Genomic DNA, 72,089 nt, shown 5'->3' on the forward strand with positions numbered 1-72,089 from the left:
AGCGGATGTTGCGGGTATATGGCGGCCGCGGCTGGAACAGGACATGGTTAATTGGAGAGGATTGGAGAGAATTTTATACAGCAGTAGGTGTAGTAGGCTCATGATGGTGATGAAACTTCATAATAAAATGGTCCTGTTTCGCAATCTCTTGCGATTGGAAAAGTTCGTATCTAGCATCTCCAGAAAAAGAGAGAAATAAGCATACATTGACGCAGCATTATAGCGAAGAAATTTAATTTTATCACCGACTTTCTTACTGCTTGGATGTGCAGTCTTATCGTGCACGCTCCACTCACATAGCGCACCCTTCATTTTAAAGCAAGACGCCTTTTATTCAAATCTCTAGGCACAATGAGTTTTCACAAATATTTGACGGCTTGTGGACATCGTGGCGAATTCCGAGAACACTGAAGTGAAAAACCCGCTATTTTTCTCCGGCACTCCGGCTTCGGTTAAAATTTAATTCCGAGCACTAGAAATCTAAATTTATTGTTGTAATATATTTTTACTTTATTTTTCCGTTCATTTTTGTGTTGGTCAGGACACTCCCGCGTTTTCTGTTTCTAGTTTCGTTGTGGGGATTGGTAGAATTTTATTAACTGTTTCAGCGTTATTTGATGTGTTATTGGGGAACTACGCTCCCTTGAAGCTGCCGGGAACGGGAGCGGAACGGCATGAGTGCTTTTGATTTCAATATACATTCTTCAGTCACGCATAGGCCGTCAGGAATGCGTCCAATGCGCGAGGCAGGAAGGCCAAATTTCTTGCGGAGTACATAGATGTTACTCCTGCACAAAGGAATGTCTGACTAGTGTCCTCTCAGATCAATCAACCTTGCTTTATGTACGTCAAGACTCAGACATCCAGAGAAAAAATTTACAGGGACACCTAATTGCATTATGCATTGGAAGTGCGACAGCCTTAGAAGCTGTGGATGCCATGACATCTAGTTTTCTGTCATTCTTTCATGGCTGTGTTTGCTGACTCCTGCACTTCTGTCTGCATACAACCAGACAGCAGTTCGGGTCTTCTAGCTGGTGGGTAGCTTTTTCTCTAAAGGGGAATGTATAGATACCACTGCTGGTCTGAGGACGTGGCTTCCGGCCCTTGGACTTATGTGAGCGAAGACGTGTTTTTTTTTGCCGATGAGGCATGTTATGCTATCGCAATAAAAATGCCTTCCCCGTCTTCTCTGGGAGAGCCGTGACATTTTGAACTTCGTTGTTTTTCAACATGGGAATGTTATCTGTTGAAAGAAAAAGAGGGTGATAGCTGTCGGCGCCGAGCTCGTGCTTTCAGCCAGCGTTCTCCAACTGCCCGGAGCTAGTTCTCGGCTCGGACGACACCGTACACGCAACGTTCACTTGCAGTCATCCCGGCAGCGGTCTTCAGGTGACGATATTCTTGCCGTTCGTCAGTGCCCTGACTGCGTTGTAGGTGTGCTTACTGGCCGGCTGCCTGCCTGGAGAAGCCAACAAAGGTGATCACGCTCCGCCTGCAGCCCTTAACTATATTGGCCATATTATTCATTGGCGTCTTCAGGCCTGCAGCAGCGTTGTCTTCGTGACGACCCCATTGCTTATGTCGTCAATTTTTAGGTGGTGTCTTGTACGGCAGCTGCCTGCAGCGCTTTGATAAGCTGCAAATCCGATCGCGAACTTGCCCGATAGTACTGCTTCTGGGTTAGAAAGAGCGCTTACCTAAGTGCTAGGTCTTCAGAATGCGTCGTCCGTGTTAATGTGCATCGAGGTACAGCAATCTTGTGGCCCTATGTCAGTGTTACGTCCTTCTGTCGAGGTGAACAAACTGGTTGGCAGCTCAAAAAGATGCAAATAACGCATAAATATTACTTGCGCCGCGGGAACTACTCAGAAAATGTCCTGAGCCAAACAGTTATTTCTCAGCTAGTTCTATGCTAAGAAATATATTTTCACAAAGCTGTGTTGCATTCCTAACATACAAAACGTTTTTTTGGGATAGGGCTTTTAAACAGCTACATCATTTCATTTCAGCGCCTTGATCCTAAAAAAAAAGACATTTTGTCTGGTGTTGGAGCCCTGCTAAGTGTGTCTTGAATTGACAATAATCTAACATGAACACAACATTCCAAGCAATTCTGGACAAAAGCATTTTTGAGCTGGAAACCGTTAATGAACGCAATTTTTTTCACGAAATGTAAGACTTTACTGTAACAATCAATATATCCGGTGATCACAAGACGGCAGTCTTTAAATTTTTTTCTATTCACACTTTTGCTATCGTCAAAAGCGGTCACCATTGATTTTCTATGGCAGTCTTAACTGTTCGATGCGATCGCTTGAAACACTTAAAGAAAAGATTTTGCTATATATCGGAATAATGGTCCATTACATTCAATATTTCCATAACAGTGTCTTACAATTTTTCAAGTTTCGAAAATTTTCCCCGAGAAAGCTGGAGTTGTGTAAAATATTGGACATTTTTTATCGTGAAGACTTCTAAATATTTTCCCGCTTCGGCCGCTGGCTCGTTTACGGTGAAAATGTTCACAGAGATTGTGCACTGCAGTAACTTTTTTATCGTTGCAAGTCTGACAACGGTACTTAGCTGGCTTATCTGGGCATGATGCAAATCCGTAACTGTCGGTAGGTAGGCAGGCAGGTAAACTTTATTGATTAAACTCAGGGGAATATTTCTTGGGGCTTGTGCGTGGCGTCCTCATTCCAGGGCTCTTCTGGCTTTAGCTGTCATACGGACCTGTTTTATGAGGGCTTTTTGGTCGTCGAAACGATCGCCGGTCGTTTGCCCCGAGATTGACGAACCGAAAGCCAGCAATGCCGGGTTATCGCCGAAGGGCGGTGGTGGCGCCATCTGTTTTAGGCAGAGGAAAGCGCCACGACGCGAAAAATAGTGGGGCGCACTCTGCAATGTGCGCGGATTCTTTATTGGCGCCGCTATCGAAGCGCCGGTAAACATCTAAATATTAGGTTACCTTCACCCTACATATCCCTTCAAATAGTAGATCGTACTGTATTTGAAAAAAAAAACAGCGCACCTTAAGACCAGGACAGAGGAGATATAACTACACAGTGCTGTCCGCTGTTTTTTCCAAATATGAACTACCAACTAGCCCGTTTGACCACTCTTGCAGATAGAAGATCGGACAGCCGTAGCCACAACTCAATTCGTTGTGCACCACACACGAAATACGGTGGTCAAGGTTTGAACTCCATCGGCGGCTTGTGGACATTTTTTATTCTTCTCGTTGGTAAAAAAAAAATGTCTAGCCATAAAATAATTCCGCTAATAATTTACCATTGATCGATACCCCAAATAGTCAAAAGGTAGAAACATTCCCCTACACTGTCCCTGATTTTGGTGGCTGCTTGCTTCCTTCATATTTATGACAGTACTAGCCCATAATGATTTATTAATTAATTTATTTCATTTTCCTTGTGTAAAAGGAAAGGACAGCCGCGAGAAAGATGCTTCCAAGAGCAGTTTCGACTGTGTTAATACCCCCGTTTCTAACGTCATTTGGCTGCACAACTGAAATCATTGAACTGGAACTCTTATATAAATGATGAAATAAAAGAAACTGAAGTAAAAGCACAAAAAACAACGAAGTACATGGGACAAAGTACATGATGTTAATGCAAAGACACACCCAGAGGGAAACACTGATCGTTTAATGCGGCCTGTACTAAGTAGAGGGGAATAAGTTTAATTGACAGTGCGTTACCTAAAAACACACTTTTGTCTGCTCAATACCTTAACAAGGGCGTCGGTTCCGGCAGTCTTGCTGCCATAGGTGCGAGAAGAGTTCTCGCACATCCTTCGCACTCACTGCTTGATTACGTTCTACGTGATAAAGCCGCAAAGTAGGACGCACTAGAGCCACCGCTATGGACGAGGGTGGCGATGGTTAACACTGTCAAGGTTAGGTATTCGCAACTTTACTACCCCGGCAAGTAGAAAATTGGAGAGCTTCCCCCATAGCTCAGCCGGCAGTGCACAGTACACAAAATTCAGGGGTCGTCGGTTCGGATCCCACCAGCGGCTTTTTAGTATTTTTCTTATGCTTTGTAATCAATTATATTTGAGCTTTAGGATAATTACGGAGAATTTTTTATTGGTAACGAAACAAACGGCAAAAAGATATAAATACTCCTCAATGCTTTTCTCGGTTTCGGTGGCTGTTGACTTCGCTCGTATATACAGGCTCTAAAGAAATCGGCATTTTCAGCGTGGAACAAGGGGATTTTGTAGATGTCTTCATAGAAAGAAAAAAATACTTGTTTTCGAAACCTGTGACCATGTCACCGTATCAGTTGTGAACATGTGCATCTCAAAAGTTGTCAAAAGTTTCTATTCAATTTTGCTGGTTATTTAAATATTCTCATTTGTAGAGTCTTTCTGTTCAAGAGGTCAAAAACTCATTTAGAGGTGCTGAATTGCTTGCCGCAGCTTGAATAGAGCGCGGGAGTTTTCGGCGGCAATGCTGAATCATTATAAAATGCGTTGCGACGCACGTTCTCATTGCTTGAAACACTGTATATCAGAGCGAAAAACCTAATGTCCTCCGTCCCTGCCCAAATGCCCGCTCTCCGATATGCGTTTGTGGCACCATCATTAAGGGAAGCCCAAACCGGCATGATTATGTGAGAGAGCTTTAGTAATAATAATTGCTTTTTGGGAAAAGGAAATGCTGCAATATCTGTCTCATATATCCTTGGATACCTGAACCGCGCCGTAAGAGAAGGGGGAAAGGAGGGAGTGAAAGAAGAAAGAAAGAGGTGCCGTAGTGGAGGGCTCCGGAATAATTTCGACCACCTGGGGATCTTTAACGTGCACTGATATCGCACAGTAGACGCGCGACTTAGCGTTTTTTCTCCATAAAAACGCAGCCGCCGCGGTCGGGTTCGAACCCGGGAACTCCCCTGAGCATAAATAGGTTCGTTCCCTTATGGACGTTTAGGCTGAATGCCTATCTACGAAGCCGTTTGCAAGCGCAAGAGCAACCGCGCTTTGCCGCGAATAAAAAATTCAGCTTTTACAACACCTCATTACAAACACTCGTTAAAAGTGCTAGAAGCATCCGGCAGTAAAAGGAATTACTTTCAAGTGATACTGTTTACTTCCCAGATGTCACTACCGGTGTTTTTTATTAGTTAATGATTCAAAGCTATTGATGCCGCCGTACAGTCGAGCCCGGATATTTCGAATTGTTGGTTTTATGGAACGCACACAATATCCCATTTAAAACCCTGCGTAAACGTATAGGAAAATCACAGCTTATCAGACACTAATTTCACCGGTTGTTTCATATATTGAAGTGCGGGCAATGACTTTTTAGGTTTCATTTCTCGTAACGGCGCCCCTGGATCACTTTTGGCGCGCAGAGACGGGTCGGCTGTTCGGCCCTGGGCACCTGCCACCAGCGCTAGAGCTGCGAAATCGCGTGATGTCGTGAACATGAGGGCGAATCCAATGTAACTGAAGCATTGCGGTGGCTTTTGCCTGGCATGCTTCACGACCGAATTCGCCGCAAAAACCTACTGCACCTTTTTATAATGTACTGGAAAAAAGATGACACCTCCTATGATAAGCTATGGCTTGTTCCAAAGATGGTTCCGCTGCGAATAACAAAGATCCGCTGAGCGTTCGATGCATGCAAGGTAGGCCTGGCGAGCTGTGGGCAGACAGCACGCCGATGGGTGGAACGCCGCTGTAACATGCATGTCATTTGCATGGACGCAACGTATTCTCTTTCCTAGGCTCCAGATAAGCTTGTCCATCTATATTTTTTATAGAAATATTTTCGCTATATCAAAATTTTTGGCAATGACCTTTGAGTTCAATGTACCCGGGTTCTACTGTATCTGGCACAGATGGCTGACAAAATCATGAAACACGGTATTACAACGCTGAGCTGGCACCTTCGTCTTGCGAATTCCGTCTAGGTTCTGTGTGGTCACCTAGCAGGGCAATAATTATCATGTGCAACGTGCCGGCTCTGAAGATAGTGAACTTTTTTCCGGCTAGCAGTCTGCCGCATCTTGATTCATAGCACCTAACACGCTGGTGTGTTCGGGGCAGATTAAGACAATACGTTTCTGCATCAGGGGTATTCAGTTTATGGATGGCGTGTTTTGAGCACTGTCTTGTACTTATAGTGAGGGCGAAAGCGCGTGATGCACTGCCTACAATTTGAAAAGTGCGCTTTTTGCAAACGTGCATCAACAGCACCATGATGTGAAGGTTGTAGGTGCAATGCTAGTCGTGAAGCGAAAGTAATATCCGATAAGTATCCAAGCTGGAACTAAACCTCCGTGCCCTGTCATCAGCTGCGCACTGCCCGGTGCTCTTCTTTCTTCATAATTCGACTTCGCATTTAGGGTCCGCACAAAGGATGCACTACAATGGTCATCTTCCTATAAATAGATTAAATTTGCGTGCTACCCTCCGAGTTATGTACGTGGCCACGGGGACTCCATTTTAACGAAGGTTACATAGAACAGCAGGTGGTCGAATATTTTCCGGTCCCCGTTTCTCATAGGTCACGTGCAGGACGTTAAGCAACGCATATCGCACCTTTTCCTACATGAATATTGGCCTTTTCAGCCAAAATATGCCTTGCTCTATCTATGTGCTACACAAGATCGAGTTTTAATTAGCGGTTGCGTGGCTCGTAATTCTGCTGGAGGAAAAAAGGTAAGCAACAGTGTCACACAAGAGCACGTTTGATGCTCTAAGACGATACAGAACCGGCTAACTCGGAGTTGCAGGCTGTGAAACCGATTGCAAAATGGGTCGTTTTCTTTTCCAGTTCGCACACGAGTCTCCACCAGCACTTTTTTGGTGTCCAGTGACAAGTTTCTGGAAAGCGAAGTAATTTCCGAAGCAACAAACTTCTAGCCCAACCTCACCATGTGTAAGAACTTCCGTCGCTTTCTCCCCTTTATGTCCTTGACGTTGTGCTTTCTTTGCAGTTCTGGTTCTTTTTAACCACTGTGAGCCTGTAGGTATGAAAGCCCAATCCTTCTTTTACAGATTCAGTCACAGACAGCAGGATGGGAGGTAAGTGTGAATTATATATATACACACACACACACACACACACACATATATATATATATATATATATATATATATATATATATATATATATATATATATATATATATATATATATATATATATATATATATATATATATATATATATATATATATATATATATATATATATAGGCCTCGATGTAGAGCTTTTCAGAAACCAGGAGCGGAAAAAGTTCCCGTCAATTTTACGATGCCGGAAACGTCTGTGCTCAAGAGCCATTCTCATTATAGCACACATATCAACAGGCTGTTCTTACATTTCTAAAGACTTTTAATAGCAGCGGTGAAACCCCAGGCCTTCAAGTGGAACACGTAAGCATTCTAGATGGCGAGAGCCTTGAGTTCGGGCCACAGAGTTCTATGCTTGCCGTAACTTGCGCGCCCCTCATTTAACGAACAATCTTAGCTCCGTGAAAAACCCGCACTTTTGGCCTCAAGGTATGTCATACAGGAGGTCGCGTTTGCAAAACACTGTCCAAAATTGTGTTTTCGCGTCAGTAGGACACACTGAATGCAGCGTCGCCGTCAGTGTGGAGAATTGTGTCGATTCTAATGTACAATCCACACGCAAGAAATTATCAGAAGCGAAGCTGCGGTGGTACAGAAACAAGGAAGCACGGAGCGCTCCTGGCGCGAGTGTCAACAAGCCAAAGTGTTTGCGAATCCCTTCCCATTATGGTAGCGGTTGGGAAGACAACACAGCAAAGCCACTGACTTGTGCTCATTGTAACGCTGCTGCTTTGCGCTGTCAGGCTTCACGCCGGTCATCCATTTCAGTGAACACAAATTCGCATTTTGAATTATTTGCGGGAGCAGTGCTATCGTCCTTTCCAATCACTGAGTGACCTTCGCGAACGGCTTATTGAAAATAAACTAGCAAGAATCAGACGAAAATTACTGATGCACGACCGCATAAGGTTGACATTAAAATATTGCAACTCAGTCACAAATCTCATTTTAGCAAATACCGTTACAAGACAGTCTTTTTCGCTAGTTGGAGTGAAAATATGCTGGATATTGTTATTCGACCACTAACCCACACTATCGGTGAAATCGATGAAAGAACGAGCTAGGCTGGTCCAAGGCGACTCGTGTTGCGCGTGCAATAGACCGAATGGCGAACAAAACGCAGATCACTCAACGCTCACGCTTTCCAGCAGCTCTAAAGCGCTATCCCTCATGTTACCTAACACAGGCAAAACGAGCCATTGTTTAGAATATGTATAGAAATGGTAACTGTTCGTGCAATCCTTTTCACGCTCGCGAAAGAGTAAATAGCTCGCCAGCGACACCCTTAATGTTTTCTAGATCGTGATGCTGCAACTCGAGATGCCTAGTTCAGATGCCTTTTACGGAGAAAGTAGTGTGACGTTGCGAGAAGCGGATTAGGTATGCCAACGGTTATTCGCCATGTTAAGCCTGTTTCACATTCTGCTGCTTTATAAGTAATTTTCTTTAAACCCATTGATTGGCACTAGAAATTAAAAAGAAAAAGAAAAAAGAAGCATTCCTCTATGCACCTTTGTTTCGGTGACTGTTCGCTTCCTCAATATATATATATATATATATATATATATATATATATATATATATATATATATATATATATATATATATATATATATATATATATATATATATATATATATTCTTCTCTTCAGTGTATTGTAGCTGTTATGGAGAGCGCGAAAGAGGCGCAACAACGACAGAGCGATGCGAAGATAGACAACGCGCTCAAGAGACTCCAGGAGAGCGCGCCGCATGACTTGAGAAGCGTCGTAATGAAGGTGCGGCTAGAAGTCGTGCCACGTCCCGAAGTGACTCCAACTGTGGAAGGGACCGGTTTGAGTTCTCGAGAGCGTCGGAATGAGACGCTGCGTAGTAGACGTGCCGAGGAAACGAAGCTTTCGCAATTCAACTAGGGTTAACCAGAGCTAAACCACACCCAATTTTTGTATTATTGTCGTTGTTTTCTTTCTTCGGGAAGCTATATGCATACGTCACAAGAGCACTATGCCAGAATTTTACTCACATACTATGAAAAGAAGATCTTGTGCGCAATGTATTGATCTTTGCAGCCTTGTACCTGGGTCTAATGTGCCCGGGCCGGTACCCATTACTCACCTGGAAGTGAAAGTATCCAGGAAAAGGTTGTAACCTTGCACTGTTAAGTTCTCGACGGTATTTCCGTAGTACTGGAGTTTTTGAAGTGCTTCGTTTGATTTAAACGAAATTTTCTTCAATGTTTTTCACATCTACTTTCTGGTTTGCCAAAGCGAGTTAGTATTAATGAAATCGAAATTATCGTTCTACTTTTTTGACTGTAAAGCATGTTTGTGCTTTGTTTCTAGAAATTTGAGTTGTGAGGTACTTGCCTGAGAACAACTCTCATATTAACTAGCTGCCACTCAGAAATAAAAAAGCACTGGCTACTAAAGAACAGGGACGTGCCTGTTGATGTGCTGTTGGCGCGGCATATTATGGCTCCGGTTTAAGAGTTCGGATTACGGAGAGATATTTTTCGAAAGGCTGTTGGCGATGGCAAATGTATGCAGGCGTTGACGAAAGTAGTTAATCACTCCTACCGTCAATTTGGGCGCAGGCATTTTACTTGAGTATTACTTTTTGTGCCTCTGCATGTGTAAATAAAAAGAAGGGTATTAGACACGGAGACATGACCGGATGATTCGCACACTGTGCCATCTCAACGTTGCTCCTGCATGTTCCTAGAGTGACGAGTCTGGACATTAGCGAACATGAGCAGGGCTAGATGCTGAGCAGGAGCTATAATAGGTCGGGCACAGTTTGGATGTTTTAAGGCCAATTAAGTATAGCATGACACCTGTTGATGTATATAACTCTCAAAGGCATACTGTTCGCGAGCTCCAGTAACCTCATGGAAAGTTGTAAGGGCGTGGGAGAAATCTGAAAATTACTAAATCTGTTGTGTGAGCGCTACATGGGTTTGAGCAGCGATAGCTCGAAACGGTCTCCTGCACCGCAATCGAGAAATGGGCGCACCTACAAGAACCGGTATAATAAACACACTATTTCTGCCGTTGGATTGCATTCTCACCATACTCCACACCGAGAGGCTGAAGCTCTCATACCCCGAGAGAAATAGTAGAAGCGTTGACAAAGGCTAGCCTTGGGCGGCTGACAAAGTAGTTCAAAAGGTTGTACCACTGGTAATCGAACTTGAGCTGAAACCGGTGGCTTAAGAAGCTAACTTAAAAATATTGCATCTGATTTCCAGGTCGCCAGTCGATGGAACTGTCTGGTGAGTATTACGGCTTTAGGTAATGAGGTCGTGCGGTATGCTCGGCTCAAAATTTTGGCGAACCGCAGGTGTTCTTGTCTCGTTTGAAAAAAACCTGTGTGGACAAACCACGGCCTCTGACATCGTTTGTTAAATGCGTTACTGGAGTAAATTATAAATTACAGCTATATGTGTAAACGGAACGTGGACAGCCGCAAGTAAGGAGCGGACAAAAACCCCTAAATATCTAGTCACAAGAAAAATGACGAACGCGAACGAAGATATCGAAGCATCGAAACTAAGCTGCACGTCTTGCACCAGTATCCTTGGCTAGGTAATCATTTAAACACTGGCGACCGAGAGACTGACCAACATGGCCCTGAAAAAATGGCAGCGCACGAAAGATGTAGGCAACGAGGTGCGTCGTTGCACAGGCAGCCAGCAAGGAAGAACATGGTGGCGAGATCTGCCACAATACGGGTTCACCCAAAGCTTTTTTCATGCTAAGGTTGCTAACGTTCTCCATGGGCTAGTTTCTTGCTTCGGGTCTTTAGTATGGGGCTCTTGCTACCATAGCTACAAAGTTAGAAAAGCTTTTCATCCCGCAAAAAAGATACACTTCTTTTCGATGCCTCTTAAACTCTTCATATTCAGGGTCTGCTCCTTCAAGGACACATAATAACTGTTTGGCAATGATGCCATTATAGACAGTGTTGCATTAAGTGCGAAATAAAGGAAAACGCTGACTTTTCAACAACCTAGCTGAGATGGAATCAAAGTTTACATCCTATACAGCACGCCACCATGAAAATGAAAAGTAGACACTCCCCATGCCAATCATTGCATGAAAACCTTACACTTTGCCTGCTCCTCTTAACAACCTCAATAAATATGGAATTGACTTAGATAGCGAACTGCGCCACTTTGTATGGCATGAATTTAATGGTTGTTTTTTTCCTTTCTGACTCCCTTGCATTTCTTTAAACAAAACATTTTTACTTTTTTTGTGCAGATTTTTGTATGGTCATAATGGTCCAGTACTGACTTGTTGAGGTAACAGTGTGCACTGGTAAAGCTTTAATGTTTACCCATGCCCCCCTCCATCGTAATGGTGGCAAAAAAAAGCTTGTTAAGTTTGTGTCCCTGAGGCCAAGTCATTTTGATATTTTTACCGAAACAAATGAACATCTACTCTTGCGCTATATCCGCGGGACTATGAGAGTGACTCACCAGCTTGATTCGCTCTGTAACTTGTGTTTCGAATGGAAGCAACAGGTGTTAAATCACGAGAAAATGCAATAGAAAAACAGAAAAGGCCTACAAAGTAGAGTTACCATGGACATTAAATACTGCGGGGAAGGTTTTCTTGGATGCCTTTTAAAAAAAGTTATAACTTTGAATAGGGTTAGATAGAGTATTACTTTTCAGTAACGTAGGGAAGCGTCGGCAGCAGTTACTAAGAAGGGCAGCGATTTTGGCAGCCTTGATGACGTCGGTAGCACGAGAGGATTCTCGCACTAGCTTCCGCCCTCACCTTTCAATCTCGCTTTTACGAGGCGCTCGTAGTAATAAAGGGGGTACTACGCCCGCTGCCATGTGCGCTGGTGAACACTATCAAGATTAGCTTACAGTACAAATACCCTCGAAACCAGAACCTTGAACAGCCATCACCGTAGCTCAGTTGTTAGAGCATCGGATGTGAAATTCTGAGGTAGTGGGTTCACATTCCACTTGCAGCATGTTTTTTCTGCTTCTTTCTAATCAATTATATTAAAAAATTGTTACACAAATAATTTCCAATTGATGAACAGCTCAAATTAAATAGTTTCCGCTATGCTTCCTGGGATCGGTGACTGTTGGCTTCCGTCATGTGTGTCATAACCAGCCCCTCTTTTTCCTTCCCTTGCCTGCTCAATTTGTCCAGCGTTGTTGGAGATAATAGGTAGGCACCAAGCTGCGAACCCAGCGTTCGTCAAAGTATGTTTCAGCCGAACGATTTCGTAACTACACTCACCGCATTGGGGCGCACTATATACAGGACACAACAGAATACACTACAAAGAGCGCAGTGCGAGGGGCTGCCAAACTATATCGCAATATCATGCTATGAAACTGGTATTAGTTCTAAATATAGATCTACTCCTAGCGAGAAAAACTCAAGTAATCTTTATTTGTTTATTTCGAGTTTGAAGATGAGCGAGCGTGGTTTAGCTGCGGCATGAAAGCGAATTTCGGACGCGGATGGCAGTCGATAGAGCTTTAAGAACAGTATAGAGTGCAGTAAAATGAACATCTCATAACATGCACCCTGCATTTCTACATGCGGCAGCTCTTTTCCTCGGTTTGCCATCATGTTGCGCTCGTTTGTGTACAACGAATTACCACCGCCTCGCTTTTGTTATGAAACGCTAATCTTTTTACAATGAGATCGTCTTTAAAATTACTCCGCCAACTCCATTGAGCGTGTGCAACGAGAGAACCGAGTCGCAGTGTGCCAGTGTAGAGCAGTATTCTTGGAAGCTTCAAATCAGCGCCACCCTTTGTCTTCCTTGCGTTTAGTCGGAGCCTTTTCGGCGTTTTTTTTTAACAACAGGTTCACCTGAGTGGCAATTTTTGATAGAAAAGTTAAAGTTAACACCGTTGATTTTCCCCCGTAGTTGTTAATTCAAGGCACTTACTTCCTGTAGCTTCATGATGTTTTTATTTGTGTGCTCTAACTATTCATCTATTCGCGCTATTCTCACCTAAGAAATGTTAAACATTTCACGGCATAGAGGTTTCTCTCGAGCATTCATGTTCCTTGTTTTCCCAGCTAGTCCCGCTGCTTTCAACATTACTGAGATTAAACTACTGCGGCACTCGCACCGAGGGCTCTTGTTCTCTGCCGCTCAGTTAACGAGTTGACGCACTTTGAAGGTCTGATTGGGAAAGTTCCTACTTATGCCCACATCCATCTTTCTTAAGCGTCGTTGTGAGCCGTATGGGAATTTTGTGCGGCTTTACCAACATCTCTGCGTGTTCTGGGTGAGAGTTATTTATTATTTTTAATACTGTAAACCTTCACAGGCTCATACAGGAGTGGGTACAAAATCGAAGTTGGGCAGACGGTTTTCAATTCATCATAGAGAAAACAAAAACAGACTAAAATAACTGAGCATTATACAGCTATTTCGAAAAAGGTCTGCGAATACGTACATGCACATGAGACACACTTCGTAAACTGTTGCTTTGCAGTCACACAACATAAATACCGGGCTCACAATGTTGCAGTTTACTAGCCAAAATATTTCCACCTTAACAGCAAACTTATCCGAAGATATCGAGTTACAATATCACGTGGTAGCTTTTTTCATAATAAAGATGTGCGTCCGATTGAGTTCCCCAAATTGTAGTTCCCCAAAAACCGCGTGGATAGACATCATGCTTCACTCCTCAGCCTAGCAGCCCGTAAATGACTCTCCTTCTCTAAGGCGCTAAGTGTTACCAGTGCTAGGAGACTCTTGTAGAAATAGTTTGCGTGGTGAAAGCAGTTCTTTGACAAGCCAGTGTTATCCAAAGCACAGCTCTAAGCCTGCGTACCGGCTATTTCTCCAGCTTATGTAGAGTAAAGATTTGTTGCTTTCTGCGATAAACACCTTAGTTTTTTTTACTACTTCAGATATTATTCTATGCAGCGAATACTCGTTTGCTCCGGAATAATTCAGCACTGCTTAGCAACAAATGGCTCTGCAGAAACTATAGAGTCCAACGCCACACAGTGATTGTGCCCAAATTGGAATTTGCATCTAATGGATTTGTTTTATAACGATCCAAGCATCTGATATTTTTGTTTGAGAAGCTGTGTATAGCTGCTCTATATCTTGCAGTTGCAGATGACGAGGACCGGTAAGTGGGCCACTCGGAGGTTTTCTAGTATTTCGAATATTTACTGTGATACTGCTGTCAGTAACGGAGGAGATTAGCGGGCGTACTGCTAATTCCTTTCGTTAACGGTTCGGCATGAGGTTAAATAAGGAGGATGCAATAAGAAAAGGGATGTGCCTGGTATCCTAAGCACAATCTTTAATATGAAAATATTAAATGGAGGCCCGTTATGCCCAAAAGAAATGCTATCAAAAAGCAGTTTAAAACTTGCAACCCTCCTTGTATACCCCCCCCCCCCCCCCCCCCTTTGAACAGGTTTAAACCAGTCAACTTATGCTGCGCAGGGCTTAAAATGAAAACACCGATACATTAGGGCGTCTGCAGTCCCGCATTATGAGGGTCAGGTATTTTCCACTTGTTTGGGTCATTCGATTAGGGTGAATTGTTTGCCAATATCTCTCAATTAACTGAAGAGGCCTTGTGAAGCATAGCTGCTTAACCAACGAAATAAACAAGCAGCGCTTAGTGACAGCAAAACTATTTACAACTGTTGTGGACCTCGTGACTCATGATTTTGTCCGCGCTTATCGTTATGCAAGTTTTTTTTTTTTTTGTGATGGAAGAAATATTTTTGTCAGCAGGCTAGCAACCATATGGTTGAACAAAACATGACGCCATGTTAAGCATGTTCCTCATCGCATAATAAAAGAGCCGAAAGGTCACTCTCAGAGCACCTTCAGGAATATAGGTTTCGGGGTGTAACTGTGAGTTGTAAAAACCAAACTTAATTGCACAATGAAGTGAGATGAAATATGACTAAAAGCTGCTAATAGTTAACTTACTACAAATGAAACTGAATACTAACAAACTTTTATACATAAATAAAAGCTTTTTGGCTAGGTTTGATTCGGTGTTGGCTAGGAGGCACTTCTGGTAGATTGGGCTGTTGCGTTGTCGTGAGGAGTTGAGTTTTGTTACGGATCAAGCGCGCAATATCTGTGCTTAAGAAACTTAATTTTGCTTCCAGGAAAAGTGAAGGGCCGATGAACTTGGTCCTGGTGCTGTCTGTCGTGCTACTTTTCTCATTTGTTGCGGTGCTCGCGGTGCTGCTCATTGGATCAGCGAGTGAGTGAAATCATGCGTCTCGCATCATTCACGGCATTTGTACAGACTTCAATCATCGGGCGGAGCACACTGAACTGTACTATTTTCTCTCCCCGATCTATGCACACACGCACATCTGGATGTGTTCATCACATTGCTTTTGCCCTAGTGATTCCTAACCGGTGTTTTTGTTTTAGATTCAGAAAGCTACTGTGAAGGAGTCGGCCTGCGTGAAACATTCCGAGAGGGGTCGTTTGGCGGAGGTCGATGTCGCGTGAGGTTTGGCAAGTTGCGTGAGTGCAAATACACTATATTTTACGCAGTGTCGATGGAAATCAGCTGCAGGAGGACGTGGTTGTTTTACTCATTCAACTGCATCTGAAACAAATATAAAGCACCACTAGCGTTGTTTCTGTCCCAAAGGAGTAATTACCCATTAGCTCTCTCCCCAGCGCAGCTTTACGGCTAAAGAGGAAACACGTACAACTTCAGCGGAAACTTCATAGCCGAAGAGAATTTTTCCTTGTCCGCGGTAATTACTCCTTTATTACAAATATACTAAACATTTGCTGTGTGCCCTAAGCATTAGGCCATGTTTGTTAACAATTTTATATAGAGGCCATGCTGTTAGAAACTTTTAATATAGGACTCGGCTTTTCTTGTTAACCTTTTGATAGGTACAGGTTTGAAGAATATTGAACACCAGCTCGGCAATTGTTAACACAAATCCAATACACAAGTTACACGCAGCAATAGATGCTGGTCCATCCGGGAGCCAATTATTCTGCACGAAAAATATCATGCGCAGCTCCAACAGTTAAACACTCTTCAAAAGTCGTCTTGATTTTTATACGGCACATGTACGAGCATTACGGGAATATTTTGTCACTCATTCTTCCTTAAATATTCGAAGAGCATTTTTTATGCACTTTGCGATTTTTGTCTTTATTTGTGCACATTTCATATGAAGCCAATTGCTATGCATGTCGATTTTCTGCTTAATCGTTGCTTGCCTCGTGAAGGAGGCTGCGGTCTCTAGTCAAGTTGCTTGCCTCTAAAGCGACTTTTACCCGCAGTCTCCCCCAAAGCTGACGGACATAAAAGAGTTATTATTATTTTAAATGGTACTATAAGGTCGTTATACAGTTTGTGACACTGATTGAATTAAAGAAAGTACCACGTAAGACGAATTGCTCCCAAAATCTACAAGTTATGAAAAGTTTAAAAGGTTGGATTGTTGTACATTGTTTTCTTCGCACATTTTACTGGGATCTCACTGAAAGGAAACATTTGGCTGCTTCATCGCGTTCTGCGCCCTTTGCTCGAAGGGCTACCAGTTATTCGCAGTTCTCAAATATCACTACGCTTCATAGGTGCCTGTAATTAGGCATATAAACTCTTCAAACTTTTTGACATTTTTTGCTTAGTAGAATAGTGCTGAAAGATTCTGGACATTTTATACGCTTCATAGGTGCCTGTAATTAGCCATATACACCTTCAAACTTTTTGACATATTTTTGCTTAGTAGAATAGTGTTGAAATATTCTGGACATTTTTATTCGTGCAAAGGGTTTCAAATATTAGTAGTACGAGAACTGTTGACCAATTTTGCTACAAATTATGTAAAATTTCATTTATTAAATCCTGCCGGGTGACCTAGCCCTCCTTGTATAACACTGTAGCCATTTGCGGCGGTTGAGAAGACCCTTCGCATGCGACACACCTTTTAAAGCCAGGAGGGTGAAGTTGTTCATTGTTTAATACTGTTGTTCTGTGGACCTTTTGAGTGCCTTGGTCGCCGGGTAGCCTCCGTCTACCCAATTTAAATGTCGCGAAAGCCGCTTCCTGCACTCTCGTTTGTGCGTGAGTGAAAGCATGACCATCTTGGGTTGAAAATGTTCCAACAGCAGTGGTCAGCACATGGTAAATTATGAAAGTTTGCTCCAAAAAATGGAAGCCATTATGCAATACGAAAAGAGCTGCTCAGGTTCATGAAACATTTTTTTTTCGCAATTTAGCCTTTTTTTGTCACAATGCTACGAAATTTATGGACTCCTTTGTTTTCGCATCCCGTAATGCAGATGCTGATGATGATCAGAAAAACAAACTTGGCGATGCCCGCGCGGATGGCGGAAAGACTGGCATCGACGGCGGGCGCATTCCGTCGCCTCCACTCAGTGTGGAAATCCCTATCGGCCCCCGGAAGCCGCCTACCGGGGTGACGGTTACACCAGGTGAGTAAAAACTTATTGACTCAGACTACTCACGTCATCTGCGCGAACCTCAACAAAGTTTTCTGTGTAATGTTTAAACGCAAAACCTAATTTTTCCTTTTATGCGTTTTATTCTCTTAAGCTTTGGGGCATTATGCTTCGGATTAAGAGAATTAAGCGTTAAACATTGGGAGCACTGAAAGACGGAATACGCTTCGGAAACTCGTTTAAAGTTGTTTGCGAATGCGGATGCGTTATTGTTGACGTTATTAAGTCCCTGATCTCTTCCCTCTGATTTTTTACTTCACACACACACACACACACACACACACACACACACACACACACACACACACACACACACACACACACACACACACACACACACACACACACACACACACACACACACACACACACACACACACACACACACACACACACACACACACACACACACACACACACACACACACACACACACACACACACACACACACACACACACACACACACACACACACACACACACACACACACACACACACACACACACACACACACACACACACACACACACACACACACACACACACACACACACACACACACACACACACACACACACACACACACACACACACACACACACACACACACACACACACACACACACACACACACACACACACACACACACACACACACACACACACACACACACACACACACACACACACACACACACACACACACACACACACACACACACACACACGCACGCACGCACGCACGCACGCACGCACGCACGCACGCACGCACGCACGCACGCACGCACGCACGCACGCACGCACGCACGCACGCACGCACGCACGCACGCACGCACGCACGCACACACACACACACACACACACACACACACACACACACACACACACACACACACACACACACACACACACACACACACACACACACACACACACACACACACACACACATATATATATATATATATATATATATATATATATATATATATATATATATATATATATATATATATATATGAAGCATTTTTATGTGACTCGACGGTTCGGTCGGAGGACCGATCTTCAAGAGGGATTTGTTTTGGTGGTGTTTCCAACTCTAAAGGTGTTGGGCACGGAAGAGGTGAGCAAGGAAAGGATAGAGAATACAGAAATAAGTTGATATCAGTAGAAAATAAACTGAAGTAAAAATAAAAGAAAAACGGATTAGGAAAAGCAGAAGATGGGAGTGGGAGCACCATGAAAAAAATGGAGTGCGTAGAACGTGTAAGCTGTAGGGAAGTAGAATATCCCGATGCGACCTCGGATTAGTTAAGCACCCCATGCTTCCTTATTGACAGGCGTGTCGAGCTGAACAGAGATGGGCGATAGCGTGCGTTGCCGGTCAGCCGCCTTCGTGGAAGAATGCGGGAACTAGTCGCCCCTCCTGACCGCGAGTGCAGGGGAGAAAAGAATCTTGACCAAACAACAGAAGAAGCAGAGAAAAAAGAATTTGAACTATTGTTCTGTCTTTGCATCTGTTAATATTGCACCCGCTGCTGGTTTAGCCGCTGAGGCTGGAGTATGAGAGAAAAAACAAAAAGAAGTAAACCGGGTGGAGGGAACGTACGCGAAGGAATGTTTCCACTGTACAAAACGTCAGCTTACAGAGTAGCCAGAAAGCAGAAATGGTAAAAAAAAGAACGAGCGATGTGGCTTTCGGGACCCCAGAAGATGAGCCAAACGAAAGATGGAACTACCTAAATGTGGCATGCAAAAAGGGTATGACCTCGGACGACGCAGTCAGTTGTGCTTTGTGCATTTTCATAGGTCTCTTACCTCCGCAGAGAGGTGTTAAATTTAAACATAAAATATGATTCTCTTTGTTCGCGCTCACGAGAATTTTTTAAGCCATTCTGTAATATTGTTACTTTCGGTTTATTAAACGCGTGGCCTTTCTCGCGGAGGTGTTTCCAAAAAGGGAGGTTTGGGAGCAATTGTGCATGTGAGTGGCGGTTATCAAACCTGAATCGGAAGAAACTGTGTTTGGCCTATGTATCGCATTCGGCAGTCGCTCCACTCAAGCATATAAGCAACGTTGCTAGAATTGCAATTTAAATCTATCCGAATAAAATGTTTGAAATTAGTATAGATGATTTTAACAAGTGCTGTGGTTTTAATGTGTTTGCAAATTTTGCATTTTGCATATCTTTTTTCTTCAAGATGTGCAACCCACAGCCATAAGTTTATTGATTGTTGAAAGGACAACATGGTTTAGTAAATTTTTTTTCTTCTGTATGTTGCCTTGGGGACCATTGAGGAAATATTTGAAAGCCCGTCATTATGTTTATATTACTCAACTATTTTCTTAGGGTTTGTTACTGTTCGGGAGGCTGTTTGTGAAGGTTAGTATGAGGTTATATATATATATATATATATATATATATATATATATATATATATATATATATATATATATATATATAATTTATATGAGCGGAGCCAACAGTCACCGTAATCAAGGTGCATAGGGGAATGTTTAATTTTTTTTAATGTGTAGTGCTGATAAGTGGGATAACAATACTAACATCAATCTATCGCTTAAAGAAAATTACTTATAAATCAACAGAAAAAAGAACCATGCCGCCGGTGTGATCCAAACCCACGACCTCCGAATATCGCGTCCGATGCTCTACCAACTCACCGATGGCGACGGCTGTCTAATCTGCTGCTCCGTGGGTATTTATGTTTATTGGGTGTAAAAGAACCTTGAGAGTGTTCACCTATGACGAGGGCGGCGTATATATATATATATATATATATATATATATATATATATATATATATATATATATATATATATATATATATATAGTGGAAGCAGTTAGGGTTGCTCAACGGGCCAGTGAAAACTTGCACAGTGAAAAGGTCACAACTGGTTCGATTATCTAGGTTTATTCACCAACGGTTTCAGACGGTGGACCGTCTGAAACCGTTGGTGAATAAACCTAGATAATCGAACCAGTTGTGACCTTTTCACTGTGCATATATATATATATATATATATATATATATATATATATATAGGAACGCTTCTGATAGATATATTTGTTACGTCGGCTCAGGTGGGGACATTGCGCATAGGTTTAAACAAAGGAACGGCCAGAAAGAGGGGAAAGAAAGGAGGTTGAAGAAAGCCACGCGCTGTGACTACACGGAAGTAAAAATACAACGAAGGAAAGTAGGAAGGTTTTAGTGCAGTTAAATCCTGTTTGGATTGTGGTTTTGCCTTGCTGGGTCGTCGGCACGTCTGGCAACGATATTATATTCATGTTAAGCTCTGATTGAGTTAAAGGTAGTCTGAACTGTTTGCGCCTCAGATGGAAGTTGATGAACACGACGACGTATTTACAATGCACAACGCAAGTGTGTGTTGCAGTTTAACACATGTCACTAGGGGCTGCGGCGATAGCATAGTGGCCTCGTGCAGTGGCTAGCGAAGCTGACCTGTTCTGGATGCAGCGGGTTCAGTACCGAGTCACGGCAATATTTATTTCATTTTTGCGCCCTCAAGTCTATGCAGGTCACAAAATTATTGGCTGGATTTCAAACCGCGAAGTAGGGCTATCACACAAATTGAAGTAAAAAAAAAGGAAATCAAAAAGGGAAGAGAAGTAGTTTCCTCATCATCAGCTGACTACGCTCTCTGGAGGACAAAGACCTTTCCCAAATACCGTCCAGTTATCCTTTGCGCTCTCATCCGCTCATCTAACTTTCTGCCGCCTCCTGCTATGCTTCCCTGTCCTTGGTATTCAGTCCGTTATCCTTAACCATCATCGCTTATCTAGCCTTGGCATTAGATTCCCTGCTCGAGCCCATTTCACCGTCTTGATTTCTAGAAGTTTGTCAGCAACTAACGTTGTTTCCTGACCGACTTTACTTTTTTTTCCTGTATTTTAAGGCTTCGTTCAGAATATTTTTTTTTCCATAGCTCGCTGGGTTGTCCTGAATATAAGTGGAACCCTTTTCGTTAGACTCCCCGTTTCTACCCGTAGGTGAATGCTGCTAAGATAAAAATTTTATATACTTTTCTCGTGTGGAATATCACAAATGTCGGCATACCAATATCTGTAAAGGGAATTCGCTCCACCCCATGCTAATTCTTCTAGTTCTTTCACTCTTGTGTTCCGAATCTGCGGCCATCAGCTGCCTTAAGTACACGTATTCCCTTCCGACTTCCAGCGTCTTGCAACCCATCGTAAAATGCTGTACCTCTCCGAGACTGCTGAGCATTACTTTTTCTGCATATCAATTTTTCGAGCCGGCGTCCTGCTCTGTTTGTATAAGCCACTGCTTTGCAGCTCTTCTCCTTAGTGAGTTAGCAAGGCAATAACAACAGCGATATGCAGATTAATAAAGTATTGCTTATTAACTCTTGTGTCCAACTATTTCCAGTCTAAGTCTAAAAAATGCGGGTGATGAATAGCATTGGCGAGATCGTGTCTCCTTGCCTGCTGCCACTCCTTAATGCAAATTAGTTGCTGAATTTAAGGAGGTCTATGGTGCTTCAGCAGGCATTGTATATATCTTCCAATATTTTTATATAAGGCTAACCTACGTTTTGAATACGTAATGCTTGCTTGACTGCTCAGGTTTCGATTGAGTGAAATGCTTTCTCGTAATCTATGTAGGACATATATTCTGCGCACTTCTCTATCGCCTGATTGACAGTGTGAATATGGTCTATTCAGGATTAGCCTGCATGAGAACTTGCAGATCATTTGCTTTACTGAAGTGTAAACTTGTCCTGGCACTACTACCGTTTACCTAAGTAAATACCTTGTAAGCGACAGACAGTAAGCAGATCGATCTCTCGGACTGAGAGCCGCTGGGGCTGTCTTCCCAAGCACATTATATGAATCTGGGTATACATACGTACTCGTAAAGATGTCGCTTTCGAAATACTGAATATGCGCTGTAGCTATTCTTATGCGGAGATCGTTTCGCCCCTTTACAGGAGAAGAAACTCATCTGAGCGTTTTGCTTACCTTTTTGTAAGAGGTACAGATATCGCGCTGGCAAAATAGTTTTTTATAAAAGTGGTGTCCAAACACAGTGTGCATAAAGAGGCTTCCCTGGGAGAATTGCATGAACGGCCTGCTAAATAGATCCCGATACAGGTTACTGCGCAGCTAATGTGTTGTACTGGACGAACTACTGAGACATCAAAACATGGAACTGTGAAGGGAACGGCAGGGCTCAAGGAGTGTGATCGTAGAGCCGGATAATACAGCAGACAGAAAATCTCAGTCATGGTAGTCCAGAAAAAAATAGTGAAGGTGAGACCTGAACATCACTTTCAGGTTGGCAGTGAGCGTAAATAATGTAGGAAACATCACTGGCGATAGAGACGAAGGCTGTCACAACGTCTTTGTGGCTCCAATGGTGTTGCTAGCCAAACGCAAAATATTTTTCATGTTTTAATTTGTTTCAAGGAATGGCGGCTAGCTTCAATCTCCACAATATGTCCTTATGAGATTTTGTCTAGTGGCATGTGTCCGAGACATGCATGTAAGGAAGTACCTCCATGATCCTGTATTCCGTTGAACCTAACACTTCGATGTATTCTAACGCAGAGCAAGAAGGCAGACACTGCATACAAGTTCTCTTGCGAACAGAGAAAGGGAGCACTTTTGCGGTCGTTCTCTTCGGCGTGCCGATGTAAAACGAATATGTGCCGCATTAAAACAGTGCGAATCGTTTATGAAGTAAAAAAAAAATAAATGCGATTAAACGAGCGATGAGAAAAATCTGCGTCGACTGCATTGCTTTTCCATTTTCGCTTTTACGATGATCGCCTTACGACTGCGTCTTTGAATTCGATTTCGCCGCCGCTTATGTCATCAACTGCTGGGCGCTCTGTTTTGGAGTGTGGATGAGGGCCGTTGGCGGGTGATCTTTATGTCCTGCAGAAGTCATGATCGAGGCGCTCTGCTAGGTGGAATTGGGTGGTGGGTGAAGGTTTGACATACACACAGCAGCATTTTCGCCGAAGACTTCGAAATTTACCCTCAGATTAAATCTCATGAGCCTAAAAAGCGCGAGTAAAATTTTAGCGTGTAAGATATTTTAGTGTGTAAGGTATAAAATACTGGCGAGCTAGGCTTTCGCGCGATTTGCAGTGTGGGCACTGGCTGCACGAAGGATTAACATCTATGCGGGACAAGTTGTGTTTGAGGAGTCGGGTGGGCAGCAAAGGCACCAGGAAAGCAATAAGAGTTTAGGGTTACCTTGGCAAGCGTTCTTCCCTTACGTGCATCTATGCATGGTGATTTCAAAAAATTACGCAATTCTGTCAGTAGTAATGTCGATCTCGATAAAATGGGAGGACGCAGTGGCGAAAAAGACAGTGAAGATAGAGCTGTAAAATCAGAGTAAACATAGCGTTAAGAAATAGAAGATATGCGCAGTGAGCGTTCGAAAAAATACATTAAATTTAAAATCAAGTATAGAAAATAGGCTTAAGCTTGAAATGAGTTCCGTGGAATGTATAAGCGAAGGTCTGTTAAATTCCAAGGGAATGGTAATGCACTTAGTGACAGCACAGAATCAGTTCGCAGTATGTAATTATTAAATTTGTTTGGAGCAGCTAGGAGGGGCTTCCGCAGGTGAGGTGTATGGCGGGGCCAAAGCAAAAAAAAAAAAGGTTTGCACTGAGACAGACAAACGTCTGTAAAGAGAACAATGACGTCTGCGTTGAGCTACATGCGAGAAAGTTATAGGATCAGTCTACACAGAGTGCACCACGTACACTGTTTCGTGCGTATGAAATATACAGCGCATTTGTCTGCTTAAATGTCAATAGATAACTAGGTACTCACGGTAGATATTCAAATTAAACCCGTTAAATATATATTAGAGTTCGTAATGCCACAGACGATATGGCTCAGTGGTCATGGTGCTCAGTGGCTGACCCGAAAGACGAGGGTTCGATCCCGGCCGCGGCGGTCACATTTCAGTGGAGGGGAAAGCTGGAAGCCTGTGTACTGTACGAGATCAGTGTACGTGAAAGAATCCCACGTGGTCGAGTATTGCCTGGGTCGTCTTCGGCCGTGAAACCCTATAGACCAAACCGAATTGCTAACTTCTACCCTTGTTAAAAGTCTTATTCTGATACTTGAGTTAGGCATATTTCCAACTGTTATATAAATGTGGAAGAGTATCTATAATAAATAAATGTGGGGAATAGAGTGCTTAGTCTAATTACCGACATAATTTAGTACTTTCAGTATTTTCTAAAGGAATAGAACATCTTATTCTTCCTCGTATTACAAAATTTTATGTCACAAAAAGTATTTGAAGAGATTCACAGTATGGTTTCAGGAAAGGGTTGTCGACTGAGGCTGCTTTGCTAGCGCTGAAGGAAAAAAAAGTTTCAAAAGTATTGATAATTATGTATTGACACCCGGCAATATTACCGATTTCGGTTGCGCGTTTGACTCCATCAGTCCCAATATTTTCATTTATATATTTTGATCGTTTGGAATTCGTAGGGCAGCTTTGGGTTTACTTGAGTCTTATTACTTATTGAATATCGTCTCAATGATGTCGTCAACATCAGAACCTCAGTCCGATTTGTGACGTTTGGTGACGAGAGTTCCTGACTTAATTGTGTGAATAATATTGGCCAACTAGAGAGGAGATGCCATGACATCTTTACAGAACTGTCAGCATGAACCAGAGTAAATCAAATCAAGGAAAACATAAGTAGAACCAAAGCCGTTATGTATTGTGCTAATGAATAATGTGGTTCCTCCGCTGTATTCACTAATTTTCCAAAACGAGCACATAGAAACAGGTAACTAACACAAGGTTCTCGGCCTGTACTCTTTCCGAGCCTAAATTGAACGCCCATAAAGCCTTGGTCTAAAAAGCTCAGCATGAACCAGAGTAAATCAAATCAAGGAAAACATAAGTAGAACCAAAGCCGTTATGTATTGTGCTAATGAATAATGTGGTTCCTCCGCTGTATTCACTAATTTTCCAAAACGAGCACATAGAAACAGGTAACTAACACAAGGTTCTCGGCCTGTACTCTTTCCGAGCCTAAATTGAACGCCCATAAAGCCTTGGTCTAAAAAGCTCTCTGTTCGTACTGCCATAATCTCAGTCTACTGCATATTGCTTTCCTTAAGGGCTGAGGTACAAATACATGATGCTCTTTTCCTTTCTTACGTGAACTACAATACTCTGCTATGGGCAACAATGAAATATGAACAAGGTTCTCTTATTGCAAAGGGGAACTATTCGTGTCACCATAAACCTTGAACCAACGTCGGGCATTACTCCTACAATAGTATCTCTCAGTATGATCCTTGTGGATAATATCTATAAATTTAGTTTGTTGCAAATAACGCGCTTCCTTTCAACAACGATGAGTAATTTCTTGGCACAGTTTGCGGCTCTGGAATATTATGCTATAATTTTCAACACTTTATGTACTGACACACGATATTTGCCACACTTTAGAAAAAAAGGCAGTGTTGATTGTAGTGCAAAGCAGTTGAGCACCTACTTTGTGCAAATACGATGTGCATCCCTCTCTCTATTATTAAAACAATGATTGAAATATTGTTCAAGTTTTTGCGAAGTCTTGTCTAACTGATGAGGATTGCTGGTCACTGGCCAAAGTCAAAAGATGAAAAAGAGACTTTTTGGGAGCACTACGGCTCCCTTGCTCACTATCAACCAACATCTGAACTGTTTATATTGATCTTATTCTTTATAAACCCTTTGCTTGCCCGCTCCTGTTTTTACAATGATGTATACGGTTTTAAATTTTTACTGTTGTCTACTTCTATATTAGTCTTAAATGGTTATTTCCTTTCGTTTTGCTGCTACACAGCCATAGTGCCATATAATAGTTTCCTGAGTTTTTGTTAAGCTGTTTATGCGGCTTTTAGCCAAAATGACCATTTATTTGCTGGAAAATAAATCTGGTTTGATTTGATTTTCTCACAAGTTCAGTGGCTTTGAATCCGTTCCATGTTCCATTTGCACACTGAGTTAAGTGTCCTTAAAACTCTCGAACAACCACCGATTTCTCTCTCACAGCTCCCAACCCTCCAACGGCGCGGACTCTCTCACCGACGCACCCCCCGGGAGCTCAAACCTGTAAGTTTATATTCGTTCGTTCAGCTCGCAGGCGCCGCGAAACACTGCGGCTTCTTCCCCCAGTTTAGGTTTACGACATCACTGATGGACGAAATGCCCGAAGTACAGCACGATTTCTTCCGCAGTCGTGTTTTTTTTTGCGTGAGTGTTGCTCTGCGGCAGCATGCCTGTTTTCATTGTGTTATGGTGTTGCTGTTGAACAATTACCACGTTTTGCTAAGCGTTCAGCCCGCACTAGGAATAAGTAATAGTCAATCAGTGGGTATTTACAGCACCCGCGAACACCGAAATCGTTCATCGTTTTTCGGAGCGCTTCGAATGAAAGAAAAAACAAAGAAATAATATTAATCTTGGATTGCAATAGAATGCATACATATGGAGTACAAGAGATAATAATGCATAAAATTGTGTAAACAGTAACGCGACTTAAGCAGGAAGACAAGGTTGCTGGTTTCAATATTATGATATTATTCCTACAAGTAATCACATTGAAAAAAAAATCAGTTTTCATGGACCATCATGATCAAGTACTTGAAAAGTGCAAGACAAAACCTATAAAAAACACAATGGGTTGCTAATAAGAAAAGGGCCTTCTTTGTCGAGGACTGTCCAGGACAATTTTCAATTGCGCACATGCGTTAGCAGGAGCCTCAAGTTGTTTTTTTTTTGTCTTTGATAAAAAAAAAAACGTAGTGACACGTCAGAACCTAAACGTGCGTCCGTAAATAAGTTGCCAATGGAAGTCAAGAGAAACCATATACTGGCTTAGGCCTGAAGCACCATGCTCTTCTGCTTCTTTTCACCGATGAGGTGCATCTCATGCTTTCCAAATTTCCAGCTTTGAGTAGCTCACCGTTGATGGTTTTGGGGCTGCTTGCAGTAATTGTAAAAATAAAGCTGGCATCGAATCTCGAAGGAAACAAATTGGTTGGAGATTAGGTTTTTTTAAACTTTCTTTAAAATCTTATCAATACAACTTCAGTTTGTGTCCCACCGCAGATATTAAGCCAGGCAAAGAGAACAAAGCGTTTAGACAACAGTGCGAGGAGGCCATAATATCGCACTCCAGGACTCAGATTCTTGGATCTGCCACGAAATGCAGACGAGGACACACTATAGGCTACGTGCTGCGCACAGACTAGCAAGACCAAGGAAACAGTCCAGGGGAACGCGGCGAGTTAACTGATGCACGGAAACTGTGGTTGAGAGAAATAAAACTAAATGAGGGGGCTGTGAGAGTTTGAGCATTGGCGCACTTCTGTAGAGCTTACACAAGCAACAAGTCCAGATGATTTACGGCACGTTCCATTAGGTGAGCACTTTGGAGATTTGCTTCAGAAATGAGCCCGTGGATAACTAAGCTTTAAAATTCTGTACCGCCGCGCCGGATGAGTTTGGAGACATCTGAAAGAGAAATTGGAGGTGGCACTTTAGTTTCGGTTTACGGTACGACGCGAGAGCCTTATTGGGTTAATGTGGAATTGGTCATTCTCGACTTTACGTTGGTAGGTCCCTGAGTCATCGTGGAACTCCTGTGTGCAGCAATGGTGCAGCGAATAAGCCATGCGCCACTGCCCTGCGAAGGCATGTGCTCCCACAGTTGGGTCTTGTGCGACTGAGGTTGCTCTTCCCGAGCGACCGCTCAGGGCCAATCATTAAGTTAACTGCAAGAGGCCACGGTGATCAATTTGGTTAGAACCCAGCGGGCAGATTGTGCTGACGCTACAAGGTCTTGTGACCTAGGTAGCCATCCTAGGCTGCTTTTCCTGAGATTTTTCCCCCAGAACGCCGACGGCGACGCTATATTTACTGTATAACGGGAGCCTTAGCGCTGGCGCGTTAAATTAAATCTTCTTGTACGAAAGGTGGAACTGCCGACAACATGTCATTCAGTGAGACACATATACCGGTAGCTGGTGTAACTAGTCTGGCGGTGTCAAGCAGTGAAGCTGGTGTTATTCAGTTGAACAGATCTCTCTTGCAACGAATGTCTTTCCTCTTGTTTTCGCCGTGCCGGTATAGTATACATAAATTTCGTTCACAATTACACGTGTGATTTTTCTTCTTCTGCACCATAAACACGTCAGTGTCAGCGCATTTGAAAGCGGTATTCAAGCCCCGATATCATGAACAGTGTATTTAAAACAAAAAGCATAAAAAACGAGACCTTTGCGCAGCCGTGTAATTGTTTTTGTCCCTTAGTCGTATGGTGCCCCAGCTTTTGCGTTAAACATTGGCAGGAATGAACGCAATAAACTCTAAAATATGTCGCATATTACACAATCATGCTTCGTGCCTAATTAAACTACCTACAGAATATGCCGAGAAAACATCTTCTTTGGAGTATTTATTAACCCTAGAGGATGACCAAGGCTCCAGACTGGATGTTCTGCAGTTAGTGAGATTCAATGAGTACAGTGTGATCTACGACACAACGCGGCGCTTTTAACACATGCGAACCGTAGGCGCCTTTGTCTTGAGGTCTGCCACTAAAACTCAATTGACTCCTATGCAGGGCTCATGGCGAAATATATTGTTACGTGCTCTGCCAACGCTGTGGAAAAGCGATTTTTCTTCTGATGCTGGCTAACTGAAGCCCGCCTACAATCCCTGTTTTCACGCACTTCTTTGTCCAGGCCCTGTTGGTGGATACTACGGGAAGCGCATCGGCAGCATCGCCAGCTACGCCCATGGCGTCACTGGCTTTGTCTACGCCGCCAGCCGGAGCAGCATTGTCATCACAAACCTCAACTACGACGGAGCTGACCCCGGTGCGCTGCGTTTCCCGTTTTTATAAGCGCTGTGTGTTTTTATGGTATGCGCAAGGCTTAAAGGCACGCATGCACTGAATATTTGGTTTTTATGTGACTGATAGCGCGCTGTGGCAGCATATTCTTACCGCACAGATTTGTCACAATCAACTCAAGTGTTGCTACCAATTACTTGCGCGTATGTTACTGTTATTGAGATACAATTTACTTCTTGTGTATGTTCATGTCTTGTTATACACTGTCCAGCCATGCACTGTTAGCTGTTAGCTTCCTGTTGAGTTTCGTAACATTTTCGCTTGACGCAAACAATATTGATTGAAAGAAATTTAGAACGTCCGTCACTGCGCCGAAAACATCGATGTATTCTAACGGGGGCCTAAAAGCGCGATTCATCTTTATTTGGGGGGAAAGGAGAGGGGGTTTAGACATAAAACCGTGTTTCCTAAGGTGTTATTCCCTGATTATTTAAATGATTCTGCCTGCAATACACGGGCTGGTCGGTAAAGACATTGATTCCATATTTTTTAATAGAATATTTTGTACTGCGATCAGGAGGTAGCGAACATAGGAGATACGGAAACCTTGGCCGCACGAGAGCCAATTGCTGAAGCCTGCGGTCCGCACCTATATATAAAACGTGACCATGACTGTACTTTGATATTTATTGAAGCTCTAAGCAGTCAAGGCAAAGAATCATTTTTGAGGTTAGGAATCTTGCGTACTGGCCACCTGTACTTTAGGGTGTGTATCCTTTCAAATCATTGCCTCAGGTGGTAGCATTTAGGTCGGCGTTTTTCCCAAGTGTTTTGCGAGTTTCCCACGCAGACATTATATAAGCGACAGTGAAGAATATTTGCATAGGGATACAGAATAATTTTTTCTGCTCAATCGCAGCTGCTCGTTTCTGGGCTGAATATACCCAAGGGCAGCCGGACCAGGCGACCGGGGATGAGATTTCAGACGAGACTGGCGGGTTTGTATTCGCGTCCCACGCATGGGTTTCCGGCTACTTTGGTTTTTCTTGCTTGACTCGCTGCGTACAAGGCTGACCAAGCTTCTGGATCGCAAGCTTGCTGGATTTACCGTTGCGGTATAATGTTGGAGGGAGCAAGTGACATTGCCGATTGCTCAAGCTGTTTTCAGGCTGAATAACACCGCGCCGTTTGGGATGGGAGGCTCCATCAAAAGTTGCGGTGCTGTGGCTCAGGACGTTCAGTGTAGGTGGTCAGTTATAGAGTTTCGTTTATTTTTAAAATGGAAAGATATCGCTCTACCTTCGATTATTCTGGGCGGCAGAGAAGCTTTGAGCGCGAGAAAGAACGCAGCGTAGTAACAAGGAGGGTAACCGGGCGAAGCGCTGAAGTAACAACGTTTAATTGGAAAAGAAACGAGCCGGTATTCAATAGGTGAATATGCAAGTGCTGTAAAAAAACCGTGTCTAAAGGAAAAGAAAAGTCATGCCGATACGTAAAAATACGCACAGAGCGCAGTGCTGCACGCATTGAAAGAAAGCAAGTCTACCAACGGCAAGTGTTGCTTAAGCCGCTGGTGATCATAACAGCACTGTTAAAGCTCTCAGGCAACGAATTTTGGTGCTTTGAGCACATTAAACGTCTATTTCAACATAGGTTTCCGTTTGTTTTTAATGTCTTAATCTTTTGAACTCTTATGATTCAGATTAAACGAAAGAAGCTAACCCCAATTGCTGCTCCTGAGCTCTGAGACAATTTCTACAGCCCTATACTTTCCGTGCACCCCGCATACATATTTGAAACTAGAAAAGTGTCCTCAAGGATAACGTGCATATCGCCTGCTCACGTGTTCTTTGTTGAACAGCTGAAAGCAAAAAAGATTTGCGCTTTGACGAATATTTACACACGCAGCCTGCGCGTCTGTGTACTTTTCGCTGTTAATCCCTACGAGTCTAGACGCACAACAAGCACATGAGTGCTGGCGCCTGCTCTACTTCGCAGCGGCAACGCCCTGAAGGCCTACAGGCAGGCCACCGTGTACCTGAAGCTGCCAAAAGAGATCACTGCCTACGAAACTCTGGGCATCTACAGCCCACAGGATAAAGTAAGTGGAACATCACGAGGGGTGAACATTTCGGACGAAGTCCTGTGACTGAAAGTCACCATTTATTAATAACTGACAAAGCAATTGTTTATCAATGTTGTACAAGAAACATCCTGTTGAACCAAAGACCAGACTAGAATGGAAATTACTGCAGATGTATTTTAGAAAGACCACTTTTTCAGGATCAGTGATGCAAGTCTGCAAAAGTTAATACATATTATACAATTTATAGCAGAATGCGTAAGGCTTGACGCTAAAACCGGTTAAGAGTCAATAGAATGCCGCAGGATGACACTGAGCGTACGTCGAAAGTTGTAGAGGGCCTGGCAGATCAACTGAGGCTGTTTGTCACTCTAGTGTGTCGAAGAGCGGCAGTAATACCCGAACATGGGTAGGGGAAAGTAAACCGGCCGGCCGTTACAATTGCTCCTGCGTTGCGTGCATTAAATAAAATGCAAAATCAGTACATTATGGGCGCTATTCACGTCACCATTGAAGACTTGGATACTCATAAGCTAATGTGGGTATATGCAGTCGTTCAATATGCAGGATAAGTGATCTGAATGGTAATCGAGACGTGCATACGCAGATGAAATCGAATTCATCTTACATTGTTTGCGAAACACAGTAGAAATTACCCGTTACCGTCCACTCAAGCGAGCGTAGCCGCAGATATACGCAATATAACTATAGAAAAATACATGAATGAGGTGAACTGCGCAACATTTACAGAGTGTACACAGAATGCACCTAAAACAATCATTTAGTATACAATCACGTGGAAACACGTCAGGAAAATAGGTGATTCTGTCCGAAGTCATTTATTCAAAACTATGACAGCGAAGGCCCTAGAGGGGAAGATTTGGGTTATTCTGTATAAAAGAGATATATCTGAAATATGCGGTGAGTACTGTCACATTTCAAAAGCCCAAAATATCTGCAACCTTCAGCCAGGGATGATGTACGAAGCTTCTTAAGAATACTAACTTAGCCCAACAACATATAGTTCCTTTAGAAGACTTAACAGAGAAAAGGCGGAATAAATGACTTCGTGAAATAATTCCAAATTTATATGGGTTAAGAAAGTACGTAAACTGCCGATTATTCTATAGCGAATTTAAGGTGCGAGAGAAAGAAAACAGTAATTGGGATACAATATTTATCTAAGTAACGATTGGTATTCACATTGGGGACAACATTTTGTTCTTATGATGCATATTTGTACACTAAAACATGCATTGGAAGTTTATTGATGAGTATTTTGATGCTAAAATAGATTAATATGATAGCAGCGTGGCGAATGCAAAGAAATGTGAGAAGGGCAAACTGGAAAGAATGTGCCGATTACTTCTATTGCCTCTAAATACGAACAGAAAAGAAAGGCTAATATCGTTTTATTCCCCATAACCTTTTGGCTAAATTGATCAGTATATGGGGTCGAGGATAAAGTGCTCCGCGTCTCCTTCCTAACGCACAAGCGTCTGTGAAACAGAAAAAAAGAAGTCTCGAGCCATAACTCCGATGAGTAAACATGGCTTGATGAGACTAATTTTAAAGCACAATCCCTCGTCGCGTTTTATACTACAGAATAAACAAATAACATATATTCGTTCCCGATATCCCCTGTGCTAGGATACCATTTCTATTGCACGTTCATAAACTACGATTGAGAGCAGTTAACGAGAATTTTGCCGTCAGTTTGTCCTGGTGAAGATTCGAGAAGTGGTAGGATTGGCTCGTGCATCTATAGTATAGTACCGGTTCGGATGTCATTTTTAAGACCAAAGCTTACAATTATCTTTCCCGGGGAAGTTATTGAACAGACATTGTTCTGTTAGTTTCTGAAGGCTTTTTAGCGCTTTCAGATGCAGTTCTTTATACACACCCACGAAGAAAAACCTGTGGGCTGTCAAATATGACAGTAAAGTCATACGTGGACTTTACTAGGTATTTTGAAAAAAAAAAAAACGAAGTATTTAGTCAACATGATTGTTATATAGACTAGTGCACATTCTGATGCCCGTTGTGATTGCTCGTGCTTTTCCAGCAATACTTCGGCTCGGTGAGGATTCCGAGTGACTACGAGTTGCCGAATGAGCAGAGTTTGGGGAAGCCGGTCTCCAGGTTTGGGAACGTCATGGCCAATGAGCTGGTTCTCACCGACAGTTCCAGCATGATGCTCAGGGGCTTCCTCAATGACGGCCAATGCCCCTGTGAGCGGATGTGTTCGCCCCGAGCGTGTTTCCAACGAAGGAGGAATGCACGCATAAAGGATTGCGCAACGTATATTACCTGCCTCTTGAACCCCATAAGTGAAGCTGAAATGTGACAGAAGGGATTTTTGCAGCTTTGGAAGGAGTGTTCGTTCTGTCTTCAACGTTTGAAAGCTCTGCATGACTGTACTTCTGTTGACGTCTGTCGCCGTATTCCGTTTCTCAAATCCTCGTGTGGTGACAATCACCTGGTTTCAACAATGAAAAAACAAAAAGGAACAATGCCTAGTCTTTCTCAAGTCATGATTTTCAGAAAAAAATACCCGACCTTTGCAATAGCTTCTGAGGTGCAAAGGCTTTGTACAAACTTTTACGCCATATCGTATACAGCTCGTTTGGTCGAAAAGCCGTGGGCGCAGTAGGAGTCGGCACCGCGTGTCAGAAATAATCGGGGCTGCGTGAAAAAAAAATTATGACGATAATTTGTTGCTCTAGTGATTGAAGACTAATTTATGTGTGATAGGCGCTGACGAGCTAATGAAACCATTGTAATTGAATAAGTAGTGAAATTACAAAACGAAAAATAGAAAAAGGGGGCTCAAAGGTGTCAAAATGCTAACTGAAAAGCCAATGCTTGATGATGCTAATTACGAAAATTCAGAGTGTATAACTGATGAAATAAGTGGAACAATTGAAAAACTGAAAAATGCGTTCAAATGTGTCAAACTGCTCAGGTTGGAAAGCCAATGTTTGCTGATGTTGTGTACCGGTGTATATCGTTGTCCTTAAAAAAGAAGTTTGTAAAAAGAAATCTTAAAGAGTCGCATTAGCTTCAGATGACACACCAAACGGCGTACGCTATCGCGTGAACTCATAAGCGCAGCATAAGAGTCCTCCAACGTTTTTCTTGTCGCAGGCTAAAGCAAGATTGCGGAGGGGAATAAGTTACACTGGGTTTTCAGCTTTGTTTAGGCTAAATCGAGTGTGCTTGCATTGCGTGCGTATTAACGGAACTCGCACAACTCCACTATCCGATGGCACCACTACCTGCGCGGATTCAGACGCAGCATATCTGCTCCACTTCTAGAGCGCAGATGCCAGTTTGCATTCGCAGAAATTGTCGCGAAATGACTTACCTGTGGGATGCTCTCAATAGTTTGAGTCCAAGTAAAAACCGCGTTGAGGTTTAATCAAGGGCTTCCCATGGTATGTACGCAGTTAGTTGGTGTTTTTCATTTGCACTCACACTCTCAAAATAGAGCCCATCACAATGTGTATGCTCGCAAAAGGCAGCACCGCCGCTCAGGCATTCTAAAAATCCCTGAAACACTTGTGACCAGATTTTACAGCAATCTTAGGAAATGGCTTGTTGAATCACCCGGAATATTTCTGGCAACGTTGAGTGCACGATTAGGTAGACCAATTCTGGATATCACCAAGCCGCGAAAAGCTTCATTTTTGCAATTCATGCAAGTACATCGCCCTAACTCTTTTACAGATACGTACTTTGTGGTGGCGCCGACAAGGCTGCCTCATCCGGAAGAACTCACGTACCTCATTTATGACGGCAACAAGTAGGTACTGCTGTGTTTCATCGAAGAATTATACCCTGCATTATATTCTAATATGTCTGCCGTGAGTGTTTATGAAATATTACGATTTTAAAGGAGAATGGAGAAGGTACAAAAATGGGAAAAAAGCGTCAGCAGTATAAGGACGATTTTTAATTTCATTGAGTTTAGTTTGCTTATTTTAGAATTGCAATCACCAAAAAAACATTATTTTTTCAAGTATTTTCAAGCCCACATTGGCCTCGTGAAAGCAACTGAACACGTCAGCGCGAATGTGCTCAAGGGTCTGATAATGTACTGAAGACTGCGGGATGCCTGAGGCAATAATAACGGTCGTCATCACCTTCTAGACTTTTTCAGCAGTAAGACAATATGCCACTCTTATTTGTTTTAAATTAGTCATTTGGTGTCCCAGCTTGTGTGGCCACATCCACGAAAACATTGATATCGCTTTTTCGAACCAGTGTCTTTTCGCGTCCCCCCAGTTATCTTCTTCCGTTTCCGCCAAAACCGATTACTGCTGATTGCTTTCCCATACGGCATTATTAACATCGATTTGACTAGTCCACAAGTATATTTCTCGCAGTCAACACTGCGCGTCAAAGTTTCATATACCGAATTCGCTGTGCTGTTCTTGCGCCAAATATTTCGGCAAGCCTCCCTTGCGGAGTATGCATCCAGATTACCTGTCTTGCTTAGCGTCCTCCTATGGGTTGTACGTAAGCTGCTGTTCGTGACTCATGAGCGGCTTCCAAATGCGATTTAAATTATGTTGGCGCGTAACGTGTATTTTTGTTTTTTACATATATGCGGTGACCAACTGGCCGTGCTATATGCATTCACTAACATCTTCCAGCATTACTTACAGTCTATTGCAAAGCTGTGATCTGTGTCGATCAGGACCGTTGTTTAGATTAATTCTGAAGCCTGTCATTGTAGTTTGCATGGCGTGATCAGGAATAATGCTTGCCGACTCATTCCCTCTGGCAAAATATTGAACGAGATGAAGGCATGATTAGCCGAAGATCAAGAAGCAGCTCCCGGTAAAGCGTCTCCATAATGCTTCCCATTCGAAACCACCATATTTCTGTTAAAGGCTGCGTGGCACACAATGTAAAATTGTGCGTCCGCAATCTGTACATGGGCTATGAGAAACGGTGTTATTGTCGGCTACGGACTTTACGAATTGTTTTTGACTGTCCTAATACTAACCTGAGTTAAATATTAAGTTAATTTTTACCTTGCATAGATAATGGACTGCAAAAAGCTGGGTTTTCTAGTCGGCTTAGTTTAAATGCGATTGCCGTGGCCCGGATTCGATTTCGCGACCTTTGGCTAGCAGCCGAACGCCCATAGCCAGGCGGGAAAAAGAAAAACTAGAGGTAAAATAAAACAGGTTTTCTGAGGTAGAATGGCGCAGCATGATGGGGAACGGCGCGGAAACATTTGAAATTGGCGTTCGTTCGTATCCTTCGTTAGAAGGTCGCCGAGAATGCTCGCAGTGCGGAAAGATAACGTGGTGCGAGCTTTCGGCGACGTCAACTGCCACGCGCAATGGTTTTCTCGCTATATCATAATTGGACACCCTGGTACGTCTTGCCTCTCTTTCGAGGTATCCTGGGGGCAAGAGGGAACTTCTTATAACGATATGCCGCTTCTTTGTTCATGACGTACAAACGGGCCGACTTCCGGAAAAGCGAATGCAGTAGTTTTTCTTCCTTGCTCGTATATGCTGCCAGGACAACGACACCAGCAAAAGAAAAAAGAAGAGCAGGCACTGTGCTGATGGTAAGATTATTGAAATGCACTCGGTCACATAGCTAATCCAAAGGGGCAGAATGCAAAGAGGTTTCAATGTCTTGGTAACAGGCCTGTTTAAGGAATGAACGCATGACATGGAACATGTATGAACAGCACGCACACCACAATAGGAAGCTGCGTAAAACGAAGAATGGTGTTTTATGTTTGCAGGATGGGTGAACTGGGGATCTACAACAGCACGGACGTGACCATAGAGCTGCCCCAGGGCTGCCACTGGAACCAGTTCCAGTGGTTTTCTGTGTTCTGCATCGATGGACAGTCGAGCCTCGCCGACATAGACATCGACGCAGGATCTGCCGAAAGACTGCCCCTGCACAATCCGGAGTCGGTTGTTCGCCATTAAACCGAGACCGGCTCCAAGCTGCACGAATGAAAACATCCAACGCAGCCCGGGAAGTTCAATGAATTTTGTTGTGTGATTTACCGCGAGCTAAGCGCTGCCTCTCTGGCTGAAATCTCCGCACGCTTCGCACCAAGATTCCTTCATTTGATCCGTGCTACATTACTAACGCGACAGCGTTAAGGAGCTCGTGTCGCAGAAAAGCCTGCGTCGTCGACGTCGGCCGTGAGCGAAAAATCCCTCCTCCTCATCCTCGCAATGTACGCCAGTGGCCCCAAAGGATGGCGCGCGACTGCCGCGCCTCCCGCTTGTCTTGTTCGGGCGCAGTGAGGCCGTGCGGGCACGCAGTAATCACGCGGTGAGCGGCGAACAACACAGCGCACATCCAAAGCGCGTTCATCACGAAGCTTGCTGCTTGCTGCCCGTTCGTACGGCGCGGAAACTATGCTGGCGTTCGTGGCGTCGGGTTTGTCGAGAACGATGTGCCGACGAACTACGACTGCAACTTGAGTCCCGCGCGTTTCGGCAAGGCGCCTGGCAGCGCTTCTACGTGGTTTTCCGTTCCGCGCGACCGTTTTACCGTACGTAGCAGAGCTATTTGTAAAACGGGAAGTCGCCGCGCCGAACGGGCGATGGCGTTCCGTGGGTTCCCTGGCAGTGCTGCAACGCGCTTTCGCGTTCCAGTCTTAAAGGCGAAGATTAAGCGTCCTCAATATTTTTTTAAGTGCACCGTGTTCCAGGAACGAGATCTGAATCATCAATGCCATTTGGTTAATTTGCCCGCCCTCTCCTAAGTACCGAGATAAACTGACACAAAAGGTTCCCAACACACCTAAGCCAATATGTTTTTTCAGCGGCCGGTGAAAGATTTGTCATACATGCTTCGGAAAATTTATCGCGATATTACGCTAGTATTGAAGAGAAGCCCGTTGAACAAAAATTTAAGCTTTGAACTCGTTAAAGTACCCTCAGAATACAGCGTCACCTTTCGCCTGTGTAGAGAAATTAAATTTTTAGAAAACGAGGCCTTTCATATATTTCAGAAATAATTGGCTTTTGCCAGGTATGTTTTATGTCTGGTAATAATAAAATGTGGAATTTATTGGGCAGTTTATACAAGTATCTTTCTGAAATGCAAAATTTTGGCCTATAATCTCATGAAAATGACCGCTCTTTCAAGAGAAATTGGCATACCATTAATACAGGGGGCGTAATATGAGACCGTGTTCAGAATAAACTCAACAGAAAACACCACATTTAGATTTAAATTTCTGAGCTTCGAAGCTTAATGTAAGATGTAATATCGCGGTTACTTTTCACATCTCGTGCCCACATGAAGGCGCATCACATCGAATCAAGCCGCTTTGTGACTCACTCCCGCAGGATGGATGTATGGATGCTAGGAGCGTCCCTTCTGACGCGATTGATCTGAGGCTCCTGTTCCGCAGAAATCCCGGCGTCGTAGGCCCCCTAAGACTAGAGACCTTGCGGCGTTTTCACAACCTGCCCACCGGATTGTGAGCAAACTTACCACTGTGGCGAGTGGAAGTCACGCATGTCATTGCGCCCTGCCAGCACCTGTTTGTATACAACCCAGCAGTTCATTTGCAGTTGTCGATCCCCCCCCCCCCCTCCCTCTGGGGGTTCGGGCGTTTTCCTGGGGCATTCTTCTTTTTTACATCAGTGTGTTAGGCTAGAAAGTTTCCCCCATTCATGTAAACATGGCTTATCAGCCGCCATGGTGCTCTGCGATTTTTTTCAGTTTTTTTCATGCTTCTACACACTAACCGGGAAGTTCGATACAGTACAATTTAAAATTTTTTAGCGTGTAAATACGTTCGCGTAACTAAAAACGCTGCCAACTTGACACAGATGATATCTTTCAGCTCCATCATGTGGGATAAGAACGTATGAAAAAAAAAGTCTGTCAAAAAGAACAGTGGCCATCACCCTGCCTCGACCGTAGCTTAAACCTATGCTCTTAAATATGATACCAAGTTGCGGCTGGAGGCAGCCGTAGTTCACTGCAATGTTTCTATGTACCGTGTGCAGCCCATACCGAAGTTTACGAGTTAATAGTCTGTTAAAAGATTGTTGCGTGGATCGTTAAAACGCGCTGATTTATTCAGAACCTGAGAACCGAACTTTTCAATAACGCATTCACATCCGTTTTTACCCGTGAAGATCTCCCTCTACCTCCTATTTCTGTCAGCACTTCTAATACGTCAACGTCCGAAATATGTATCAGTGAGACAGGTATCTTATCCTTACTAGGGAAGCTTAAAACAACATCAGCATCAGATCACCTTGGCTCTAATAACAAAATACTCAAAAATTCATCTGATGGTATTCATCGCATCTTGTCCGCTATTTTTTCACAATCTCTCTCATCAGGCGTGATTCCGCTGGACTGGCGCCTAGCTAAAGTTGTGCCAATTTTCAAGTCTGGTGATCGTTCCTCACCACTAAATTACCGACCCATTTCATTAACTAGCACTGTTTGCAAACTTCTTGAACACGTAATTCACTCGCAGGTAATTAACTATCTTGAAGAACATAACATTATCTTTAAATATCAACATGGGTTCCGTAAAGGCTACTCATGCGAAACGCAACTTGCCGGATTCATTCAAGACATACATTCATCGATTGATGCTGGCATTCAAGCGGACTCCATATTTCTTGATTTTTCTAAAGATTTCGACAGAGTACCTCAACACCGGTTATTAATGAAACAAGCACTGCTTAATATTCACCCTCTTGTCATTGCATGGGTTAAAGTTTTTCTCTTTTCCAAGTCTCAATTTACAGCTGTCAATAACCACAATTCGTCTTTCAGTCAAGTACACTCTGGTGTCCCACAAGGAAGTGTGCTTGGCCCCTTACTTTTCCTAATATTTATCAACAATTTACCGGATTCCATTTCTTCCCATATCAGACTTTTTGCTGATGATTGTGTAATTTATCGCAAAATTTATTCTAACACCGATTGCCAATCCCTTCAATCTGACCTGGATTCAGTAACAGCATGGTGCTCAACATGGCTTATGCAACTCAATCATTCAAAAACTAAATTGATGTCTTTTACTAACCGAATGTCTCGAATTCAAACAATATACTCCTTAAATAATAGCTCACTCGAGCTAGTCACCACGTATAAGTACTTAGGACTTCACCTTCATTCAGACTTAGCATGGAACCACGATAATAACCTTATGCTTGCATCTGCTAATCGGTCATTAGGTCTCTTAAAACATAACCTAAAGCATGCTCCTCCTCACCTCCGTGCCCATGCCTATACCACTCTAATTCGACCTAAAATTGAATATGCCTCGGCTATTTGGGACCCTTACCAATCTTACCTAATAAATAACATTGAATCATTGCAGAACCGCGCCGTTCGTTTTATTTACTCCGATTATTCACGTAACACCAGCATCACAGCCTTAAAGAAACGCGCAGGTCTCCAGGATTTATGTCTCCGCCGCAAAATTGCACGACTATCACTTTTTCATAAACTTTATCATCATCCATCAATTCATAACGACTTTTTTTCTTTGGCTCCTTCGATTTCTGACCGCCTCGATCATCCCTTTAAAGTTAGGCGTTTCACATGCAGAACATTTAACTATGCGCATTCATTCTTACCACGCACAATATCTGACTGGAACACTCTGCCTTCACATATCGCAACCACCACTGATCCTGATAAATATTTTAATCTTATATCATCAATAACTACTGCTTAATTCTTCGCATACATCGGTATGATTTCATGGCTTCCTTTACAGGGTATGTTATTGCAGGGTATGTTATTAAATGATTCATTGCATTAGTGTTCTGTTTGTATATTTTAATACTGCAGTAATTTTCGTTCTTTGCCGCGCTGCCATTCTTTTGATTCTTTTGCTTACTTATGTCATGCGAAGTGTCTTATTTTTGCCTTTTGTTGTTTTATATTTGTGGTTTTGTTTTATTCTGTTCATTTGCCTGTGCCCCCCCCCCCCCCCCCCTATGTAATACCCTCTCGAGGGCCTTTAGGGGTATTCTTTATAAATAAATAAATAAGAATTATTTAGCTCCCACTCTCATCAATCACAGAGACGAATATCGTCGCGATAAAATGCCTCAACCACAATAATCTCGCACTAGAAAAAAACAAACTGGCTATTTCCGTTACACACAATACAAATAGGTGACAGATATATGCATGGCGCATATGGATAGATGAAACGATCAGATTAAAGCGCGATTTAGGTTATGTCACAAATAAGCAACAGCCGACGTGAACCGCTTGCTGCATTTTTACTCCGTGAAGAAGCAGAAGAAGAGAAACAGGGGCTATAGCGTAGATTACAAAAAAGCAGCAGACTCCTATGCCTCCTCAAGCACCGAAGATAAGGAGGCTAGCTTGTCGAACTTCGTGAATTCATTCGTTATTTTACTGCCTTTTGGGTATTCTGTATTCATGGTTCTTGCATACGTTTTTTGTTCATGAACATCGTATTTATTAATTAAAGCGACACTGAGGAGAAATTGAAGTTGGCTTGTATCGTTAGAATACCAGATCCTGATCACGAAAGCGCCACTCTTACTGAAAACAATGCTCTTGTAAGGTAGAAAATAGCAAGCACCAAAATACCGGTATAACCGCCACAGGCTAATCTCGAGTACAAGATTGATGACGTCATAGGACAAGAAACGCCACCTTGGAGGAATTTTCCTTACTCCATGCGGCCACGAATCTCAGGCTGAGAAAGTAAGGTTGCGCGCTTCAGTATTGAAGTAAGAAAAGTTTTTGAAACTGATAGTGCACTTTTTGAACAAACCTGAATGTTGGAAGCAAAGAAAACCGATGCTTGGTGGAGCCACAGGCGGACAGGAGAGAGTCGGTTTGTTACGGCGCTTCGCGTCTATAAGCTCGGTTTTGTTTTTTGACGCGGTTTTTGACGTGGTTTTGTGTTTGACGCGCCTCCATTTACAAGCACCGAACAGCAGAGGAACTGCAAGTGCCGCTTCAAGTGCTAGTTAACCTTTGAAGGAGCCTGTTAAGGCTGGTCAGATGATCGCCACTGTCGATGAAAAACTATGATGGCACGATGGTCAGTGATCGTACAAGGCAGTTAGCAGTATAAAGATAACTTGTATTTTCGTACGCTTGCCCGGGGAAACGTTCCCGGCTGTGCCAGTAATTTTCGAACTACTTAACAGAAATCGTTTATTAGGGACTGGCGACAAGATACAAGGCAGTTAAAAAGAAATTGCTGATAGGCCTAGCTCTGTTAGGCCAGGATATACGTAGCGAAAGCACGGAGACTTCTGCATCGGAATAGTGCATTCACTAGATGTGCCTTTATTCATGGCTAAAGCTTAAGCCGTCATGGCGGAGTGACAGCGTCTCCGCCTCAATGCCGAAGGCTCTGCTTCGATTCCGAGGCTCAGCACAGGTTTTTTTTTTTATTCAGTTAGTGTGCGGGGGGTTTACGGGGCTCCCATAGATGCCGCCACTGAGTAAAATGGTTAGCGGTTAAGCGCAGGCTCTGTTAAGGCGTGTTTATACTCCGGCGTAACGCGCGTGCGCGCTGCACGGCGACGTCACGTCGGCCAAAGCGAGACCCTCTGTACTCCAACTGTGCTTGACCGCCGACGCGTTCGGCGGCTTCGGCGCATTCTGACCGCACTGGCGGAGACTTGGAGTAAGTCTCTATTTCGCGCCGAGTGCGCCAGCCGCCGCCGGCCCGGCCAGACCGGTTCGTCTGCGTGGCGAGGTGCGCGTTGTGACATCGTGGGCCTCCTCGGAGCACCGCCGCGGCGAACCCGCAAGTTTGCGGCCAGTAACGCTTCCGCTTTTACAGAGATTTCGAAACTGCAGAGACCGTGACTCTGCTGTCCTCCAACTCGTTTGTTTGCGCCTCCATTCAATACCTTCGACAGTTGGGCGTTGTTCTCTTCAAGCTATCCGCTAATTTAATCCATTCACATTACACATCACACGCAAGTGGGCGAAAGAACATGATCCAGTGGACCCCGAAACCTCCGGAAACGCGCGGAACCCATTGAAGCGCCCTGCGTCGGTTTTACTTTCAAGCCGCCAACTTTAAACGCGAGCGCCCTTGAGCACCCGTCCTTTTTCTGTGGCAAAAAAAAATAATAACCTGGCCCTTGCAACCGTGAGCAACCTCCTCGACGCCGCCTGCTGCACCGTGCAACAGCGCCTTTGAAGAAATCACAATCTATTGGCCCCATAGCCTCGGCCAGCCTCCGATGGGCGCGACGTGCAGACCTTGTCTTCGCCCCTCGCGACTCCTCGCACTTGGGTTAAGATATTGAAGTAGCAACGGCTGCTTACTGAGGAAGGGGGAAACGACCCGCCGGCGCCAAACCTAACCGTGCTCCCTCAAAAGCATCGCACGCTCTGTGGGGTTGAGGTCGCTGAAATGCAGGTCGGAGTTTTTGCGAGAACTTCGTCGTCGGGTTCGGGAACGGAATCCATCGTAACGCTGGCAAGACGCCGGTGCAAACGTGAACGAAGCGACGGTAGCGATCCCCGATAGACGCCTTCAACGTGCGGCGGCGGCAGCCCTCGTTTCTGCAGCTGCTAGACCGCACCGCTAGCCACCAGAAACCACGGAGTCTGCGTTTACGTCACGTTTCACGTCCCTATGTCCGTCGTATGACGTCATAAGAGGACGCCGTGACGTCATAATAGTGCGTCGTGTTTGAATCGGAGGGCGTGAAAAAGTTTTTCAACTTCGAATCCAAATTTCTTTGAAACAAATGCATCTCTCGCTCCTCAACAAGCGCCAACAATTCCATGAAATGCTAACTATCAGATTTTCCTGACAAAAAAAATTGATAGCGTTCTCCTCACTGTCCCTTTAAAGATCTGAAGTTATTGCCAATCGCAATTCTGCTCGCTTTTAATTTATATTTTTGCCGGAAGCTTTAATACCAAAAAGTCGGAATTGATGCATTGCTGAATAGCGCGTCGCGTCATTTCCAGCTAGCGCAGACAAGCACTGGTGGGCCGGATGACTTTTGCGCTAATGTTTGGAGCCGTTTTAGCGAAATCGATGACCAAGCTCCATGACTTCCGCTTCCAACGTTTTAGGCGCTGAACATGAGGTTCGCTCTTCATTTTGCTTTTTTACTTGCACTCAGATTATTGTTTGGGATCTTCGCGTTGGGGTTTCTTTGCCTCTTTTCACCTTGTCAACTGGCTATGACGCATCCTCTATGCATTCTGGAATCCTTTCGCTCGTTTCACCCATTCCTCTCTCCTTCAAGTCCCATACAGTGGCCTTTTGCCCTGGCCGAGCCTCTTTCTTGGCACAGCGCTTGCTTCTACCATCTTTGGTGTTATTTTTTTCTTTGCGAGTTTAGGTCTACATACCTTCTCTAACCTGTTTTCTCCTCGCGCCCAGTTACGCGCAGCGGCGCTCATTCGCTGTTCCTTGATTTTCCTCTACCCTTTTTTCAGCTGCTCTTTCTGTTGCCACAACCAGGTTTACAAAAAAATATAGATCATGTCCCATCGTCATCTCCTCCTGTCCCCGACACTCGCTCAGCGAGTATCGCCTGCAGCCGGGAGGCAGCGAAAATCCACACAACCAGCGCGCCGAGGAAACATGCACGCTTAAGCTGACGCCGTTCGTAGTCTCCGCATGCGAAATTTCACATCTGATACGTTTTGAAAACTACTACGGAATTCAGTAGCCCGGCCTGCAAGATTCGAATTGTGAGTAGCACAGTAGGTTTATCTTGAAATGCGTTCGGAAATGAATGAGGTTACTGGAATAATTGCTGCTTTGGGTAAGCGCGAGCCTTTCTTTTCTCGGGCATGAAAAAGAAAGCGACAAAGTATCGGGACGACTTTTGTGAACCAGCTTTGATTGCGAAATGCATGGCTTGCCGTCGTGCACAAAAGAGTGCAGCCAGAATGGTGAGAAATTTATTCACCTGGTGGAATAGATTTCCGAACGCTTACTACCTTTTCAATCAGAAGTGTGGAGTGTCGTATGGACCGGTTTATGTTGCGTTCATGACGACATTGGTCGTCTATCATTTGTGCAAGATGAAATATCAGAAGCTCTTATTTTTCCACTACAGCGGGACTGCCAGAGTATGTGAAACATTTCTGTGCCGTGTCTTTTTATCATTTATTGCCTTGGCCACTTGCAGCCATACCGAAAAATGCGCAATTTCTGATTGCAGCGAATTTCGCCCCATGTTGTCCCTGAATTAATCACCCATGGACTATGACAAGAGCGCTTTCGTGTAGTTTTCAAGTAAAAGTACCCTCTGCCATGCTACGTCCATGTGGCGCAGAGTGTCTCGCATAATGTGCGCCACAAAATGAACTGTGTTATTTTTGTGCTTACTTACGTACTTACACTGATGATTACATCGTGAATCTTTATGCAGCTTCGATGTTCAGTCAGGTCATCTTGCAAGAGCTTGGCGAGGAATTCGTTTCAAGGCAGTGCAAATGCTCTCTTAGAACAGGAGTGCAACCATTAGTGCCGATATGACTAATAAGTTCAGTGGCTCCAGGAAGAAAGGATCTCGCGATGTACTGGCACCGTATATGCAATAAGTTTTGCCTTTGAATCCTTTATTCCCTCCTTTTTTGCAATGTCACCTGACTCCTTATATGTAAAAGGTTACATATACAAATTCTAGTTTGGGGATAACAATTAAGATAAATAGGTGCGCATTGTTGTTGGCCAGTCCACGCGCTTGAAAAGGCTGCTTACAGTCTTGCTTGAAAGACTGGCAGTTGTGGCCAAAATCAAATTGCAGAATACAGAGCACGGCGTGTGGAATAAAACTGAGATGACCACCATCGCATCCACTTTCCAACTAACCTTGCAATTGATAACCGACCTCTAAGTGGTATTAGCAATGCAATAAGGATGAATGTATAACCAGGGTCAATAAACTGGACATGGGTGTACTCCTGGTGCAAACGCACGGCCATTATTCAAACAATGGGTGAACATGGACGTACTCCTGGCGCGAACGTTGGGCCTTTATGCATAGACCGGTTGAATATGGGCATAGCGACGGTGCGAATGTCGGGCCATTATTATTAGCCTAAGTAGAACGTTCTTGCGGGCTAGTTGGTTCATTGCAGAAAAAATGTTAGTACTGCGAGTATTAGACACGACAGGAGAAAAGGAACAAACTCGGCAACAACTGTGCTTATGTTTTCGTGTTTGTTCCTGTTTTCCGGTCGTGTCCAATTCGGCCTGTACTAACCTTTTTTCATTAATAGACTGGCTGAGTGTGGGCATAATCTTGGCGCGAACGTCGAGTCATTGTTGACAGACCGGCTGAGCATAGGCTCAGCCTGGGCGTGAACTATGGGCCACTGCGCATAGTTAGAATGGCTGATCAGAATGGCTGTCGGGCCATTGTTAGAAAAAGTCTCGGATTCCCCAAAAGCTTTATGTAGGACCGATGTTCACGCCAATTTTCGCCACCATTACGCCACTGTCAGGCCATTCTTTTAGTGCCGCTTGGAAGGGTGTGTGATGTCTTGCTTGGCATTCGCAGCAGTCGATATGCAGTATCGTGGAATATTGCCGCGAATGTGTATACTGTTTGTTCATTATTCCAAACTGCAGGCGCCCATCACTTTGTTTGCAAGATTCCTCCTGATTTATCTAGATTGACTGCATCCAGGCGGAGCTGATTGTATGTTGTTCCAGAATGTTGTGGTAACTTTGGACGCCGTATCTCGACAGTTCGCTATCAGTTTTAAATTGAGCACGGTAGAAAGCGGCGCGCAATCTGTTCGACGACCGCCGAGCACGCTTGTGGCTACGCCGCAGCCAAGTGATTCAGTTCCGTTGTGGGCGCAAGTCAGGCCAAATAAAGAGTTTTGATTAGACGCCATTTTAGCTGCCTTTCTGCTCTCCAGATTGCGGTCACCACTCCGTGGCAATATCGTGAAGCCTTACTTTGCGCCAGCAGGAAAGAATAGAGGGCCTCATCCATCGGCACAAATATTAGAATCAGGAAATCTTGTCCTTCAGCCAACGCTGAACTATTGTCCGCATGCATCAAACTACGCCGCTGCTGCACCACAACCGTTCCTCCAAACCACTTCCGGAGATTATAGCCTCGACATCTTTAACATTCGTCATACAAACCATGAGCATCAGCGGTGATAATGAACAACCCTATATAATGATTTGCATATCTTGAATGTAGAAGAACTCATCTCTTGACGTCCAATTTCAACTTCATTATCTGGGCAACTTTCCTTTAGCAACTGGAATACCTCATGGCCGATGCTATCACCTTTGAATATGTTAAACAGGAGATGCTTGCTTCCTTTACAGTACGCAGGGCGAATGACCAGGAAAGCTAAATACAGAGGCTTGTTCTCCATCCCAGCTATTCCCATACAACGTGTAAGCAGGTGCAGGCAATTACATCTGCGCCTAACGCTTGTGAGCCCGTTCTGCAGTTCCTTTTGTATCTTATTACTTTCAATCTGTGACTGCATTTTTGTTTCACTGCATCCGTCTCCAGCCTGCAACCGATAATCATTTTGAGCCTTACAACGTCCATTGCAGGGTAATGGCCTCTGCCATATCTCTCCAACTGACCAGGTCCTGCGCGAGCTGAGGCCACATTATCCCTGCAGAGTTCCAATCTCATCCGCGCACCTAACCTTCTATCACCCATCGTATTGACTTTTATTTTCCTGAAGTCCAGACCGTTGCACTCAAACGATCATCATTTGTGTTGCCTTCGCATTCATGCACGGCCCAGGCTCATTTCTTCTTCATGACTTCGACTAGGGTGTCATTTACACTTGTTTGTTGACTGACCTACGCTGATGTGTTCCTGTCTTTTAACATTACAGTGTCGTTTTGATTTCCATAGCTTGCTGCGTTGTTCTCAAATAAACTTCACCCCTTTTCGTTAACCTAAAAAGTTCGTCCGCATAGGTCAGTACAGTTAAAATAGTGCTATTAATATTTTTATGTTGAGGGATACTAGAAAACTACCGTTGATGATGTAAGGGTATCTGTAAAATGCATTCCATCCCTTTCTTATTCTTCTCAGTTATTTCGCTCTCGTGCTCAGCCGATATACTACTTAAGCGCTCTCTCTGCCTCGCTACCTTTCGTAAACTGCTCTCCATTTTTGAGACAGCTAGTCATAACTTGAGTCTTCTGGAGAACCACAATACGGCTGCAAACAACTGAAACATTGGAATACGCAAAATGTTTCCATTCATGGCAGAAATACGGCTTGAACCTGCTGGACATATAGGTCAAGATTTTTAATCGTGGATTACCCATTACAAGCGAGACGGGCCTAAAAGTCATGCTCGTTTCTTTTAGCTCTCAAGGCGATAACACTTAGAAAATAAAATTTTCACAAAATTACAAATCGTGTGTCAAGATACCACCATCCTCAACAAACCATGTACGCTGTCAAAGGTCACTGACTTTAATTTCTTAACGAAGCTAGCGTAATAAGAAAGAAAAACAACCTGCTTCAAGAGGTAACTACACAGGCAGAGCGCTATGCCGGCGCCTATCATGGTTCTCAAAATCGGCGGTCATGCATTTGGCGAGGACTATTGTGTCGAGCGACGAAGCAAGTGATAATGCTGGCCGTGTAGTAAGCTGAGAGTTGAGGATACGTAACCGAGGTAATTACCGCAGACTTGTATCATAACTGCTGCGAGGAAACGTTCACATATGTGAACGTAATTCTTCGCTGCAGTTATGATGCAAGAATGGGACCAACAAGCATAAAAGGTTGTTTTATTCAAATTACGACAGGCATTTAGAGTTGTGCGCCGCAGTCATTGTATGACGTCACCAGCGGACGTTGAGTATGCGCTGGAATTCCGGCGCTTCTCATGAGCTGAGTTTTAGTTTGGTGCCGAAAAAAAGACGAGATTTTCCCGAGGCGCAGGGCTTTAGAGACGGATTATCTTAGTTGGCTGTGGATCTGCTCAGCTAACCCAGGATAACAAAACGAAAGCTGTCGGCGTTCATTGTGTTCATTGGCGTTGCCGTTCACACCGTTCTAAACTACGGTGATTTTGAGGAAACGAAGGGCGCATAACTGGCTCCCTGGGTCAGTGGACAATAATAATAATAATTGGTTTTTTGGAGAAAGGAAATGGCGCAGTGTCTGTCTCATATATCGTTGGACACCTGAACCGCGCCGTAAGGGAAGGGATAAAGGAGGGAGTGAAAGAAGAAAGGAAGAATAGGTGCCGTAGTGGAGGGCTCCGGAATAATTTCGACCACCTGGGGATCTTTAACGTGCACTGACATCGCACAGCACACGGGCGCCTTAGCGTTTTTCCTCCATAAAAACGCAGCCGCCGCGGTCGGATTCGAACCCGGGAACTCCGGATCAGTAGTCGAGCGCCCTAACCACTGAGCCACCGCGGCGGACGCCTCAATCCACATTTGAGGTACAGTACTCACGGATTGAAATAGGACATTCGGAGCGCTAGCCTTGCAGTGCCACGCAGGCATGTGGTAAACCACAGGCCGGCTCATTGGCTACTGGAAGGAACAATTCTGCTTTGTAGATGTTCTCCCTCTCGCGCCATACCACAATGTACCACCTTGGTTCCATGAGCGTCTACGGGCGGCGCTCCATGAAGCGACGGCCACGCGCTCCGAATGTCCTATTTCAATCCGTGAGTACTGTACATGGTTGTGGTGAGACAGAGATTTGGTCTGCATGCATTAGCGCTGACTACGTTATGGCAGACGCGCGGCACTGCCGCAATAGGCCGCAGCGTTCATCGGGTGGCCAACCGACCAACCTCTCGCAATCAACCATCAATATACCTGCCACCTGCCAGGATGGCAGGGTGAGCGCGCTACCTATCCAGTGTGCGGAACGCATTCAACGTTACAGACGCTAAGTCGCGTCTACTTGCCCCATACGGGACAGCTTTCGCTCCCTAACCAGGTTCAGCAGAAGTTAAGCAGCAGGTACTTTTTTATCCAGACGAGGCTTGGTTAGATCCCGAGGTCAGGCAGCAGCCGCTCCGCGGCTCTGCAGCACCGGCGAAGTGACGTGATGCGTTGCTATGGCAGCGGCGCCAGTCACGTGGTGCCACGTGGTTGTGACCTCACGTTTCTTGGAGCCGAGTTTGCTCGCTCCTGCTAGGCCAGTAAAGCTTTCGCTTTAAAACTGGTAGGGTATCGTATTCTGCGCGGCTACAAACTTGCCACTGGGAAACTGGGAAAAAAGCGCGAAACTTCGCTAACTATAAAGGTTATTAGTGATATTTAGGTAATTTTCTAACTGCTGAGCATGAAATTCAAATTTTCTGACGACCGCAGCAGGTAAGTTTCCATGTGAAGAGATTTTCTTTTGTATCGAAAAGTCTGTTCTTAAGAACTTTTTAAAATGTTCGCTGAAGCAACTGATATAGGCACTCTTAATCTCTGTTGCACAAAATTTTATGGTTCAACATGAAATTCAGTTAAAACAACTGTTCTATTTATTTATTCTGCCACTGGGCTCCTTTGAGCCCAGTTTAACAAAATATCCAAAATATACATTTTTGAAAATGCGTTGCAGAAACATAAATGCAGTTTTTTATGAGAGCAGAAAGTTGGGCGAGTTGGTTGAAATGCATACTGAAGAAGTTGGCGCGGAAAAACGAGGACAAGCAGTTTTTTATGCTGCCATGAAGTCTCATGGCTGAAATTAGCCGGAATTTGCACGAAAAAGGAAGTGTTGAGTGAACCGCGGCAGCTTTGCATAGCGGGGAAAAGTTAAACCAATGGTCGTTTTTATCCCTTACGCTTGTGTTCAGATACTGACTTTACGAAGCAGATTTCGTCTTGATTATTTTACCTGTTTTGACGCCGTTTGTTTTCTGTGCAGGTCAAGACTTTCTTTGTCTTTCAAATTCGTGCGTGAATTTGTTATTTTTTGTGTGAAATTTCCTTATTATCTAGATATGTCAACAGACACTGCATCACACAAGCTCGAAAACAAAATTTGTGCTTTGTAGAAGGGTTCTAAGAACGTCTGGACCTGTATCACGCTACTAGGAACTCAATGAACGTTGAACTTGCCATCTGCCACGTTTTTTTAACAATGCAGCATGTTCGCAAGATAGAGAGGAAAATATATAGGGGGAGAAAATTTTCGGGAGATACAACCGAGAAGTAAGTGGCAGTAGAGATAAAATTATTTCTAATGGGGCCAGGAAATCTAATGTAAATTTATTAACAAATTAACAGAATCTTTGTTCAAACCCCGTCCGCCATTATGTGGAACATGCGTGTTTGACGGTGATATTACAAGAACATGGAGCACCGATAACTGCAAAAGTTCTTTTAAAAGCTTTATTTTACAAGTTAGATATTTGATTTTTACAATATACAGTACGTTCTATATTATAGCCGTGTCCCTATTGCATTCCGTTCATTTTTTTCTACCTCTATGTTGGCTCCTGGACACTGCCCATTTCCTGAACTTGACTGTATTTCTCTGTGAACTTGCTTTGAATGGTTTCTCTCCTACAGTCATGGCCCATAAATATGGATGAGTAAAAGATGGACCTTTCGATTCGTACTAAACAATTTTCATTTATTTTTGCCATGTTAATAATAGACATCCTGTTTGGATAGCGGACACGGTAAAAATGCACAATAGCCACTGGAGCCTATGAATTCTCGTAGCGTTGTTATGAATTTCGATCACAGTAAACAGGGACTACCCCGTTAAAAATGTTCTTTTCGAGTATTCTGAGAGTTGGACACTAAAGGAAGGCACTACGAGAGGGCAGTAACTTTAGTGACAGCTATTTTTAATTTTGGGGTTCCATACACTGCCGTGGTAAGGAGACTGAGCGACGTACCTTTTCATTTGCTTTATTTCACCAATGGCTTCGAAGGACGCCTGCTCAGCAGCCTCTACCAAATGTAGAGAAGCTTTTTTTATAGCAGCTACTATCGGACTCGCTCTAGATATGTACCACAGGTTCGTGGGATATGGCCCGGTAACTTAATGAAATGAACGCTGGCGCGGTCGGCCACAGCTAGGGCGGGAGCCATACATCGGGCTACCAGGCGCTAGCATGTGTCTCTAGGGCCGTTAGACGCTCCTGCAGGCGCATTCTTTACTATGATTATTATTTTCAAAGGCACGAAAATCTACTACACTATTTTTCGGCAATTTTCTTGGCAATTCACAGGTTTTTGAAACAAATGTTGTAAAGATTAAATGAAATTTACTACACTATTTTTCGGCCATTTCTCTTGGCAATTCAGAGGTTTTTCAAACAAATGTTTTAAAGAAGAAATGATATTTAATACACTATTTTTCGGCCATTTCTCTTGGCAATTCAGAGGCTTTCTAAACAAGTGTTGTAAGGAACAAATGAAATTACACCCCGAGAACCCGACGCAGGCCTTTCCGTATATGATGTCACACTCCATTCGTGGGGTAGTTAAACAGGAATAAATCTTGAAATCATGACAGGGTGTAGAATTAAAAACGCTACTCAAGTGGTGTTAAAAAGAGCCCGAATGCGCATGGAAGGAAGCAGCGGACTTTTTATGGGGAGATGATTCGTCGAGATGGTACGCCACCTAGAGATTTTTAGCTCCCCTGAAGTCATGCTTTATTGACGTAATTCGTTGTTTTCTTGGTGGGTGCAAGGTTTCTTCAGGAATTGACTCCTTTTATGATAGAACACTTTTCACCACAAGGTGCAGGTTTCATTCTTCTCCTTTCTCATCGAAGAATTTTTCGGGCACTTGAATGCCTCGGCGAACGCTTCTAGATTTTGCATCGGTACATTTACCCTGGAAAAACAAAGATGTAGGTGAATATTTTTGTTTAATGAAAAACTTGAGGAACATCAAGCTATTTGCATGATATCTACATTATCATGGAAATATTTTTGTACAGCTTCATATTGCTATTCTTCATATTCAATCCCTTCAATTCAGATGACTGCACACACGCTCAAGCGCTATGAAGGCAATCTACTGCGATATACACACGCTGCATACGTCACATCATGAAGCCTATATAATCAACCCTCGCCTCCATGCCTTCAATCTGAACAATGACTCCGTAGAGGGGCCGAAACGGTTTTTTTATTTTATCAAGATTAGTAGGCTCTCGATACTTTCCTGCTATGAACATTCCCAACCGGATGGGTGTCCATCATACTTTGGATTATTTTGTACAGTTTTGTGAAGCACCATTGAGGACCATCAACAAAAGTTCAGTTATGTGATCAGTATTGAAAACTTACCAGGTACACGTATTTATGTAAGAACAGGTGGAAATAAGCTGCGAGAAAACTAGAGTACAGACTGGTTGGTCCCTTTCTGTCGTTAAACAGATCGTCAAACAAGATATGGAAAACAGAAGATGAGCTCTTACTAACCATTAGTCTATAAAAAAGAACTTGTCAGTGATATTGCTCGGTCCATCGCTGGTGCAACAATTTTTAGGCCTCGCTGTTGCTTAGCTCCGCTAGCTTATGGTGCTCCTGGCAATAAAGGCGACCAAGCGTACACCGTGACTGTGTAAAAATCCGAAAGAGGTGGCTCTGCGCTGACGCTCAATTGCCCAAGAAGCACAATTATGTGCCGCTGGTCTCTTACATTTGCCAGCTCCGGTTTTGTTTGCACGCACCTGGGGATCCTGGCCCCGTTATCTCACCTTATCGCAAACACGACCTCTCGCGATCCTCTCAATAGTGAATATTTCGCACGTGCAATCAAACCGGGATCTTCTCGTATCAGTCGCCTTCGCTCAAAGTGTCGACGATGTGCGCAAATTTCTTCATGCGGCTCATCTTCTACCCACCTACAGTGAGCAAGTAATTGCCGGGACTCAAGAGACGCGCAAAACGAGGCAAGCGCCACATGATGATGGCAGCACAAAAAAGCACGGCTTCAGACAAAAACGAACGCGCTCCGGGCCTCAGTAATGGCTAAGGCTTTAAAACATGTTTATTATGAAGAAACACATGCGCAAGCACACCTTGAAAAAAAAAACAAATAATTGTACGTTCATTTTAGTGTTTCAGAAAAGCGCTTCGGCTTGTTAGAAACACAAACAAATTCGAAATTTAATTCAAAATGGTATCAAATAGATAAATGTGACTTTCGTACAAAACTACGTAAACCAACGACATGAATTCTTTGTTTTATTGTGTAGTGCTTGTTTTATTGTCCATCGCTTCCTACCGCTTCCCCAGACGCTCTTTATTGCAGGCCGCCTTAAAGTAAACGCATATTTTAGCATTATTTCAACCGCTATTTGTTCCGTGCCTTTTTTGCTAACGAGTGGCTCACATACTTTTCACCGTCTTCCGCTGCCACTATCATCCACGATGCGGGTACCCAGTTCGACGGTTACTCAGAACTTCTCTCTGCGCATTCAGAACGCCTACTCCAAGGGCCAAATGGTCTGCATCTAACGAGACCACACGATTGCGAAGGGCATATTGTCGAGAACCTACTTTACTACCCATTTGGATAAAGTTCTGAATGAACGAGAGTGAAGGCGTTGGTTTTCGCTTGCAGCTGAACACCACGTCGGCTCCAGCATTATTCGCCACAGAGTACCCTGGTATTGCAAAAGGTGTTTTACAAGATTTTGCAGCCAGGAAGACGACATCGAGCTAATAGGTAAGCAATGAAGGAAACGTTTTTTTAAATACGACATGGTTCCCTCTGTAGTGAGGAAGCCGCAAAGCGGACGAGACGCTTTTCAGCTGGCACGTGATGCAAGCGAAATTGATCATCATAAGCAACAGCGGCCTAACAGTGTACAGTACAGTACGAAAACATCTGCCATATCCTTTTCATTAACCCTGTACTTTTCCAGCTGCTGCCAGCTTATGCACGCAAAATTCTTAATCTCTTCCGCCCAGATGATTCTTACGCCTCCTGCTACGTTTGCTCTCTCCTGGAATCCATTCCGTACACTTTGGGTAAGGTTCGGCTAACTTGTCTTCGCAATACACACCCTGCGCAAGCCCACTTCCTCTTTTTTATTTTGATTGTGGTTATGCCTCGCTTTAGTTACCTGCTGCATTATATATCTACAGAAAGCGTCGTTCACAGTTTTCCTTTCCATAACGGAGCACTCCGTTAAAATAACACCCTTTTTGTTTGCCACCTATTTTCTGCCCCGTACTTTAGCACCTTTAAAATACAACAGCTGGTATAGACTCTTTTTTCGAGCAATACAGTTACACTGCTATTCATCACCTGAGAGTTCCTAAAAAATGTACTGCACCCGATGCCTATTCATCTAGCTGTTTCAATCTAGTGGACCGGATGAACGACCACTTCCATCCGTAAGCAGATGTATTTTCTTACTACTTCCAACGCTTCGCTGCCTATGGTATACCATTTGACAAATGCATTTAATTTTCCAAATGTTTACAGTCTAGGCGTGCTTGCTGCGGGGCTACGCCGCGCGCCTGGTTATGGATCCCAAGTGTCTAAATCTCTTGCTGATCAGAGGAACTGCGGTGCTGCCCTCAAATAAGTTTTGGACTTCGTCGTATGCTCGAAGAGACCCAATATATGGCTTAGAAGCTAACCAGCTGGGCTCTAAACTTTTTACAGAGGCTGCACTAATAAATTTTTGCAGTTCATTTAAAAACTAAACAAAAGTAAAGAATAAGAGGTTGCTAGCCGCGGAATCTGCTGTCGAAGCTCGATGCATCTGCGTTGTGGCAAGCGGAAATAAGCAGGGAGAGGACAGGGAAAGAAAAAAAAGAGGACGTGATAGAAAGAAAGGACAAGTATAGATTTTACATTGTGCACCGTAAAAAAAATACACATAAATTGCAATAAAATGAGGCTCGTGCGCGTGTGTCGATAGGTCTCAGTGGGGAAGTGCGAGGGGGAGCAAGTTAATTGGATTCGATGTTCCTTTGCACTTGGGTATGAAGGTTCATCGTACAAGCAAGATCTTTTGCTGGCACTCACTGGCACCATGTTCGGGTGAGACTTGGAACTGAACGCTCCTGCCGAGATCACCAAACACTTGCGTGTGGTCGTAGCACGCACGCTGCACGTCGTCCCGCTTGGTTAAGCGTTAAAAGTTAGTTTGCTGCGCACATTGACGAATGTGCACTTGGGGTGAAAAGGTGGATTCTGCTTTGGAATCGGTAGCTTCGCCGCTGTGCGCCACAATGTTATCCTCTACACGCAGATGAAGTTGTGTTTAATTTTGCGCTTGTCATTTCTCCAACAAACTTAACAAAACTGTTAATCTGGTGTGAAACGTTTCATATCATTTCTACATATATTTGCGCAAAAACAGTTGTATTTTTGCAGCAGAATCTCTCTTTTATGACAATAAAAAGGCGAACCTAATAATAAACTTTACCTTCCCAGCCTCTTTTACGCCTCTCTATGGTGAATGGAGAGAAGGGCCGTCTTCTCTTCCTCTAGGCAACATTATAATAATAATAGCTTTTATTTGTATCAACGTGATGGGGGAGGTTGGGGAGAAAAAGCTGGAAAGCTTGGTGGTTTCCCGCCCCCTCCTCGATATAAAATACAAAATTTCTACGACAAAGGCAGGGCTCAGCGGACGAGCGAACGCAACATTTGCAAAGTAAGCAGAGTCATAACGAGCATGTGAAATAAAATAACACGTAATAAAACAAGTTATCATGAAAGAAATAAACAACAACGTACCATCAACAGCGAGGCCTATTTGCGCATGCTGAACTAATTATAGTGCAATGGTAGTGGAGAATATTCTATCCCCACTGCCGCTCAAATGCTGCGCTGTGAGTGGTCAGCCGCAGCTATCGCCCGCATGGTGCAAAGATTGGTAAGCTACGGCCAACATGCGCCGATCAGATGGAGCCGGCTGTCGAGCTAAGCATTACGGTCTCCTCAGGGTCTGAACCTGAGCGCATAGCCGACCCCTTTATCCCTTAACTGAGCGTCGCTAAACGTAAGTCTAACTCTTGCTGTAAAGATTGTCGCCATATCTGCTTTTCGGCTTTTTACGCTCTCAAGTTACGAGAAATTAGGCAACTTCTGGACACCCTGTCATCTGGTGTCGGTCTTTCAATATCGTATCTCGGTTATCATGGAGTTACTCGATTCGACCTTGAGAATCAGGCATCGTGAACCCGTCGGCTGGCGTGCAATGCTTCACAGCAGCACATTTACCAACGCAGACATCACATGGCCAATATTTGTCTTATATGCGCAAAAAAAAACAATAAAAACAGGCGAGGAACAAGAGAAGGAATGTACAAAACTACAACCCAGTCGTAGTTGTGTGCATTCCTCCTCTTGTCCCTCGTCTGTTATTGACTGTCTTTTTTTCGCCTATGTACCAACTGGCCCCAGATTCCAACTCTTTTGCAAAACGTTAGTCTTGTATTCCTTGCTCTAAACCCGTTGCCGCATTTATGTGAGGAACGCTTCGAAAAAGGATACATTAAGGATGAAGCAGAGAACAAACCACTGAAAATTCGCGCAGACTCACGGTGCTTTATTAAATAAACGACGTGGAGTCTATGCGGTGACAACCGTGAGCATCACTGTGTTCATGATATTATAAAAGAGATAGTGAGATGCCCTATCAAGAAATCATAGCGGAGGAAACAAAATCAGCTCTTTATCATACAACGCGAATAGGGCTGGTAGACCGATCCCATTACGAGTGTTGCAGAAAACATCTGTTCGAGGGTGGTACTAAAATAAGTGAACAGTTTTTTGCACGTAACCGAATAAATCACATAACAATGATTCTTGATGGTATGTGACTGTCAAGATATTGCGGCCGGCTTTATGGTTGGTTGGCGCCAAAACTACCATCAATCGGGCCGACCTGCCTACCACTGCACTTTTCGTAAGTTTCACCACCCCGCGTGCGAAAGGTGAGAATCGACTGCTGACCGACGACAGGGACCACGCCTGATTAGCCGTGGACCGTAGGCATCACACGTATACTGGTTCCGTAACAAATCTCTTCCCTTGGGCAAAGAACAACCACAAAATGTTGCACACAACCAAACCCAACAAACGAGCGTCTGTACGGAGGCGCGACGCAAATCACAGGCACAAAATGAGTACGCGAGCACTACAATTAACATAAAGAGGGAAACGTTAGGGCGATTACTATTCACAATGCCACACGAGAAAGAAATACAAAAGATTAGGACGAGAAACAGCAAGCAACAAGACAAAAAGAAAAGAGTCAAGTCAGGGGGGAGAAAATATGACTTAGCTGCGTAGTTGCAAGGACCGGTCGTAGGGAGCGCTGGGCTGCTGTTGCTCGTCGTGGGGATAAGGGGGGTTGCAGATACGGGCGAACTTGGGTCTTGCGTCTTCGAGGCTGCCATCGCCGCGCTCTACGCGTCAGGCCACCGCCTAGGCTCGCTTACCGACCACTTCCCTGGCTGGCCTCATTCACGACCGCGCGCACCGAAATCTCGAGACCAACTGCCCAGCTCCCGTTTTTCCCGCCGCCGCGTTCTCGTGGGAAACAAACCAACAGACAAAAAGACCCTTCAGGTGCCGCGTACAGACGGGATGCAGATTTTGAAAGGAAAGAAAACCCGCCGCGGTGGCTCAGTGGTTAGGGCGCTCGACTACTGATCCGGAGTTCCCGGGTTCGAACCCGACCGCGGCGGCTGCGTTTTTATGGAGGAAAAACGCTAAGGCCCCCGTGTGCTGTGCGATGTCAGTGCACGTTAAAGATCCTCAGGTGGTCGAAATTATTCCGGAGCCCTCCACTACGGACCTATTTGTTCCTCTCTTCTTTCACTCCCTCCTTTATCCCTTCCCTTACGGCGCAGTTCAGGTGTCCAACGATATATGAGACAAATACTGCGCCATTTCCTTTCCACCAAAAACCAATTATTATTATTATTATTAAAGGAAAGAAAAAACACGAAGAAATGGTGAAACAGAAAACGGCCGTGGCTTAGCTTGGTTAAGCCTGGTGATTGCGAAGCATCCGTCTCCGTAGCTCGCTGATGCTTCGTCTTTGCATTCTGCCGAGCTGCCTTGTTCGTAGGCACCATCGTAACATCTGGCTGTATGACTGCCTTGGCGAGAGGAGCGGAGCTGTTTTATACAGCTGGTGTGACGTCACTCTGACCGTAGCGCCCCTGGTGGTAGGAGCGGGAGTTAGGCCGCCGTTGGTGGCTACCGCCTCGCCTCGCGACGGCGTGAGATGGGGCCCCGTTTTTACACAGCTTGTGTGACGTCACTCTAGGTCAAGTGGTGTGACGTCACGCAGCGAGGTCACGCTAAAGGTCAATGGTGCCTACCACCGCCTCGCCACGGAACGGGCTGAAGTGCGACCTAAAGTAGTATTGCTTCGCAATAATACAGCTGAAAGCCCTGATTTTAAATAGGAGAGTCGGAGGGGGTCGCGAAGGGTTCCAGGGCGTTCAACCCGCTTCTGTCTGTTTTCCTAACACGCAAGCGCTCTAGCTCTACCTACACGGCGACAATACTAGGAGGGGGCGGAGTGGCGTAGAGTGGCTCTCAACGTTGCGATGAGTCAACTGTTGCCGCGCGGCGGGGGGGAGGGGGGGGGGGCAAAATAGTCGCCGCCATGGCGAGACATGTTTAAGCAGAGGCGCCTTTGCTACCTCTGCAGCAAAAGTAAAATACAGACCGGGCAGGCACGAACTTTGTCACACAACCCCCACGAAATTAATGATATTCTCATATACTAAATAACATTCACACCCAAAACACACAAATATTGCGCATGCACGAACCGTCTTGCCGGTCAAACAAACTGAGATGAAGTTGCGTGCACTTCACTTTCACGAGCGCGCACTATCTTGTCGTATCAAGAGTTCTCTATAATGCAGGATCGCGCACTGACTCAACGCCTCACGCTGCGCACTGCCACACTTCACGCAGCCACGTCTCAGTCAACGACAACTGTTCAAGGCTTCACGTTCCATCGAAACAGTTCATCACTGAAACACAACGTATACGCACATCCTGCGTTGCTTAACATTCCAGAACACTGGAAAACATTCCACAAAATATAGAAATAAAGGATCGACAACGTAGTGGGAGAACAGCGTTCTTAACACGTGACCATTTAGGTTCCGGTAAGGGTAGTCAGTGCCGGTATCGTTTCTCTCTGTGCCACGGCATTCAGATAGACTTCACCGTACCTCTTGGTGCGGGACTTTCCGCAATGAAACTTCCTCCCTCCCACCTCCATGCTAAGGCCGTGAAAGCTGAAAGCTGCCCTTGCCATTTTATCATTTCACTATTCCGGTGCGGCTCATACAAATCAGGTGCCCTATATCTTTTATGCTGCTAATAAGCACGGCGGGTGTTCCTGCCTTCTTTTCCTGTTGCGAGGCGGTGGAAAACAGGTTCCGCTTAACAGGGCATGGATGCTCGGTTGCTTTTGTCGAGCTGCGCATAGTCTCGGTGCTGCAACCTGGCTGCTCACGGAAATAACCCCCTTGGTGGGTACCGACTGACTGAACGTCGTTTGCCGGTTGTGCTGCTGGCTTTGCGGAGACGACAGTCTCGCAGCAACGGGCTCGCCCTACATCCACGCATGCCGGTACCCCTATCTGGACTGCTGGCTCTTCCCAAACGATCAATCCAGAAAAGCGACCGACTCCATATCGGCTGCTAGCAGCGGTTCTAGACGCGCGAGAACTGGCATCATCACGATCCGCTGGTTCCCCTACCGGGCACAACAGTGCCCCATTTTGCCGGTCTGGCTCTTATGCCGACGCGTCTGAGCCATGCTCTTCAATTCCGCTCACATAACTATTCAGCCTGATCACCTGAGCCGTACCCGCGCTGTCCTCTACTTGGACCGCACCGTCGAGCTCGGCCCTTCTCTCTTCGACGTCATGAGAGCCGGAACATTCCACAGGTCGGTGCTCGGTCAGCCGCTCGCGAACCGCGATATCACCGGAATCTTTTCGTTTCCCGAATGTCTGGCCCAGTGCCCCATCTTCCAGGCTAGGCGGCACTGTCGCCGCCATTGTCAGGTCCGAGATTGGCACTCGGCTGAACCGCTCTTCCAGCATATTCGCTTCAGGCGTTTCCGAGCTCACCAATACCCCGATTGCACAGTCGAGCTCTCCACCTCGTCCCTTGATCATACGAAGTTCATTCCCTTTGAACGCAGGCTCACTATGCTAGGGACGTTTCGGAAAACCACCTGTTCTGCTGCACGTGTCACTTCTGCTTCCGCCCTGCGGTCGCATTGCCGGTATTAACGTTCGCCGGCCTCAAGCGATTTCCCTGCCGTCTCACATGTCACTTTGCTTTCGTTTGAGGCAGCCTCGGGGCCTCTGTTCCTGCTAGGATTGCTTCGCGCTCGTAGAACCTCAAGCGGTTTTGCATCTTAAGCAGCCTACGTGCTGAGCGTACTTTGTCTATTGCGTCCTCCTGGCACGACGCTCAACCTCCTCGCGACGACGTTCGCGTTGAAGCTCGTTCTCCTTGCGACGACGTTCGCATTGAGCTTTACGGTCATTTAGATAAAACTCACGAAGGCTAGGTCCCTCGAGGCCCAAGGCCATTCCTCGCCGGATGAGGTTCCTTAAGTCTTCCATCGCACAGACTTTCCCCAGTTCCCACTTGGCACAGCGTGTGCGATCTCACTTCAACGCTACCCCTCGCGGTCAAGGGCAATCGTGGTCAACAAGTCCTGTCCGTGGACGCCAATTTGTCACTACACTGCGGGCTGCTTGGTGGTTGGTTGGCGCCAAAATTATAATTAATCGGGAAAACTTGCCCACAACTGCACTTTCCGTAAGTGTGGAGGGTAGGAGCGACAAACTTCTCCACCCCGCGTGCGAAAGATGAGATTCGACTAGTGACCGGCAATAGGGGCCACGCCGGATTAGCCGTTGACTGGAGGTGTGAGGCGTATACTGGTTCCATAACAAATCCTTTTACTTGGGCAAAGAATAACAACAAAAATGTTGCACAACAAAACCCAACAAAGTAGCGTCCGTACACAAGCGTGACGCAAATCACAAGCACAAAATGAGTACGCGAACAGTACAATTAACACAAAGAAGGAGACATCAGGGTGATTACTGTTCGCAATACTGAGCGAGAAAGAAATACAGCACAAAAGGTTTGGACTAGAAACAGCAAAGAACAAGACAAAAAGAAAGAGGGTTCAAGTGATTGGGGAGAAACGATCGCTTAGCTGCGGAGTGGCGGTTTCGGATATCCTTTCCATACCCCCCCTGTAGTAGTGGACTGGGGGGGGGGGGGGTGCGAATACGGCCGTCTTGCGTCTTCGGGGCGCCGTCGCCGCGCTCTACGCGCCAGACCACCGCTTAGGCTCCCTTGCCGATCACTTCCATAGATGGCCTCACTCACGACCGCAGGCACCGAAATCTCCCGACCAACTACCCAACTCGCGATTTTCCCACCGCCACGATTTCGTGGGAACAAACCAAGACACAAAAAGAAACTCTTCAGGAGCCGCGCACAGATGAGATGCAGGTTGTGAAAGGAAAGAAAAAACACGAAGAAATGGTGAAAGAACAGAACAGAAAGCCCTGACCCTAACGACGGGAGTCGGAGGCGGTCGCGAAGGGTGGTCGGGCGTTCAACCCGCTTCTGCCTGTTTTCCCAACTTGCAAGCGCTCCCTACCTACACAGCGACAATACTAGGAGGGGGTGGAGTGGCATTGATTGGCCCTCAACGCACTATCCCCGCGCAACGGGGGGGGGGGGGGTGGAATAGTCGCCGCCATGCCGTGACATGATTCTGAAAAACAGAGGCGCCCTTGCTACCCTGCTGCAAATGTAAAAGAGGGACCGAGCAGGCACGAATTTTCTGTCAGTGACGTCATCACCTGGACAGTCGTGGACTGCCGATTGGCAGCTACGAGTGGCGTCATCTAACAACCAGTGCGCTAAAAAAAATGATAGCATGCGATTCCTTGTTCCCAACGGTGCGGTCAAAAACCTCTTGTCAACGAAAACAGTTCTACCGTGGAAGTACTTGAGACGTTTCTTTGCGCGTGGTGGCGCATGCATTATCTCTAGGTGGGTCTGTACGTGATATGGACATTATTATTACAAACACAGTCAAGCGAGGGTTCTACTCCTGCCTCTTAGTTGCCGCTTTCTGACACCCGCGACAGAAGCAGATAATCAGTTAATTATGCACTCATGAAAAGACGCAGGCGAGCAGCAATAGATGAAACAGCCATAGTGTTTCAAACCGAACTCAGTGCAGCTTAGGTGATGACTGAAAGCTTTTGAATATGAATAATATGTGCCCGCTGTGTTTGGAACCTATTGACCGAGGACATAAATTTCAGCGCAAAACCATCAGGCCAGAAGACCTCCTATCAATTGAAGAGACTTGCAAGCTTTGCATTGCGACTGATAAGGAAACGCGGTCTTATTAATTGCGGCTGAAATAAACGGGAGGTCTTGGAATCGCTACACCCAAAGTCTCTGTCCACGAACAATGTAAGCAATGAGTCGTCAGCTGCAGTAGTCGTGGACACGGTATTTTTTAAATCAGAAGGTCCTATTTTCGTTAATTTTTTATTTTTCCTTTCAGTGTTCAGTGTTCAATTTGCTTGAAGTAACTGGCGGGGTGGGGAGGTTAAAAAGAAAAGCTGCTGATTATGTGAAGCACTGCTGAAGATGTCATGCTATTCCCGTTAAGCCACCTGTAAGGAAATTGATCTTGCAGCACGGCAATTGGCATCCTCACAATGATTGCTTCATACCCAGCAATTCTGGACAATAGCAATTTTGAGCGGAAACCGTTTAAAAGCGCAGTTTTTTTCATATCATGCTAGATTTAACAAAAACAATCACTATATCCGCAGATCCCCGACATCAGTCTTGGTTTTGTTTTTTTTCTAATTACGTTTTTGCTATCATCAAAAGTATTCCTCATTGGTTTTGTATGGCAGTCGTAAGTATTCGATGCGATCAATTAAAACACTTGAAACGAAAGATTTCGTTAGATATTATAATAATGGATCATTACCTTTAATATTTTCATAACAGTGTCTAACCCGCCGCGGAGGTTCAGTGGTTAAATCGCTCGGCTGTTGGCCCTCAAGACGCGGGTTCGATGCTGGCCGCGGCGGTAGAATTTCGATAGAGGCGAAATTCTAATGGCCCGTGTGCTGTGCGACGTCAGTGCATGTTAAAGAACACCAGGTGGTCGAAATTTCTGGAGCCCTTCACTGCGGCGTCCCTCATTGCCTACGTCGCTTTGGGACGTTAAGCCCACTAAACCAAACCAAACCAAACCAGAACAGTGTCTAATAATTTTTCAAAATTTTTGCTCGGGAAAGCTGAACCTGCACGGCCGTAATTCAACGAACGAAGGTGTAAATTCTTTCGGGTCCTGCATTAAAGACACTATCACGCTCTATCGGCTTGCAGCTACTTCCGTCTACAGCGACTCATTCAGGAATGGGTCACTGCCTTTCGAAGGGAGGACGGTGTTCTACCGGGAAGGATATTTTGAACGTTCCGGATCGCTGGGAAGCGCGAGTTTCCGATAAATGGGCCATATGTTTATAAGTGAGAAAATATGTGTCGAATTAAGTGCAATCTTTTTTCAGTAATGCAGCGCAAACATCTGTAAACTTTTTTTCCTCAGAAACTTGCTATGATACTCGCAACGTATTCCGCTTTCAGAGGAGAATCAATTTATGAGCAGACCTCTCGGCTTATGTGTGCTTGTGTATGCACTCTGCATAGCAATCAAAGAACAGACAGCGTTCGTATCATTCTTCCTATTGCCGCATAAAGAGGGGGATTGGCAATTCCGCGTTTCATTGACACTATGGTTTTTCTACTTTAACAGGAGTGACGCAACCCAAGAGGTTGTGGAAGCGGCGCATACGAAAAAGTAAAGTATGGCCGCGCATGTCACAGGCAGCCATGGCTAGGGCTTTATGGCTAGGGACTGCTTTGGAAGCAGATTGATTTATGCGGTGTTGTGGTGGTGTTAAAGGCGAGTGAGGTTAGCGTTATGTCACTGATTCAAACCTTCGTTGTGTGCCTGCATATGAAGGCCACATTAGGCGAAATCAAGCCGTAGTTGCTGCTGCCGTCGTTCATTTATGTTGGGCGCCCACATAATATAAGAACAGGTCACCTACACACGGTGTGACAGTCTGAGTGAGAGAAATGGCAGGGCTCGTGTCGTCGTGTTTGTTCCGCCCTTGTGTTTTTTCCGCGCTGTTTTACCATGGATAAGAGAGGAGAGCAGCATAAAATAGGCATCCCGAAGCCTATCAACAAGTCCTCAAGACAACATCTGGCGTCAGTATTTCGCACAAACCTGGCTACGTCTACCATTTGCAGTACAAGGTCAAACCTCTGCTAGCTGTCTCTCTTCACGGAGTTAGCTGGTGTTTTCCTAGAGACAATTCCATCGTACAAACGGCGCCGAAATACCTCCTCTCTGGGCTGTTGCAAACAGGTTCTGATAGAGCTTCAGTGGTGATAGCTACAGATGCAGACAAGAGTCCAGCGAGCAAATATGGTGACGCCAAAGGAACGTTGGCTATTAAGGGTTATGTTGAATAAAATCAGTTCGGAGACAACACCCGCGTCTTAGTGCTTATTTGTCCTGTCCTAAAGTGTTTGGGTGTTTGTCCTATATCTAAATATTCACTATAAAATGTAATATCTTTTATAACTAGCACTTTCTCCTCTTTCACTTGTCACTATTGTACCTGCAACGAGGACACACATGTGTGCTACGGGGGCGCTGTAGCCTTTCTGGGGACAATGCCAAACCTTGAACGTAGTTTTGTGCAAAAGCACGAACTTGAAGCAGCACTATGAAACTTTTGAAGCTCAGGTAACAAAACCTAACTCAAACTGTAGCTGTAAGATTACGGTAGCAATTCTGTACATGGCTACAAAGAATCCTTTTATAGACATGTGTCTTTCACAATAAGTTGTAAATCCGCGGCTCCATGTATTTGATGTCGAACATTTTATAATGACTAAAAGTATGCGCTTGAGTCCAAGAAAATTGACTAGTGCGGTATTTTTTGGTTAATATTGCCTAAAGGAGGCAGGAATTCTTATTATTTTCGAATAGAATTTCACTCCCCGTAATTCAATTAGGGCAACCTTGAACAAGACTTACCTATATGTTTCCGGGCTATGCTTATCGGTGTAAGCCCGCAGCATGCCCTCTGCATTTCTCGCATGACACCAAGTCTGCATTTAAACGGAAATGAGAGAATTTATGTATTTTCAGTTGATATACTCTCTAAACATGAAGTGTACATACATACCATTGCGTTGGCAATGAAAAACAACTGCAGCCCTGAGAGGTGTTCGAGGCCGGCCAACCTGGTGTCATTATTTTCACATTCTTCGTCTAGAAGTTGGGCGTAACTCTGTAAACGAAAGAATTATTTATTATGGCAACGCTGAGAGAGGGACCTCACAGATTGGTTATTTTACTTGTGGGACGTAATCGAATGGTACCATCCAAGCTTCGATATTTTTGATAGTTCAGTTCTGTGAGTTCGAAACAAGCCGAGATCAAGGCTAGAATGCGTATTTTTGATGAGCTGACTGAGAGGCTTATTTTATTCCGCATTAAAAGCGACCGAGTAGGATAATGTTTTCAGACGAAAGCACTTCCCACTTTTCGGAACACATTTTTCTGGAAGGCTGCGCTTGCTTTTTCTGTAACGAATGAACTTTAACGCCTTTGGTTCACGAGTAACGACTTAGTCTAGCAGGAGTAGCCGTCTTTTTTTACCGCTCGGATACTTCGCGAACTGGAAAAGAGACTGATACCTACACCAATAGCAGCAAGATATGCATGCATCCAGCAGCATGGGTTGGTGGTGTATTAATGTTAAAGGGAGCCTGACAGAAATGACGTTATGGCGCACTTTTTGGTTCGAAACCATCATGTAGGCCACCGCGCGGTCGGAATCACATACAGAAGGAGAAATAAATGCGAGAGCTGTGCATTGTTTCATGTTTTATTGCCCTTCTGTGCGTTTTTGCGATCACGCTGGAGGCTTAATGATCAAAGCAAGGGCGATTATTTGTGCTAACTGAAGGTAAGAGTAGAGAATGATAGTGTTTAATTGCTGCGAGTGAAAAAGGGGATTATTGAGATAGTTGAAGTTATATCGGCACCTCTGTTTAGAACTGATCGATTGCGGCGCGTTTTGAAAATGCGTTTTTACAGCGCAAGCTGTCGTAGGAAGCTTCTCATTGATTCGAGTCGAGCACCAACCGTTGTCACAGTGTGACGCGTCCGGTCAGAGGTGTAATAGTTGGGGGAAGAACAAATATATCTTTGGGATAAGGCGGCTGAGGAATGAATCAAATAAACAAAATAGAAAGTATGTGAAGGAGGGGGACAGGGAAAAGATGGATATGCGGTCTGCTAGGGGACAGAGCGCAGTAACAGTGACAAAGGGACGCATGTTGAGGGCGCAGCCACACTTAAAGATCGCCGCAGTGCTTAACCTATCCTACGCACTGATATGGCAGGCCGTCCGGGATCTTCAGCTTGGTCAGTGCACAGGTCCCGTTAACCGCAGTGCAACGAATAAAGTGGAATAAAGGCTGCGGAAGTTCGTGCTCGCGATGGGGCACGTTAACGAGACCCAAGGATAAAGAGACATCAAAAAACCTCGAAAGTGGTCAGGCCGGCAAAAAAAAAAAAATTCCTCTTTCGCAAGCCAAGTCAACACGAAAGGAAAAGGAGAAACACAAAAAAGAACAGAGGTAGCGCGAATAAACAGCATTAAAACGGGTGTAACCACCGGTTAAAATCTTCGTTAGATGTGACTCTCTCTCATTAAAAAAATCCGCCGGGACACACCTTAGACGTAGTGTAAGCGGCACAAAGCTAATGATTGAATAAGGAAATCTAGGCACATTCGCAAGGGTGTGAAAGAACTAAATCCATTATGAGTTGACAATTTGAGAGCATTAGCTAGTGTCTTTACTGGACCTGATGCTACTTCCGCTCTGGAGCCATCACTTCCAAACATCCAGCTGCAGCGTTTTATAGAAGTATGCTATTTATGCTTCTGAAAACACTTATGCATAAGAGTATCCGACCGTTACTGATAAGAATGATCTGCAATGATAAACTAATACGCTTTTCTGCATTACTGATGTTCAGTGGCAATGTATTCTTACTTAGACGTCCAGCACACTGGACGAGCTCTTCTGTTTTCTGTTTTGCTTGGATCGAAAACATGGATTTCCCTCGAAGTTTGTTTGGCTGGATATCTAGTTTAGACGTAGTGTAAGCGGCGTAAAGCTAATGATTGAATAAGGGAATCCTTTCGGCACAGTTACTTGAGTGTGAAAGAAATACACAGCCCTTCTACTAGACCGCGTTGAGCGGCGTACTATTTCTACCAACGTTCCACATGCCATTTTTTCGGGGAAATGTAACAATAACTACTTGGAACTGGGCATCTGGCTTACAAATGGCGCATTGCGTTTCATTATATGAACAGATGTTGATTAAATTCTATTGTTTTTCGAAACGATTGCTTATACATGCCGTTAAAAAGAAAAAGAACGGGAATTGAAGGTACACGTCCGCTTGTTTTTTAATATTTTCATAGCAGAAAGGCAATTGCAGAGGCAAATTGTACGGAGAGTATTCAATGGCAGTGCTTCTTAGCGATTAGCAGAGATACCAGAGTTCATAATGAAATTGTTACGTATATGAACTCACGTGAAATGCCGTTCTGAGGCCTCCATTGTCAGCAATATTTTCGTTTAACGTGCGCTTACCGTTAACAGTCAAATTTTTCTCAACGCCCTGAAAGAGAATTACGCTGTTGGCATAACTCAGGCACCAAAAAAAAGAACAAAATCAAGCACAGTACTGTTTCAGAATAAAGAATGACAGTTCAGAGGAAGGTTACGAGTTTTTAGCGCGAATGCTCAATGTTAGCCTGCTCGGCCGAATGGAGGAATTGCAGGAAATGGGCTTAGTTCGGACGAGGTGGAGGGAGTGGGATGAAAGGAGCTTGAGCTCTTTGCGCTGCTGTGGTGCGTTGTTGTGTAATTTTTGTGACGCTGCTGTGCACTAATCATACTGCCATATATAATTTTGAAAGGAAAATAAGGTTTATTAATGTTTGCTTTACAAATATTGAGAAATTGTTAAAATTAAATTAGGAGCTACTGCCATGATATGCGGCGATAAAAATTACAAATTCTTCCACTTTATAAACAAGTTACATTATTTTTTTCAAATTTTGATAAAATGCACTGAAGGGAGCTTCTAAATTGATTTGAAACTTGTTAATTTATATTAACAAACGAACAAATAAGCTTCAATGTGCGCATTAGAATTTCGAAGCCATTCTGCGACTACAAACAACAGAGCTTTTCCCGCACAACTAGAGAGGGTTCTTTTTATTACAAGAAGTTAGTAAGCAATATCCAATTTTTTGCCGCGAAATTTCTGTTCGAATGCTATTCATTGCACCTATATAAAAAAGACTAATATGTAGTTGATTACGTTGCAAAAACCTAGACAAATAAATTGCTACAGTGTTGTTATAACAATTCCATTAATGCAGTCTATGGTGCTGACCATTCAGCACGGCGAGTGCTCTGAATTTGTGGTGCGAATACCAATGACAAAGCTAATAACGCCGTGAAACCAGGCTAAGAGCTAAAAACGACAAACGCTGTAAAAATGTTGTTAGCTGCATTTGCACGTAAATGTTTTGATTTTTTATTTATTTACATTTTTATATTTATTTAAATATAATACAAGGCGGAGACCCAAGGCTAAAAACCGTCTGCCCGACACCAAAAATTTAGATCTATAAGTGAAAAGAGCGCTAACGCGGAATGACATGTGAAAAGGGGTAAGTTGCCGAAATGGAAAACAGCCCCAAATGCTGCAATTGCCACTGTACAGTCCTCTGAATACGCAAGTTGGATTGTTAAGACTTTACCATGCGCATGCAGCGGCGCTGGCATTGCTAGAAGCACTGCTGAAGGTGATATTGGCGCGACATGCCTCGTGCAGAATTGAACAGAACGCAGCAACGTCGACAGCGCGCTCCGCCGGCTCACCAGCCGCGGCTGCCGGGACCTCCGATAAATGTGGATCGCCATCCACATGTAATGACACCGAACGACAGCCCCTACGCACGCAACGCCGCTCCCTCCGGCTTTGCGCTCCTGCCCGTCCTGTCTCTCCATTTGGCCTTGCCGCTGCACGCCCGCTGTTCGCGCCCGGCTTTCGGCAGCTTCTCGCCGCTATGTCCGCGCCTACCATCGCATCCGGTGAGCTCCTCCAGCAGTATCAGCGCTCCTTCCTTCCTCGGCTGCCCGGCCTGGCCGCGTTTTATTCCAGGGACCCCGTTTTGTTGCTGGCGCTGTTGGACTCACACTTTCACAACAAGGTGTCCAGCCAGCTACTGCGCTATCAGCACGCCAGCCGCGAACTTCCACCCAGTCTCCTGGCACAGCTGCGGTTGCCGCCTTCTGGCCCCGACATATACGACAAATTAAGAAGGGCCTGACAGTGTATTTTGGCTTGGAGCTCCCGCCGACTCTGCGCTCCTCTTCCCGACTCAGAAGCTGCGGCGCCACTCGACCCACCACCCTTGGCCGCATTCCCTAACCGAGCTGTTTCGCGTTTCCCTCCGCCTGCTCCTACGTCGGCGCCCCTCCTCGCACCGGTCTCTCCACTATCGCCGCCGCCGTATGTGCCCCCACCCGCGGTTCGGCAAGTGCCACGCGAGGACGCACCAGTCTTTTGACAACCTTCACACCCAGCTGCCTCAAACTACACCCCGGTCTCTCTCAAACGTGCTTCACCGGCCCATATGGACAGCCAATCACCTGTTATCTCCCGTTCTACGGCGCCTCCTGCTCAGCCCTGCTGCCCAGCCGTGACGCCTGCCCTTCGGTCATCACCGGCAGCACCTTCTCTCGACCCGGGCTCGGACTCGCTTCTAGTCCCAAGTTCGCCTGCTCCCTCAAGCCCAACCACAGTGAGCACAACTGCCATTCCTGTCGCGAGGCCCGCATGCACGCCTCCCCAGGGCCTTGTCGCCCCTCACGCGCCACCTGCAACCTCTGCCGCACATCCCTGCCCACCTGGCGCCTTCATCAGTACCTGTGCTTCTGTGACAGACGAGACAGCCCTATCGTATCCGTCCCATTTCGACAACTGCGCCCCGGTCTTGCTTCTTGTGCCCAAAGTCACCCGTCCCACTGCCACAGTGAGCTCGTTTTTGCATAAAGCCGCTGCACCTCGACGACCACTTCCCTACACGGCAGTTCGAGTCCCACGCAGCAGACTTCGAGCCCAGTGTCGTGGGCCGTCGTTTCACCGTCGCCAGCGACTGAGCCATCCCCTCCTCTTCTACAGCAGATATTTCCGCACTCCATCTCATCGTCTGCACCCACTGGGCCGGCGCAAAGCCCGTATCGCCCGCAACTCCCGCCGCGGGTTCATTTTTTGGAATGACATTTTCCTGCCCGCTTCATCGAAACTGCCAGCCCCACCAGCAGACCTTCGGAATGCGCCACGCCTAGCTCG

General features: G+C 44.7%; 1 protein-coding gene across 2 annotated transcripts; it reads left to right on the forward strand.

The window, feature by feature from the left end:
* The first annotated feature begins 1,287 nt into the window (after positions 1-1,287).
* On the forward strand, positions 1,288-37,601 carry LOC144134858 (protein Skeletor, isoforms B/C-like). 2 transcript variants are annotated; one of them, XM_077667668.1, is made up of 14 exons: positions 1,288-1,480; positions 6,809-6,913; positions 7,033-7,059; positions 10,357-10,380; positions 14,226-14,244; positions 15,251-15,348; positions 17,409-17,561; positions 26,684-26,743; positions 29,380-29,514; positions 30,409-30,487; positions 31,488-31,590; positions 33,638-33,803; positions 35,302-35,377; positions 37,346-37,601. In XM_077667668.1, exons 2-14 carry the CDS (start codon positions 6,910-6,912, stop codon positions 37,536-37,538), a joined length of 1,137 nt encoding a protein of 378 aa, XP_077523794.1. In that variant the 5' UTR covers positions 1,288-1,480; positions 6,809-6,909; the 3' UTR covers positions 37,539-37,601. The 2 variants fall into 2 exon arrangements, with proteins under 2 accessions (XP_077523794.1, XP_077523795.1); XM_077667669.1 differs by having other exon boundaries at positions 1,288-1,392.
* The last annotated feature ends 34,488 nt before the right edge of the window (positions 37,602-72,089 follow it).

This window comes from Amblyomma americanum, chromosome 5 (genome assembly GCF_052857255.1).
Source record: "Amblyomma americanum isolate KBUSLIRL-KWMA chromosome 5, ASM5285725v1, whole genome shotgun sequence".
In the NCBI taxonomy this organism is placed as follows: domain Eukaryota; kingdom Metazoa; phylum Arthropoda; class Arachnida; order Ixodida; family Ixodidae; genus Amblyomma; species Amblyomma americanum.

Coding starts and splice junctions, on each gene's coding strand:
- LOC144134858 (XM_077667668.1), top strand. Junction 7,060..10,356: donor CACAGACAGCAGGATGGGAG/GTAAGTGTGAAT, acceptor TCTGATTTCCAG/GTCGCCAGTCGATGGAACTG. Junction 30,488..31,487: donor ATTTCAGACGAGACTGGCGG/GTTTGTATTCGC, acceptor TCTACTTCGCAG/CGGCAACGCCCTGAAGGCCT.